The sequence below is a fragment of the Equus caballus genome, unplaced genomic scaffold (assembly GCF_041296265.1).
Source record: "Equus caballus isolate H_3958 breed thoroughbred unplaced genomic scaffold, TB-T2T haplotype1-0000019, whole genome shotgun sequence".
Lineage (NCBI taxonomy): Eukaryota > Metazoa > Chordata > Mammalia > Perissodactyla > Equidae > Equus > Equus caballus.
In genome coordinates this window covers 2,080,950-2,153,038 of record NW_027222392.1, presented here as the reverse complement: position 1 = coordinate 2,153,038, position 72,089 = coordinate 2,080,950, and the positions used below count along the sequence as shown (strand labels likewise).

At 36.2% G+C, this 72,089-nt stretch overlaps 1 non-coding gene and 2 pseudogenes across 1 annotated transcript; 2 read left to right on the top strand and 1 right to left on the bottom strand.

Annotated features, from left to right (window-relative positions):
• Positions 1-48,624: 48,624 nt before the first annotated feature.
• Positions 48,625-49,550, top strand: LOC138922907 (olfactory receptor 4C16-like; annotated as a pseudogene).
• Positions 49,551-51,732: 2,182 nt separating this feature from the next.
• Positions 51,733-51,862, top strand: LOC138922944 (small nucleolar RNA SNORA18). The gene has a single exon (XR_011436080.1). It is a non-coding gene; the product is annotated as a small nucleolar RNA SNORA18 (small nucleolar RNA).
• A 3,662-nt stretch (positions 51,863-55,524) lies between these two features.
• LOC138922919 (olfactory receptor 4C16-like) lies at positions 55,525-66,276 on the bottom strand (annotated as a pseudogene).
• Between the last annotated feature and the right edge of the window lie 5,813 nt (positions 66,277-72,089).

The following is a 72,089-nucleotide window of genomic DNA, read 5'->3' as shown; positions in this document are numbered from 1 at the left end:
AGACCCTCAAGATGTGGTTGGAGAGTTAGAGGTGTTAGAAAGATCAATTAGGGAATTTTAGGGCAAGACAATGTGTTTGTAAAGGCAATGGGAAGCCAAGGAGGGATATAAAACATTAGAGTATCACAATCCCTAAATTTTAAATACCCTAAGTCATAAATCAGATTTACATTTTTAAGAGGTGCCTCTGGCGACTAGTAGAGAATGGACAGTTTTATTTCTCACATATTTCTTTTTTAATTTTTTAAAAATTTTATTTATTTTGTGTTATTTTTAAATTGAGGTATTTTTAAAATTATTTTTCTATAACTATATATGATGACGGATGTTAACCAGATTATTGTGGTGATCATTTCACAATATATACAAATATCAAATCATTATGTTTTATACCTGAATCTAATACAATTTTATATGATGATTATATCTCACACATTTATGAAAGAATGGCTTACCCTTATGGAAAACATGATATTCTCAACATGACAGTCACTTGCCAACCAAAGTCTCTTGTTTCACCCAGTTTCCTCATGGCATTTTTTACCTCTGCCTTCCTCAGGCTGTAGATCATGGATTTAACATGAGGTTGATGATGGAATCAGACATAGTCATTGCCTTTTCTATGAGGTAAGTGGCCACAGGCCTCATGTACAAGAAAATGTGTGGCAGAAAGAACAAGATGACCACTGTGCAATGGGAGCCACAGGTGGAGAGAGCTTTATGCTATCCTTTTGAGCCACAAGACTTCAGCGAGCAGGGGATGATCACATAGGAGGTGATGAGGGCATGGAAGATGGTCACACATATCACCCTACTGTTGAGGATGGCTAAGAGACCCAGGAAGTCAGTGTCCATGCAGGCCAGTTTCAGCAATGGAAACAAATCACATTTAAAGTGATCAGTGACATTGGGGCCACAGAAAGTTGTTTGATTTATGAACAGAAGCTATATTACTACATAGATAAATCCTCCCAGCCAGGACCCTCACCAGTAGCAGGCAGCACATCTGAGGGCTAATGATGGTGAAGAAGTGCAGGGGCTTACAGATGGCTACATAGTGGTCACAGGCCATCACAATAAGTAAAATGAGCCCCACACCACCAAAGCAATGATCCTTGAGGGAGATGTAGTAGTGCTCTCAGAGAAGGAATCCACAATAATCTTGGGAGTGATGACAGAAGATAGGTGGCATCCAAAATTGACAAAGAAATAAGGGAAAAAATACATAGGTGATCTCAAACTCTGACTTGTGATCATAGTGATCATAACGAGTAGGTTTCTGAAAACTGTGGACACATATATATTAGAAACACACCAGAGAGTATTTTATGCAGCTCTGGGCTCTCTGAAAGACCAAAAAGAATGAATTTTATCATGTTGTTTTTATTTCCCATTTAACAGGTGCTGACATCAGCTCCAACTGAAAGTTGGAAAATCTAAAAAAGCAACATAAGATTTATAATTACTGATTATTTGGCTTCATGTAGTTCTTGGAGTTCCAGAAGATTATTGTTTGTTTTTATTCATTTATTCACCATTCAAACATTTGGTTTTTAAGAACATGCTAAATAAAGTGGTTAAGTGGTGTCAAGATGGCAGTATAAGAGACTCTGCACTCATCTCCTTCCACAGACACAACAAATCTACAACTACTCTTGGAACAACTACCCTTGAGGAAGAACTGAAAATTAGATACAAAGAACTCCTGCAACAAGGGGCAGTTCTGACTTGCCCTTAATGGAAGTGATGGAAGAGCATGAAATTCCTTTCTGGAGAGAAAAAAAGCCACTTCACAAGCTTCAGAGCTTCACAGCCAGCCAGGAGAAATTCTAAGTTATGCAGCCTTCTCTGCAGGGTTGGGGAATCTGAGCAGGTGGGTGTTACCACTATAAGTCTCCTTTGGACTCATCACAACTGAGAAGAATCTCATAATATCTGACTTTTCTGGCTACTAACAACAATGTGGAATACCATCAGAAAAGCTATCAGACATAATGGAGAAAAGTTGGCTCTTAAAAGGCCCATGCACAAATTCACACGTTTCAGAAAGCAACTTAAAATCACCCAAAATAAAGGTGCACACTCCTTTGGTGAAAAGAGACTCGTGTGATAGGTTCTGGGTGCATTTAGGTGAGAGATGCGAGCTCTCCAGGGACTGAGATATTGGCAGCACCCATTATTATGAGCTAATACAGGTGTGTGGACACAGACACTGGCAGAAACCATTGGATTTCTTTCCCTTGCCTGTTATCCCGGGGTCTGCCCCACCCACTACAGTGACAATTTAAACAGCTCAGGGCCACAAGCCTCCCGAAGGACTGGTCCCAACCAACAGCAACCCTCAGGCAACTTGTATGACTGCATAGATGGGGTACCTTCATCCTCTTCAGTCAGACAATTGGGCCAATCTCTGTTGGACAAGGCATGTGAAAAGGACCAAGTGGAGAATATGGGGCATCGAATGAGTATGTGGGGCCTCCACTGTGGGGTGGCTGGGTCTGTTTCAGGGTGTCAGGGTTTGTGCATGGACTAGGACTGTGTTGATTGTGTTTGGCACTGTGGGCAGTGGGGCTTGTCACCTGCAGCTGACTTATGTTTCTCAAACAGCCACATCCACATAGGCGATTGGTCCTACATTCCAAAGCTGGAAAATATTGGATACTCCCATGCTTGGGTCCAGCCCTACTCAACTGCAATCCTGGGAGAGCTAACAACAGCCTTACAGGCTGGAGGCCTACAGCAATTGGAGGCCCCTGACCTAGCAAGCAGCCACTCTGTGGGCCTACTCAACAGAAAAACTGTGACAGGACTGTGCTATTATAGTTTACAGCCAAATGTGCTGGGGCTCCCCATCCCTATTAAAGTGACTGAAGTGTCCATAGCATCCAGATGCAGATGAGCATTTCAAGTAGTAGGCCAGGGGGACAGACTAGCCTCCTTGGGCAACTACAGGAAGAGGAACTCTGCCACAACATAAGGACACACATATCAAACACAGAGGTCACTCCTGGAACATTTGGAACTGGTGATGATAGGGAAGCACATTGCTGGGTCTCATAAGGCATTGCTTATATAAGGCTACCTCTCCAAGACCAGGAGACATGGCTGAACTACCTAATACTACCTAATATCCTAGATATAAGGAGAAAGAAGCAGACAAAATGAGGAGGGAAAGGAATACATTCCAAGTAAGGGAACAGGACAAATCTCCAGATAAAGACCTAAAGGAAACAGCAATAAACAAACTACCTGACAAAGAGTTTAAACAAAACGTCATAAGGATGCTCACTGACGTTGGGAGAAGAATGGATGACCTTAGTTAGAACTTCAAGAAAGTATTGGAAAATGTAAAAATGAACAATCAGAAATGAGGAATACAATATTGGAAGTGAAAAGTTCACTAGAGGGACTCAACAGTAGAGTAGATGATACAGAAGAACAGATCAGCGAGCTGGATGAAAGACTAGAGGAAATCACCCAAGCTGAGCAGACAATAGAAAAAAGATTTAAAAAGAATGAGAGTAGTCTAAGGGAACTCTGGGACAATATCAAGCACACTAACATTTGTATTGTAGGTGTCTCAGAAGGAGAAAAGACAGACAAATGGGCAGAGAATCTATTTGAAGAAATAATACCTGGAAATTTTCCTAACCCAAGGAAGGAAACAGACATCCAAGTACAGGAAGCACAGAGAGCACCAAACAAGGTAAACAAAAAGATGCTCACACCAAGACAAGTTATAATTAGAATGTCAAGAAGTAAAGAGAGACAGAATCCCAAAAGTGACAAGAGAAAGGCAACAATTTACATTCAAAGGAAATCCCATAAGGCTATCAGATGACTTCTCATCAGAAACCTTACAGGTTAGACAGGAGTGGGACAAGATATTTAAAGTGATAAAAGGAAAAGAGACTACAGAAAAGAATATACCTAGCAATGTTGTCATTCAGAATGGAAGGAGAGATAAAGAGTTTCCAAGACAAACAAAAATTAAAGAAGTTTTTATCCAAGAAACTAGTCTTACAAGAAATGGTAAGGGGACTTCCTTAAGTGGGAAAGAGAAGATCACAAATAGGAATAAGAAAATTATCCAAAAAAGGCAGTAAGATCATGGTCAAGGCAAAAATACAGTAAAGGCAGCAGATATAGCACCTATGAACATATATAAAGGTCAAAAGACAAAAATACCAAAATTACCTATTTCCATGATAAGAGGGTAATGGATACACACACACACAAAAGAGGTTAGATATGATAACAAAAACATAAAATGTGGGAGGAGAGGAGCAAAAGAGTAGAGCTTTCAGGAAGAGGTCAAACTAAAGAAATCATCAACTTAATATAGAATGCTATATAGGGAGGTAGTTATATATGAACCTCATGGTAATCACAAACCAGAAACCTAAAATTAATACACAAAAATGAAGAGAAGGAATGCAAACATAATAGAAAAGGTAGCCATCAAACCACAAGTGAAGAGAGCAAGAGAAGGAGAAAGGAACAGAAAGGAACTACTTAAACATAGAGAAAAAAAGTAACAAAATAGCAATATGTACATTCATGAATAGCTACTTTAAATGTCAATGGACTAAATGTTTCAATCAAAAGGCATAGAGTGGCCCATTGGATAAAAAAACAAGACCCATGTATATGCTGCATACAAGAGACACACTTCATACCTAAAGACACTTATAAACCGAAAGTGAAGCAATGGGAAAAGATGCTCCATGCAAATGGAGATGAAAAGAAAGCTGGGGTAAACAATAGTTCTATCAGACAAAATAGACTTTAAAACAAAAACTCTAACAAGAGACAAAGAAGGGCACTACAGAATAATAAAGTGAGCAACCCAACAAGAAGATATAATACTTGTAAATATCTATGCACTCAACATAGAAGCACATAAATATGTAAAGAAATTAGTAACAGATATAAAAGGAGAAATATTAACCTAATAAGATTAGGGGACTTTAACACTCCACTTACACCAATGGATAAATCATCCAAACAGAGGATCAATAAGGTAACATTGGTCTTAAATGATACATTAGATCAAATGTACTTAGTGGATATATACAGAACATTCCAACCAAAACCACAGAATATACATCCCTTTCAATCTCCAGGCCTGATCACATATTAGACCACAAAACAAGTCTCAATAAATTTGAAAGGACTGAAATAATACCAACCATCTTTTCTAACAACAAAGGCACAAAACTAGAAATCAACAGGATGAAAATAGGAAAAACAACAAATATGTTGAGATTAAACAAAATGCTGCTCAACAATGACTTGGTCAATGAAGAAATTAAAGGGGGAATCAAAAATACCTGGAGACAAATGAAAATGATAATAAAACATGCCAAAATTTTGGGGATACAGTAACAGCAGTTCTAAGGGGGGAGATTATAGCAAAACAGTCCTACTCCAACAAATAAGATAAATCTCACATAAACAATCTAACAGTGCACCTAAAACAAGTTGAAAATGAAGAACAAAGGAAGCGCAAAATCAGTAGAAGGAAGGAAATAATGAAAATCAGAGCAGAAATAAATGAAATAGAGACTAAAATAGAAAGAATAGGAAAAATCAATGAAACCAAGAGCTGGTTTTTTGAAATGATAAAAAAAAAATTGACAAAGCTTTAGCTAGCCTCACCAAGAAAAAAAGAGAGAAGTCTCAAATAAATAAAATCAGAAATGAAATAGGAGAAATTACAATGGACATCTCAGAAATACAAAAGATTATAAGAGAATAATATGAAAAAGTATATGTCAACAACTTGGATAATTTGGAAAGAATGGATAAATTCTTACAATCATATAACCTTCCAAAGACTGACTCAAGAAGAAATAGAGAATTTGAATAGACCAATCACCAGTAAGAAAATCCGATAGTAATCAAATAACTCCAAAAATATAAAAATCCAGGACCAGATGGCTTCCCGGGTGAATTCTACCAAAGATTCAAAGAAAATTTAATACCTATTTTTCTCAAGCTCTTCCGAAAAATTGAAGAAGAGGGAAAGCTTCCTGAGTCCTTCTACAAAGCTAACATTATCCTGATACCAAATCCAGACAAGGAAGGCACAAACCAAGAAAATTACCAGCCAAAATCATTGATCAACATTGATGAAAAAATCCTCAAGAAAATACTAGCAAATCTAATGCAACAATACATTAAAAAGATCATACACCCATATCAAGTGAGATTTATTCCAGGGACACAGGGATGCTTTAACATCCACAAATCAAACGATGTGATAAACCACACCAACCAAATGATGAATGAAAATCATGTGATCACATCAACAGTTGCAGAGAAAGCATTTGACACGAAACAGCATCTATTTATGATGAAAACTCTGAATGAAATGGGTATAGAAGTAAAGAATCTCAACATAATAAAGGCCATATATGACAAATCCACAGGTAATATCATCCTCAATGGATGAAAACTTAAAGCTATCCCTCTAAGAACAGGAACCACACAAGGATGCCAACTTTCACCATTTAAGATAGTATTGGAAGTCTTAGCTAGAGCAGTCAGGCAAGGAAAAGAAACAACAGGGATCCAAATTGGAAAGGAAGAAGTGACACTGTCACTATTTGCAGATAATATTTTACGTCTAGTAAATCCTAAAGAATCCACTAAAAAACTTTTAGAAATAATAAATGAATATGATCAACTTGCAGGATAAAAATCAACATAGAAAAATCAGTTGCATTTCATTTCTATACACTTACAACAAAGTAGTAGAAAGAGAATTTAAGAATATAATCCTATTTTCAATTGCAACAAAAAGGATAAAATACCTAGGAATAAACTTAACCAAAAAGGTGAAAGATGTGTACACTAAAACTACAAAACATTCTTTAAAGAAATTAATAAGACACAAAGAAATTGAAAGATACTCTGTGCTCTTGGACTGGAAGAAGTAACATTGTTAAAATGTCCATACTTCCTAAAGCAATATAAAAATTCAGTGCAATCGCTCTCAAAATACCAAATATATTTTTCACAGAAATAGAACAAAGAATCCTAAAACTTATATAGAACAACAAAAGACCCCAAATGACCAAGGAATCTTGAGAAAGAAAAAGAAAGCTGTAGGTATCACTCTCCCTGACTTCTAAATATGTTCCAAACCTATTGTAACCAAAACAGCATGGTACTGACATAAAAACAGACATAGATCAACGGAACATAATTGAAAGCCCAGACATAAACCTATACATCTATGGACAACTAGCTTTTGAGAAGAGGGCCAAGCGCATACAATGGAGAAAGGAGAGTCTCTTCAATAAATGAGGTTGGGAAAACTGGACAGCTGCATGCAAAAGAACAAAAGTAGACCATTGTCTTACATCATGCATAATGATTAACTCAAAATGGATTAAAGACTTGAATGTAAGACCTGAAACTGTTATCAACCACAAATACAGGTTCTTTTTCCACCACCCAAGAGTGAAGAAATAAAAACTGGAATGCTGGGCTTATGGAAAGGAAAGGGGTCTTATTTCAGATGACATCAGATGGGAGATGAGAGTGAGGTCTCAAATTTGTGTCATCTCCCCAAATGATGGAAGGCAACAGATTTTAAATGTTTCAAGGAATGTGGCTGCTTTTAGGTAGGTGGAGCCTGTGGCCTTGCTAGTTGGCATTTTCCCACCAGCCTGCATTTGGTCTTATGAGGCTGCCTGCAGGGTGGAGGATGGTGACACAAGGGAATCTACAGTAGGATGCCCTTCCTTGTCTGCCCCTGTGGTTTATGGTAGGTTCTGGTGCCAGGAAGCCAAGGAGTAAGCAGGGAAAGGCAATGAATGCTTTTGCTTTTAACTCCATAAATGCTGGGCTTAAGGTAAGAGAACTGATATCAAGGCTGGAATCAATTCTCCCCTATTTTATGTTCATTCCTCAATCTTGAGTGATTTGGGGCAACAACTGATCTATATCTACTTCTTGCTGAATCAGGGCATAGATCTGGGTTAGAGGAGTGAAACTGTTTAACACTCATTTGGAAATTTTTTGTTGTTCTTCCCAGGTTCAGGTTGACGTTTCGTATTATTAAATTTTTGTACCTTGTTCAACAGTTTGGAAAAACATCTAAAAGTACATAAATATCCAATCAGAAGGATAAGAAGTATAGATAGCTCAAATTTTAACAGTCCCTGAAATATAGACCTAATCCCTTCGGGAATCCAAGAAAAGAGTCCTGAAAATTAGTCTGGACCTGGTACCTCTGGGATATCTGCTCCTAAGGGACATACATTGTTCCATCTCATTGATGGATTTAGTGGGCTCCCAATGTTAGGCCTACATCATTTAAGTAAGTAACCAGGTAGTTAACAAAAATAATTTTTAGAGAAAGAAAAAGAAAAAACAAGGTTAATGGTTGGAGCAAATTATAAACCAGTTCCTGAGCCCAGGGAACAGGTAATCAAGAAGCTTTCTGGAATTCAGGATCAAAACATCTTTTGCAGTTTGGAATGTCTCTGATGGTGTCATTGGGCACTAAAGTATCTTTATGAGAGGGTTACACAGTAGCAGACATAAACCTTTCTTAATTCTATATCAAGATATCTAGCTTCAGTTTGCAAGGTTTCAGAAAAAAAGGCAGTTTCAGTTCTCAATGATTCCAAATGAAAATCGTGGAAAATATTAGTTTGCAAATTTGTGATTTCAGATATTTCAGGCTACTGGAACAATTCAAGATTTAGTTAAGTTTAGTAGCAGGAAAAAACCCTCCAAGACAATTGAAAGAGCCAAAATCCAACATCCACAAATCTGTATTATAGTTTTTATTGAAACATAATTTTTCTCTCTAGAACCACCCCCCTTTTTTTTTTTTACCACAGATAGCCAAATTAAGATCAGCTTATTTACAAAATAAGTCAAGTTTCAATAAACGTGGCCAATTTACTCACATAAGTACAGCAAGATAGCAATCTATCATATAAGCTCTCTTAAATCTGCTTTGCTAGAACTTTTATAAGAAATCTCAGATTGACCTTTAAAAGCCTATGAAGGCCAGGAAAGCCAGACCAAGGACATGTCATAAGACTCTGCCTGCAATAGCAACAGATTTGGGGGAATTCCTCTTTTCTGAGGTCCCCAAAATATTGAACTTCTTTGCACCTGCCCGATAAGTGACCTTCTTTACTTGTCCAATATGTGTGCTTGGAACCCTGTAAGCAAGGTACCAGACCAATATTTCCAAATGGCTTTATTTTATAAATTCAATCTTCATTCCTCAAAAAATATCTGGTCATGTCTGAATCTGTATATTTTCCTCAAATATGACGTTCCAGTCAAAGCCTTGGTACTGTAACCAATGTTTACAATTATGTCCTGTTATAAGGAGAACAGATTCTTAGTGATCTTATGCATACAACTATATTGTCATGAAAACTATACTTATTAAGAGTTTCCCAATTCTGGAGGGATCAAGTAAGGAGAAAAATAAAAGTTTCAATTTTGTTTACAGATGGCCATCAGTCATAGTTCCTTAAGAGAAAAAGGTAGTTTTTAATCTGAAAAAAAAACACAAAAATCAGCAATATTTTAAACAAAGAGTCATAAAACTTATAATCATCCCTATCAGTTCATTTAGTTTTATGTAACCAACTCTTGATCTTCTATCAGCAGTTTCATGAGGCTGTCAGTTTTTCAGTTACAGTTCTGTAATTTCCTACCCAGCTCAGTAACACAATCTGAAAGTTTATCAGAAACCTGTATTCTAAAGCAGTGTCAGAGTCCTTTCCATGAATCTCTCTAGACATGAAATATATTTGCAAAAACATCTGAGTTAAACAACTGTCTATAAACAACAAAAGAGCTAAAAATGGCAACTGAGAAAGAAACTTGGTTATTTATGTGACACTCAACAGTTTGAGATAACAACCAGAACTATAGCAGACAATCAGAACAGATTAGATTTTTAGGAATGTTATACAATTTTTAAAACATTTATATTAATAACATTTACCCAGATAATATCATAGGTTCCTATGAAATAATCTTCACTTATACATCCAATCAAAGTAGCAATAGGAACAAAGGCAGAGCTAAAACAGCCAAAAAACCCTTTCACAGCCTTTTTATCAAGAGCAGACAAAAAGTTAAAAAGATTCTTGTAAGACAGAGAAGACTAAATTTTAATTTTGTACCCATTTGCTCTTGACATTTAAATAATTTATTTAACTAGATTTACTTTAATTTTAGCCAACTTGACCATGTATAAAACTCTTTTCTCAGGGCTTTACTTACATAAACCTTTTGTCACTTACTTTTTCCATTCAGAATTTCTCCCATGTCTTATTCTTATTTTTCCTAGTACTTTAGGATGCATTTATGTTTTTGAACAAAACAAACAAAAATACCTCTACTTTTTATACCTTCTTTACTTAAAACATGCATTTCACTTTCCTTGTATACAGGTTATCTAGAAATATGTGCTTTCTCATAGAATATTTCTCAGCATGTGAAAAACACATTTATCAATAAACTTAAGCAACATTTGGTTTCTCTGAGATAAGTAAACAAAGGCAGATAAATCCATGTTTAGTAATTAATACTTAATATTTTATCTTGTTTGGAAAATTACACAGATACTCAACAAATTTCATCATTTTAATTTAATTTAGCAAAACTTTAAAGTTTTAAGTTGCTAAAAATATTTTGGAGGCTATTTTTTCAAGAAAATATTCCATAAAACATAATTATTGCACCCAGAAACTCTTACACTTGTTTCTTTATCTAAATTATTTGCTTCCAGCAATTATGTTTTGATTTCTCTCTCAAAAAACATGTGTGATATTGGAACACCTAGCCATCATCTTATTTTGTTTTAAGTACCTACATCATAATGTTTTAAGTACATCCATACATAATTACTGTTGAAAAATTTCTCCAAAAACTTAAAATTCTATTTATTTTACCTGTCTTTAATAATTATTTTTAGATTGTCTGCAAATACCTCAAGAAACATCAAACAAAATCAGCTATTATTCTAAGTTATTACTTTTGATGACAAGTTTTGTAAGAGAGATAACATGTCTGCATGACATCCAATGTTGATAACTCTGAAAACATATTAATTTTAATCAAAAAAGCAAACTTAAACAGGCTTCCTTCTACCAAAGATCATTTTATATTGTGTTAAATAACTTTGTCTTTTAAATGTTGTTGCATATTAATCAAAGACTGAATTCCATATGAGAGGTTTTGAATCTTCTTTTTTATGGTTGACCCTTAAAGTGGACTCATCTAAAGCAGAGATTACCCAGAATGGCCATTACAATTCCAAATTATCTCAAAAGTTTACTTATTTTCACTTGCTTAATTTTACATCAGAAATTTCAGGGGAGTTAAAGTGGGGAAGCTAAGCAAGAGAGAAGAGAGGAGCAGCAGATTTGGCTTTGGCTGCTGGCATGTTTAATTCTTTAATTATTTTCTTTTAAAGAGGCACTAGAGTATTCCTGATTTTATTTAGAAGCCTCAAAAGACTAAAAGACTAGGCTTCCTGTTGGTTATTTAACTTTGTAGCTTGCTTTTGCCAATTGTGTATGTAATTACACCAGTTTGATTAAACTGAAATCGCCCCAATTTGGTCATTTTGAAGTGACATCTCCTTTAATAGGTTTAATTAGCATTGCTAGAAGGGTGGACTTATATGTTACTATGTCAGGCATGGGAAGTGTTCTCCATTCAGAAAATGGACAGACACACAGATGCAGATACAGAAATACCAGACACCAATGAACCAGTTCCAAGACATAAGGGTAGAAAATCTTACAACTGTTCCAATTCAATATGCTCACCCAGAAGGTCCCTCTGTGCACAGAAAGTACCCCAGATGGAGGGGAAAGGAGTTCAAGGGCATGCCTAAGGTGACTTACCCTATTGCAGATTGACTCCATCAAATGACCATAAGCAAAAACAATTAAACAAATCTAGAACCTGTTTCCCTGCCATAAGAAAGTGTGCCTAGGGCCAATGCTGCCAGGTCAGATGGAACGTACTGGGGACAGTCCCTAAGGCAGCTGCTGGACTGCTTCCTAGGAAATCCCAGTCATCCCTGGGCCACAGAACCATGGGCAAGAGCCTCCTGGCTGGCTCACCAGATAGTTTCTGGCAACAAACATTGATTTTTTACCTGCCACACAATAGGGGACAAATAAAAACTGGAACACCAGGCTTATGGAAAGGAAAGGGTGGTTATTTTGAGTGACATCAGGCAAGAGATGAGAGGGAGCCCTCAAATTCATCTCATCTCCCTGGAAGGTGGGAGGCAGGGAGTTTTATAGGTTATAAAGAATGCAGCTGCTTGTAGGGAGATGGAGCCTGCGTCTTACTGGTCAGAGCTTTCCTACCAGCCTGCATTTAGCCTTGTGAGGCTGCTTACAGGAAGGAGGTTGGTGAAATTAGGGAATCCACAGATGGATGTCCTTGGTTGTCTGCCTCCATGACATATGGTGGATTCTGGTGCCAGGAAGCTGAGGAGTAAGCAGGGAAAGGGGATGAGTGATTTTGGTTTTAACCCCATATGTGCTGGGTTTATTGTAGGGGAACTGATATCAGGGCCAGTATCAAAACCATTAAAGTCCTAGCAGAAAATATAGGCAGTATGCTCTTCAAAATAAGTCTTAACAGAATGTTTTCAAGAACTTTGACCAGGCAATGGAAACAATAGAAAAAATAAACAAATGGGATTACATCAAACTAAAACTCTTCTGCACTGCAAAGGAAACCATCAACAAAATGAAATGACAACCTAACTATTGGGAGAAGATATTTGCAAACCATATATCTGATAAGGGGTTAATATCCAAAATATACAACCAGCTCATACATCTCAACAAGAAAAATCTAACAACCAAATTAAAAATGGGAAAAGATCTGAATAGACAGTTCTCCAAAGAAGATATACAGATGACCAATAGGCTCATGAAAAGATGTTCAACAGCATTAAATATCAGGGAAATGCAAATCAAAATTACAATGAGATATCACCTCAGGTCTGTCAGAATGGCTATAATTATCAAGACTGGAAACAAGTGTTGGAGAGGATGTGGAGAGAAGGGAACTCTCTTATACTGCTGGTCAGAGTGCAAACTGGTGTAGTAACTATGGAAAACAATATGGAGAATCCTCAGAAAATTAAGAATAGAACTACCATATAATCCAGTTATTCCACTACTGAGTATTTATCCAAAGAACATGAAAACATGAAGGTCTAAAGATACATGCACTCCTATGTTCATTGCAGCATTATTCACAATAGCCAAGACTTGGAAGAAACCTAGATGCCCAAAAAGGGATGAATGGATAAAGAAGATGTGGTATATATACATAATGGAATACTACTCAGCCATAAGAAATGGTGAAACCTGATCTTTTGTGAGAACATGGATGGACCTTGAGGATACTATGCTAAGTGAAATTAGTCAAAGGGGGAAAGTCAAATACCATATCATCTCATTCATAAGTAGAAGATAAAATCAATGACAAACAAACACATAGAAACATAGATTGGATTGTTTACTTGAGGGGAATGGAGAAGGGGAGGGCAAAAGGGGTGACTGGGCACATGTGTGTGGTGATGGATTATAATTTGTCTTTGGGTGGTGAACATCATGCAATCTATACAGAAAACGAAATATATAACCATGTACACCTGAAATTTGTATGTTAAAAACCAATGTTACCACAATAAAAATAAATAGATCATAAAAAATAATGTTAATGCAAGGTTTCCTCCCAGCCTTTTCTCCTGCTTTTTCAATGGCTCTTCCATATGAAATGTATTTCCTCCTCCTCCCTTTATAAGTATTATTATTAATAGCCAACTTTTTGAGCACCTTCCTTACTCCAAGCACAGACTACCACATGATTCACTCATTTTACAGATGAAAGAACTGGCTCTCAGAGTTTAGAAAACTTAACCAAAGCTGCACAGCCAGTGAGTGGTGAAGACAGAATGTGGACCATATTTTCTGACCCAAGTCAGTGCCCTCAAGCATCAACTTTGCTTCTCAGGTAATTACGATGTGTGTTTGTCACTCACCAATCACTGAGCTAAGTCACATTACAATCATTATCCTGTTGCATCCTCCAAACAGTCTGAAGTGGGTTTTTCCTCCTGTACTCTTTTTCAAACAATATGGCAATTCTTTTGTAATTTTATGCTTTACTTCTAAATATTAAATGATCAAAATGCATCTAAAAGTATTACTTCTATAGTCACCGACTAAAACATTGTTCAATGATGAAGATTACAAAGTGTGATGCTCTGGCAAAGACACAGATCCTCAATACAACAAACTCAAATCTGAATCAGCCCAAGTCATTTCTTTCAGTTTCCTCTGTTTCTCAGATGAAGCAAAGGATCTCAGAACACAATAATAATCCTTAAACAATTAGCATTTAGATTCACTGTGTTGCTGGGCACTGTGCCAAGTATGATGGCATTTAAACCTCAAGATACTGCATGAAGTCATTATCATTACTGCTCCCATTGTAAAGAAGATAAACTGAGGTCTTGAGGAGTTAAATCTCTTGTACAAGATTACATTACTAGTGTGCTGTGGAGCTGGCATTTTGATCATACACTACATTCCACCACTGCAGAAGAGAAGAAAGGATTATGTGGTATTTCAGGAGAGTTACTGTTTCAATCTAGAAGAAAAGCTACAATGTGGTATTTCAGGACAGTTACTATTTCAACCTAGAAGAAAAGCTACAATGAAAACCTCACTTATATTACTGGGGATTTTTAAGCAGAGGCTGGCTGTCACATCTTAGAAATTTTGCAAGTAGCGTAGTATCTAATTGATATTTGGCCTATTAAACTCTGTGGATGCTGAGAAGTCACTCTTGCTTTTCAACAACCCACCTCCCCCCTTACTCCCTACACACATGCAGAACATCCCCTGGAGACTATGGAACTGCCGTTGTATTCACATTACTGAACCTCATCCTCTTCCTCCTAGCCCAAGAACTGAGGTCTTTCTTGTAAGAGCTCTTGTGGATTATCAGGAGCACTGGCTCAGGAGTCAGGAAATGAGAAGTGGATTTTATTCTAGGTTGTGTCGCTAACTTAGTCTGTTATTTGGATATATTGCTGGCATCTCTGAGCCTCAGTTTCCTCATTTGCAGTATAAAGATGGCTCACTAGATGAGTACAACAGAAGGAACTCTGTTCTATTCACACACACTCAGCTCTTAATTGAATTAATTGTATATGCCTATGGATGAGATTTCCTTAAATAGATGATTCATTTCATGTTAAAAAAGAATTGAAAGCCATGGCTCTAATGCCCCATCTGTCTGTATGGCTTGGAACTTAGAGTGATTCCCTATCGATACGGTACAGGATTGAATTTTCCTAACATGTAACTCCTGTCACAGAACATCCTTACTTATTCAAATTCATTTCTCTGTTCTCCTCACTTTAGTTACTCCACTGTGATCCTACCCACTGCTGCCAGGCTCACATCATTTCTTTCCACATCTGCCTTTCTGTTTTCCGGGAATGTAACTGGATTCAGACACAGCAAACCTACCTCTAAGTCACAGCCAGGACACTTTCTAGCCTTGTAATCTCAGCCTCCTGAAGCATCAATTTCTGCAGCAGCACAATTAGTAAAAGAGAAACCACAGATACCACGTAGATATTGCTGACTGTCTGAGTGGAATGTGCAGAGGGCTTTTTCCTCATTTAATCATGTTGAACAGTCATATGATGTAAGTAGTATGATTGTGCGGATTTTCTGAAGCAGCAACTAACACTTAGAGAAGTTGTGTTACTCCCTCACAGTTTCTTGGCAGGTCCACAGCTAACTCCAAACTTCAGGCTATTAACTACTGTGCTTTACAGCCACACTGCTTTTACCTCCTGCCTCACAGACCTGCTGTGATGGCCAAAGGAGGTAATGCACATGAGAAAGCTGTGAAAGTAATATACACACTTCTTTTTTATTGATCATGTCGCGATTTCTATACATTCTAGGTTTGCCTACTGCCTTTGCCCACCTCCTCTATCAGTGAGTCCACTGCCAGCCTCCTTCATGCTGTCCTTCCTCCTACACTCAATGCTTACCTCCACTTTCACCAGGCTGAATATTCACTCTATTTAACCATAAAACACCTTTTCTATATATCATTATTTCATGGTTCTCCTATTTCCATAGGGGAATGCTCAAGGATTGCTCCTTCTTTCACATTTCTCAAAGTTACTAACAAATTAGTAAGGACACAGTGGGCATCAATACATTCCAAAAAATTTCCTCAACTGGAAGGAAACTGTAATGTGTTGTAGGGCACGGGAAATGCTGGTGCCAACTCATCCTCCAAGGTTGAGAGCAGATCCATTATCAGAGTCTAGTTGCTATTTCTCTGTCAACCAGGCACAATGATGCCATTTACTAGCTGTAGTCTTCAGCTAAGGAGATCTATCTTAGTTCAATTTTCTGATATTTCAGCAATGCTTCAGTGAAAATCTTTGTGTTTGTGTGTATAAAGATGCATATATATTTCTGTAAGAAATTTTTACAAAAGAATTGCATAATCAAAGAGTATGAGCATTTTAAATTGGAATAGGTATTGGTAAATTCTTTCAAGATGCTTATTACTCTGTGAGTATTCAACTAGACAACTCGATTTATCACTGAAGCACTTCAGAAGAACACCTTCATACAAATATGTTCCAAGTTCCTTTCTCTTTTCCTAAAACTAAGGACTAATTAGTGGGAGTGCTACAAAATCCAGTGGAATTTTGCAGGAAGTGACAATAATGGAGCAATTTAAAAAATTAAGTTCTACAATAACTTATTTGTGTTTTCTCAGGATGTTTGCACATTTATTTTATGGTCAACAAACTAAACCACTGCCACTGTCACCATCATTTTAAGTGTTAGTATGGTTTCCTATGGCTAGATCTACTTGCAAGTACATTTAATACTTATGTTTTGACATATACAAAAATATAAAAATTCAACACATTGTTAAACTAAACCATTAATCTAAACTATTATTGACTATTAAAATTTTAAGAAATTTCATGTTCTTTTTTTTCCTTAAGCAGAGATCAGATGCCACTAATAGGAAAGGAAAGAGAGAAAGAACTTTGGAGTCTAGGAAAGAGCAGAGAGAAAGAGAGGAATGAAATGGAAATAAATCGGGGTACACAGAAACATACTCACAGGCAGAGAGAGGGAGAGAGAAGTGAAATTGGGGAAAAAAAGCATCAGAGAATCTCCTAGTAACTATTTCCAGATACGTTATCCATTCTCTTCTTGCTGGCTATGAGCACATTTTGGAAACCTATGCATTTTATTTTATTTACCAATTTTCTAAGATAAATATGCATTCATTTAATGTTAAATATTTGCTCAAAAGGGCACACAAATCGATAAAGCAAAATCACTTGTCCTAACTCAGGTTAAAACTCAACTATACCCTCAAATTCATAACTCAAGTTTCCTTATCCAGAGAATATATATTGCTCATAGATAAAGAAAATAGGTATGGAGTATGAATTATTGACATTTTTAAGAGCAATAGATATCTATGCACTTATTCAATATAATTAATTAAATTAATAATTTTCATATTTTGGAAAGAATTTCTATACTGTAATTCTATGCAGTAACTAAAATCTACATGTCAAGTATTTAACCAAAGAATAGAGATAGTTCTTAGAGCTTAACTTTTACAATTGGTCAAAAATTGAATATTGTATAGATACAAATTCTAAGATCATCTCAAGACAAACTTAAGATCTTACCAAACTCAAGAATCATTCACATGAAGTAACTTCAGAGAGTCCAAGAACCAGGTGGAATTATTCCAGCTTGTTTTTTCTAACTGTGGAGGCAAGACGCCTGGAATACAAATGAGAGAAAAGTCATCAGTTATTATGTCTTGTTCAAATTTGTAGAACTAGGAATTTTATTGCTTTCAAAGAGAGATTTAAGAGATGTCTTAAGTATTTAAGATGATCCTAGTGAAGAAATACCCTTTCCAGTTTACAAAGGGATTTATATTCTCTCCAGTTAAGGATGATTGCTAAAAGGTGTCCAAGTGCAATGTTTACCAAATGCCGTACGTCCCTTTTTGAATCCAAGTCGACTATATTCTTGGGTGAAAGTAGAAAAATTTTTGTTCAGCTTCATAGAACATGCATTATGAATATAATGCTCTCCTTTGTGTGCTGGACCTATAAGATAGACCTTAAGAAGTCAGAGTGTCTGTTTAAGCAATTGTGATGGCACAGACTCGCACCATTCTAGTTGCATTCCCTGAGGCTGAATCTCCACTGATGGAGGTATTAATCCCTAATGCACTGAATTTCCACCCACTTGCCTGAATAATAAGTTTTTTCCATTGGCAAGAACATCATCAAGCCAAACAAACAAGCAGCCGCACAAGCAGAAATCTAGATCACAGTATTAGCCATTTAGTCATTTGTTCCTGCACTGTGATCTGTACCTCACTTACAGAATGGCCAAGCCTGTTATCATTCAGCAGAGCCATATGCTTCTTGACATGCACTAATTTGCTTTTTCTCCCTTTGGAATAATTTCTTTTTAAAGATCAAGAAGTTATTTGATGACAATTGGTATCCTTGAGCACTTCTGCAATATTGTGGAAAGCAAGACTTGTTTCCTAGAAGAATTCCTAACCTATCCACATTCTCTACCCTGAGACAGTCAAGCTGACTATACTACATCCGGGAGTCCTGTTATTTCCTGTTGTCAATTTTTAACATTTGCGTCTCATAAATAATTATTGTAGCACCTCCCCCAATGAGGTCCTGGTGTCTTTCAATCAGATTCTCATTCACTAGCTTTATATTATTTAAATACTTGCTTGTGCCCTGGACTAAATGTCATCTTTTCAATACTTCTCCAGTACTGACCCTTGACGTGTCCTTCATTGTATTCCAGCCTCTCACTCAGGACATGAGTATCAGATGGTGAAGAAAGAAGCCACGAATGGTTTATTCTTATTCTAATTTCTGCTACTTGAAATTTTCAGCAACAATTGCAACTTTTATCACTTTTAATAGTTGAAGTAGAAGTTGCAATATTCTTCAGGAATTAGAATTTCTTGAAGAAAGTGTAATTGCTAGTGCTGCAGTCACCCAGCAGTGGGAATGTCATGCTCCAGCATTAACACCTACAACAGACACAAGGGTAGTTGAGAGATACACAGAGATTTTGGGAAAAGGAAGGTATTGTTAGAACTTGACATAAAATATCACATTCAGAGACCCATGTTTCTCTGTCAACTGTATCATTTTGCATTTTCATGGGGGAACTTTATTGCTAAATGTTACAGTTTAGGAAATGTCATTATCCAACTTGTTAGTCAAATTGTTTTTCAATGACAAAGTGTCATTGAAGTCCGATTAACAAAAATTATCTACAGGAACTTATACACCAAATAACGCCATATTCTAATGCACAGAACACTGAATTGGAGTTTAGAGATGCAAATAGGAATACTTTATCTGCTACTTACAGCTGTGGAACTCTTGAGTATAAGGAAATTACTAATCTTCTCTTAGTCTTATTTGATCATCTGTTGCCAAGAGCTGGAAGAAGATTGCTTCTGCAGTATCACCTTCCAAGTACCTCAGGAATGCAAATAATGGAGGATCCTAATGTACACCCAAAGTCCAAGATGTAGACAGTGTGGGAAGCATGGCTTTTAGCATTCCAGCACCTTCCAAAGTGAAGATAGGTGGAATGGAGGTCAAAGGAACCAACTTGTATTAAATTTAAAATATGAACTATAGCTGCTCACAAGAAAGAATCAAATATTTCATAGAAGGAGATTTTAAAGGCTTTATTAAGGTGGTACAGGTAAAAAAGGAACAGAATATAAATTCCTTGGAAACTGGAATAGTTTCTCTCCTTAGTTCCTAGCAGTGAATTATGAGCCATTTTGCTAAAGATGTGGTAATAAAGTAAGCATTTTATCTAATTGTCAATTTTCCGAATATACTAAGAAACCAATATTTAAAAATACATAAAAATATTCATATGGTTTATAGTAATTTATACACAATATGTTATTTTGAAAAAATTTCAAAAAGTTCTTCTAGTGCTTTGGTGACTCAAAGTCTTGTCCAGATTGTTTAATTTTAGTTTAATTTATTTTCACAATATATTAACAAAAATCTAGGTCTACCAAGGTTTTTCATACTTTGGTTCTACACATTTTATAAGTTTATTTATTCTTTCCACAAATAATTATTGAATAACTATTATATGCCAGGCATATTTTAGGTGTTGAAGATAAATCAGTGAACAGAATAAAGAAAGATCCTTGACCTCCTGAGCTTAGACTGTAGTGAGGGAGAGAGAAAATAATAAACTAACACAGAGTAGATTGCATATTTCATTAGAAGTTTACATGTACTGTGGAAAAATAAAACACAGAGGACAGTAATAAGGATCATCAGGGCCAGGGGAAGTCTGTACTTTTAAATAGATGGTCAGGGTAGTCTTCATGAAGGGAATCACATTTGTATAAATATTTGAAGAAGGTGAGGGAGTCAGCCATGTGAATATCTGCTTGAAGAAGTATGTCTGGTGGGTTTGAGGAACAGTAAGCTGGCCAGTGAAGTGGAAACTTAGAGAGTAGGAAGAGACGAGGTCAGAGACAGGGTGGTGGGTAAAGATGACATATAGCTTTATAGATTACGTTAATATTCATTTTTATCATAGTGAAATTCTTTTCTGATTCTTTCAAGATTTCTCTGTAAAGTAGAAAGTAAAGTCATTGTGGAGACTGAGGAAAGAGACAAAGGTATGGGGATTTTAAAGAGAGAGAGCAGAAGAGATAGCACTTTAGGCTGTATAGTCCTTTATCATTAAAATTCTAATAGCCTTTTAGTCACTTTAGGACACTGAGAGAATACATGGACTGTGCACGCCAAGAGTGCTGGTCTAGCAGCACCAAGGGCTCACTTGAGATCCAGGTCATGTATTTAACGTGAAACCAACTAGTGTGGTCGCAAAAGACAATGCAGAGGATGAGGTACAACCTAGTTAAAAATTCACACAATCCATTAGCATTTTCTGAAGACAGGAGAATCTACAAAATCCTCTAGTACTAGATTAAATTGAGGGAGTGACGACGTGAGTGCCACCTCGGAAGTTCGCATAAGAGCCAAATTAATCAAAGTGTTGTAGAGCTACAGAAATGACCATTAAGCAGGTTGCCTAATCTGAGTAAAGATTGTGTGGCTTGTTCCTCTACTTGCTTAGGAAATCACCCTGGGGAATTTGTGTTTATCTGAGCATTTATCAAAGCATTGGCTTAGCTTATTTGTCCACAGCCGTGACAAATTTTCCACTTTTCAAAACATATATTGTTAGCTCTCTGCACTAATAAGCTTTTCCTTTTCCCTCCCGATTGAGTCTTTATACTTTCAGTTCTCTCTGAAAGGTCTGAACAGTGTTGTGCTTCAGCTAAAAGTTCTGTAAAATGTGTATTTGGCACCTTCTGCAAACAAATGTCAAAACATCTTAAATCTGGCAGCCAGCCAGCCAGGTGTGAAAGCTGCTAATAGTGCCCCAGGAGCCATCGCCAGAGTACCATTTATTCCTGATTTTATCCCAAAGATTTGCTGCCAACATTTCCTATAATTAACAGAATTCTTCTACTTTATTGTGCCTATAAGTGTGAATGAGGTTCAAATCAGTTTTCATGGGATGGATTGTTAAAGTCAGTTTCTAACAGAGTTTCATTTTCTGCACAGAGCATGTTATTATCCTAGGACCCCAGGGCTGGCTCACTTTGCCTCTGCTCTTTGGATGACCATTTCCAGTCTAGAGGGCAGGACAGTTACCTAAGTTGACAGACCTGTGACAAAGCAGAGTTACTACATTATAGATCTAGTCCTTAAAATCTACTGGGTCTTTCCCTAAGAGGAGGACATGTTTTGATACATTTTGATATTTCTTATAGTCCACAAGCTTTTAAAAATTACAGTACATTCAACTTTTAGCCTATTTCTGGCTGTTTTATAGAGGCAGCATGCACAACTTTCAGGAGATTTAAGAGGGAGGTTGTAGCTATATCAAGTGGATATTTAAATTTGGATTTTGACTATTTGCTACACAGAAGAGAAAGCATTAAGATGGAAATTCTCTTGTGAAAAACTCTCATTTTACAATAAGCAAAAATGAGCTAATGTTGATGTTTGCTGACATAGAAATCGTATTGTTTGTACTTGCAAATATATTTACCACTCCTGATGGCCTTCCTTCCTTTCAGTGGATCCAAACTTCCGTTTGGCATTCTTTGTCTCTCACTGATGAGCTTCCTTAAGCTTCATTATTGTGAAGTCTAATGTTGATGAAATCCTTGAGTTTGTACATCTGAAAGTCTTTACTTCATCTTTGTTTTTGAAAGATGTTTTTGATGAATTGAATTCCAGATGGGGAATCTTTGTTTGAGTACTTTAAAGATGTTGCTCCAGTGTCTTCTGGTTTACATTGTTTCTGGTGAGAATTTTTATCATTATTTCTCTGTACGTAAATCGTCTTTTCTCGTTGGCTGCATTTAAAGTTTTCTCTTTATCACTGCTTTTTATCAATTTATTATGATGTATTTTTAGTGTATTTTTCTTCCCTGATTTTTGTGCTTGTGGTTTGTTGGATTATTGGATCCATGGATTTATAGTTTTCATTAAATTTGGAAAAACTTTGGCCTTGAGTTTTGTAAATATTTTTTTCCTGTCTCTTCTGTTAATCTATTCTTTGAGGATTCCAGTTACTCATGTTAGGCTGTCTAAAGTTTTTCCATAGTCCACTGGTACTCTGTGTATTTGTTTTACAGTCCCTTTGTTCTTTACTTTTCATTTTAGACAGTTTCTATTGCTGTTTCTTAGAGTGACTAACCTTTTCTGCTGCAGTGTCCAATCTTCTGCAGTGTCCAATTTTCTGTTAATCTGCCATCAATTTTCTGTTAATCTGCCATCAATGAAACCTTTTGCATTACAGTTATTGTATTTTCATCACTAGAATTTCAACTGAATCTTCTTTATATTTCCCATGTCTAGACTTACCTGTCTTGTCTCCACTTTCTTGAAAATACTTAATATAGCCATAATAATATATTATATATTGTTTTCATATATGATATATTATTGTTTCATATACCCACTTACTAATTTTATAATCACCGTAATTTTTTGGTTTGTTTACATTGGTTGTTTTTTCCCCATATTTTAGATTATGTATCCCTTTATCTTTGCATGCTTGGTAACTTTTTTAATTAAGATTACGATAGTTAACAACCTTGTGAAATTACGGTTGTACATTATTGTTAGTCATGTTGTAGGTACACACCTTCACCCTTTGTGCCCTCCCCCCAACCCCGCTTTCCCATGGTAACCACCAATCAGTTCTCTTTGTCTGTATGTTAACTTCCACCTATGAGTGGAGTCATACAGGGATTGTCTTTCTCTGTCTGGTTTATTTCACTCAACATAATACCTTCAAGGTCCATTCATGTTTTTGTGAATGGGACGACTTTTTCCTTTTTTATGGCTGAGTAGTATTCCATTGTGTGTGTATGTATATATATATGTATATATATATATATATATATATATACACCATGTCTTCTTTATCCAATCATCAGTTGCTGGGCGCTTAGGTTGGTTCCATGTCGCGCCTATTGTGAATAATGCTGTGATGGACATAGGGGTGCATGGGACTTTTGGAATTGATGATTTAAGTGTCTTAGGATAGATACCCAGTAGTGGGATGGCTGGGTCACAAGGTATTTCTATTTTAAACTCTTTGAGAAATCTCCATACTGTTTTCCATAGTGGCTGCACCAGTGTGCATTCCTACCAACAGTGTATGAGGGTTCCTTTTTCTCCACATCCTGTTCAACATTTGTCATCCTTGGTGTTGGATATTTTTGCCATTCTAACAGGTGTAAGGTGATATCTTAGTGTAGTTTTGATTTGCATTTCACTGGTGATTAGTGATGATGAGCATCTTTTCATGTGTCTATTGGCCATCAGTATATCTTCTTTGGAGAAATGTCTGTTCATGTCTCTTGCCCATTTTTAGATCGGGTTGTTTGATTTTTTGTTGTTGAGTTGTGTGAGCTCTTTGGATATTATGGAGATTAACCTTTTGTTGGATAAATAACTTGTAAATATTTTTTCCCAATTAGTGGGCTGCTTTTTGTTTCAATCCTGTTTTCCTTGCCTTGAAGAAGCTCTTTAGTCTGATGAAGTCCCATTTGTTTATTCTTTCTATTGTTTCCCTTGTCTGAGGGGTTATGGTGTCCAAAAACATTCTTTTGAAGCTGATGTCAAAGGGTGTATTGCCTATATTCTCTTCCAGAAGACTTATTGTTTCCGGACTAATCTTTGGGTCTTTGATCCATTTTGAGTCTATTTTTCTGAATGGTGAAAAAGAATGCTGAATTTTCATTCTTTTACATGTGGCTGTCCAGTTTTCCCAGCACCATTTGTTAAGGAGACTTTCTTTTCTCCCTTATAGGCCCTCAGCTCATTTGCCAAAGATTAGCTGTTCATAGATGTGTGGTTTTATTTCTGGGCTTTCAATTCTGTTCCATTGATCTGTGCACCTGTTTTTGTACCAGTACCATGCTGTTTTGATTTCCGTAGCTTTGTAGTATGCTTTGAAGTCAGGGATTGTGATGCCTCCGGCTTTGTTGTTCTTTCTCAGGAATGCTTAGCAATTTGGGGTCTTTTGTTGCCCCATATGAATTTTAGGATTCTTTGTTCAATTTCTGTAAAGAATGTCATTGGGATTCAGATTGGGATAGCATTGAATTATAGATTGCTTTAGGTAGGATGAACATTTTAGCTATGTTTATTCTTCCAGTACATTTGCATGGAATGTTTTTCCATCTCGTTATGTTGTCATCGATTTCTTTTAAGAAAGTCTTGTAGTTTACATTGTATAGATCTTTCACTTCCTTGGTTAAATTTATCCCAAGGCATTTTATTCTTTTTGTTGCAATTGTGAATGGGATTGAGTTCTTGAGTTCTTTTTCTGTTACTTCATTGTTAGCATATAGAAATGTATGTTGATTTTATACCCTACTTCTTTGCTGTAGCTGTTGATTTTTTATACCAGTTTTCCTATGGATTCTTTGGGGTTTTCTATATATAAGAACATGTCATCTGCAAACAGCGAGAATTTTACTTCTTCTTTGCCTCTTTGGATTCCTTCCATTTCTTTTTCCTGCCTAATTGCTCCGGCCAACACCTCCAGTACTATGTTGAAGAAGAGTGGTGAAAGTGGGCAGCCTTGTCTTGTTCCTGTTCTCAGAAGGATGGGTTTCAGTTTTTGTCCATTGAGTATGATGTTGGCTGTGGGTTTGTCATATATGGCCTTTATTATGTTGAGGTACTTTCCTTCTATACCTATTTTGTTGAGGGTTATTGTCATAAATGGATGTTGGATCTTGTCGAATGCTTTCTCTGCATCTATTGAGATGATCATGTGTTTTTTTTATTGAGTTATTGATAGGTTACAATCTTGTGAAATTTCAATTGTACATTAATATTTGTCAGTCATGTTGCAGGCGCACCACTTCACCCTTTGTGCCCACCCCCCACCCCACCTTTACCCTGGTATCCACTAAACTGTTCTTGGTCCATAGTTTTAAATTCCTCATATGAGTGGAGTCATACACAGGTTATCTTTCTCTTGCTGGCTCATTTCACTTAACATAATTCTCTCAAGGTCCATCCATGTTATTGCAAATGGAATGATTTTGTTCCGTTTTGCAGCTGAGTAGTATTCCATTGTATATATGTACCACATCTTCTTTATACATTTGTCTGTTGATGGGCACTTAGGTTGCTTCCACGTCTTGGCTATTGTAAACAGTGCTGCAATAAACATTGGGGTGCACAGGACTTTTGGGATTGCTGACTTCAGGCTCTTTGGATAAATACCCAGTAGTGGGATGGCTGGATCGTATGGTAGTTCTATGTTTAATTTTTTGAGGAATCTCCATACTGTTTTCCATAGTGGCTGCACCAGTTTGCATTCCCACCAGCAGTGTATGAGGGTTCCTTTTTCTCCGCAACCTCTCCAACATTTGCTGCTATTAGTTTTAGATATTTTTGTCATTCTAACGGGTGTAAGGTGATATCTTAGTGTAGTTTTGATTTGCATTTCCCTGATGATCAGCGATGATGAGCATCTTTTCATGTGCCTATTGGCCATCAGTATATCTTCTTTGGAGAAATGTCTGTTCATGTCTCCAGCCCATTTTTTGATTGGGTTGTTTGATGTTTTGTGGTTGAGTTGCAAGAGTTCTTTATATATTAAGGATATTAAGCCTTTGTCAGATATATGACTTGCAAATATTTTTTCGCAGTTAGTGGGTTGGTTTTTGGTTCAATCCTGTTTTCATTTGCCTTGAAGAAGCTCTTTAATCTGATGAAGTCCCATTTGTTTATTCTCTCTATTGTTTCCCTTCTCTGAGAAGGCATGGTGTCCGAAAAGATCCTTTTAATACTGATGTCAAAGAGTGTACTGCCTACGTTTTCTTCCAGAAGCCTTATGGTTTCAGGTCTCACCTTTGGGTCTTTAATCCATTTTGAGTTTATTTTGGTGAATGGTGAAAAAGAATGGTCAATTTTCATTCTTTTACATGTGGCTTTCCAGTTTTCCCAGCACCATTTGTTGGAAAGACTTTCTTTGCTCCATTGTATGCCCTCAGATCCTTTGTCAAAGAGAAGCTGTCCATAGATGTGTGGTTTTATTTCTGGGGTTTCAATTTTGTTCCATTGATCTGTGCACCTGTTTTTGTACCAGTACCATGCTGTTTTGATTACTGTAGCTTTGTAGTATGTTTTGAAGTCAGGGATTGTGATGCCTCCCGTTTTGTTCTTTTTTCTCAGGATTGCTTTACCAATTCGGGGTTTTTTGTTGCCCCATATGAATTTTAGGATTCTTTGTTCTAATTCTGTAAAGAATGTCATTGGGATTCTGATTGGGATGGCGTTGAATCTGTAGATTGCTTTAGGTAGAATGGACATTTTAACTATGTTTATTCTTCCAATCCATGTACATGGAATGTCTTTCCATCTCCTTATGTCGTTATCCAATTCTCTCAGAAAGACCTTGTAATTTTCATTATATAGGCCCTTCACTTCCTTAGTTAAATTTACCCCAAGGTATTTTATACTTTTTGTTGCGATTGTGAATGGTATTATATTCTTGAGTTCTTTTTCTGTTGGTTCATTACTGGAGTATAGAAATGCTACTGATTTATGAAAATTGATTTTATACCCTGCAACTTTGCTGTAGTTGTTGATTACTTCTAACAGTTTTCCAATGGATTCTTTGGGGTTTTCTATATATAAGATCATGTCATCTGCAAACAGCGAGAGTTTCACTTCTTCCCTCCCTATTTGGATTCCTTTTATTCCTTTTTCTTGCCTGATTGCTCTGGCCAGGACCTCCAGTACTATGTTAAATAAGAGTGGTGATAGAGGGCATCCTTGTCTCGTTCCTGTTTTCAGGGGGATGGGGTTCAGTTTTTGCCCATTGAGTATGATGTTGGCTATGGGTTTGTCATATATGGCCTTTATTATGTTGAGGTAGTTTCCTTCTATGCCCATTTTGTTCAGAGTTTTTATCATAAATGGCTGTTGGATCTTGTCAAATGCCTTCTCTGCATCTATTGAGATGATCATGTGGGTTTTATTCCTCAGTTTGTTGATGTGGTGTATCACGTTGATTGATTTGTGGATGTTGAACCATCCCTGTGTCCCTGGTATGAATCCCACCTGATCGTGATATATGATTCTTTTGATGAATTGCTGAATTCTGGTTGCCAAAATTTTGTTTAGAATTTTTGCATCTATGTTCATCAGTGATATTGGCCTGTAGTTCTCTTTTTTCGTGGTGTCCTTGTCAGGTTTTGGTATCAGCGTGATGTTGGCCTCATAGAATGTGTTAGGAAGTGTTCCATCTTCCCTAATTTTTTGGAATAGCTTGAAAAGGATAGGTATTAAATCCTCTCTTAAAGTTTGGTAGAATTCCCCAGGAAAGCCATCTGGTCCTGGGGTTTTATTCTTTGGGATGATTTTGATTGCTGTTTCAATCTCTTTCCTTGTGATTGGTCTGTTCAAATTGTCTGCCTCTTCTTGAGTGAGCTTTGGGAGATTATAGGAATCCAGGAATTTATCCATTTCCTCTCGGTTATCCATTCTGTTGGCATATAGTTTTTTGTAGTATTCTCTTATAATCTGTTGTATTTCTGCAGAGTCTGTTGTTATTTCTCTTCGCTCATTTCTGATTTTGTTTATTTGAGCTTTCTCCCTTTTTTTCTTTGTAAGTCTGGCTAGTGGTTTGTCAATTTTATTTATCTTCTCAAAAAACCAGCCCTTTGTCTCATTGATCCTTTCTACTGCCTTTTTCATTTCAATAGTATTTATTTCTGCTCTGATTTTTATTATTTCTCTCCTTCTGCTGACTTTGGGCTTCATTTGTTCTTTTTTCTCTAGTTCAGTTAGGTGTGCTTTAAGGTTGCTTATTTGGGATTTTTCTTGTTTGTTAAGATGTGCCTGTATTGTGATGAAATTTCCTCTTAATACAGCTTTTGCTGTATCCCATATGAGTTGGTATGGCATGCTATCATTTTCATTTGTTTCCAGGAATTTTTTATTTCTTCTTTAATTTCTTCAATGATCCATTGCTTGTTCAGTAGTGTGTTGTTTATTCTCCACATCTTTGTGCCTTTCTCAGCTTTTTTCTTGTAATTAATTTCTAGCCTTATAGCACTATGATCTGAGAAGATGCTTGTTATTATTTCAATTTTTTTAAATTTGTAGATGTTTGCCTTGTTTCCCAACATATGGTCTATCCTAGAGAATGTTCCATGTGCACTTGAGAAGAATGTGTATTCAGCTCCTTCAGGGTGGAGTGATCTATATATGTCTATTAAGTCCAATTGTTTTAGTTTTTCATTCAGCTCCACTATTTCCTTGTTGATTTTCTGTCTGGATGATCTGTCCTTTGATGTGAGTGGGGTGTTGAGGTCCCCTACTATTATTGTGTTGTTTGTAACATCTTCCTTTAGGTCTGTTAATAGCTGCTTTATGAATCTTGGTGCTCCTGTGTTGGGTGCATAGATATTTATAAGCGTTATTTCTTCTTGATGAGGTGTCCCTTTGATCATTATATATTGTCCATCTGTGTCTCTCTTTAGCTGTCTTATTTTGAAATTCACTTGGTCTGATATGAGAATTGCAACACCTGCCTTTTTTTCCTTGCTATTTGCTTGAAGTATTGTCCTCCAGCCCTTCACCCTGAGTCTGTATTTGTCCTTGGGGCTGTTTCCTGGAGGTGTGTTTCCTGGAGGTGTGTTTCCTGGAGGCAACAAATTGTTGGATCTTGTTCTTTAATTCATTTTGCCACTCTGTGTCTTTTTATTGGAGAGTTCAATCCGTTCACATTGAGAGTGATTATTGATGCATGTGGACTTAATGCTGTCAATCTGCCGCTCATTATCTTGTTTTCCTGTGTGCTTTAGACTACCCATTTAATACTGCAATTTCTTATGCTGGGTTTCTTAGATTTTTCCTTATCTATGATTTGTGACTCTGTTCTGTACTTTATTTTAGTGTCTACCTTGAAGTTTGTATTTAGAATCTCGTGTATAATATAGTCTATTCTCTGGTGGTCTCTTACTTACTCGACCAATACTGATTTAGACCCTTTGCTCTTCCCCACCTAAATAATTATTTTCATTATTTATTCCAACTCGTCTTATTAATTTGTAGTTAGAGTGCTAAGATCGTCCTTGTTTTGGTAGTTTCCTTATTTTTACCCTAATGCTATAGTTGAATATTTGCTATCCTGTTCTGGTTCTATCCATCGGTCTCCCTAGTCTGTGGATTGTGTCCCCTTTCTGCCCTTTTTCTTTTATCAAGTATGAGAGCCTTCTTGAGGATTTCTTCTAATGGAGGGCTTTTAGTTACAAATTCCTTTAACTTTTGTTTGTCTGGAAAAGATTTAATTTCTCCCTCATATCTGAAGGAAATTCTTGCTGGATACAGTATTCTTGGCTGAAGGTTTTTATCCTTTAAAGCTTTGAATATATCACTCCATTCTCTCCTAGCTTCTAGAGTTTCTGTAGAGAAATCCACTGACAGTCTGATAGGGGCTCCTTTATAGGTTATTCTCTTTTTTTTTCTTACTTCCCTGAGTATTCTTTCCTTATCGTTCCTATTTGCCAACTTTACTATTATGTGCCTTGTGGTGGGTCTTTTTACATTGACAAATCTAGGAGATCTAAAACCCTCCTCTACACACATTTCTCCGTTGATCCCTAGATTTGGGAAGTTCTCTTCAATAATTTCGTTAAGCACACTTTCTGCTCCATTTTCCTTTTCCATATTCTCGGGAATTCCTATGATCCTTATGTTCTTACTCCTCATTGAATCCATTATCTCTCGGAGATTTTCCTCATTTTTTTAAATTCTTAGTTCTCTTTCTTCCTCTGTCTGGCGCCATTCAGCCTGTCTGTCCTCAATTATGCTGATTTGCTCCTCTAGGTTGTCTACATGGGCATTCAGGGAATCCGTATTCTGTTTTATCTGGTCCATTGTGTTTTTCATCTCAAGTAATTCTGTTTTATTCTTCTTTATGATTTCAATCTCTTTTATTGTTTTGCTTCTGGTCTGGGGCTTTTATAAATTGCTGGATGGTAGAGGAGCGGTTTTTTCTCATAGTGGTAGAATTCAGTTGCAGTTACAGCCTGTCGCCACTAGATGGGGGTCGAGAGCGGCGTGTTAGCTCCCCGCCTTGGGGCAAGATGGCTGCGCCCACTGGCTTTGTTGGGGGAGGGGCTGTTACTCACACACGCCGGTCTGGGTTCAGATCAGTTCTGTTCTCTGGTCTCCCAAGGCCCTTGATTTATAGGGTCCCCGCGGATGGAAGCTTTCCCCTCTGTCAGCGGGTCTCCACTGAATCAGCAGCAGGAGTCCTGGATGATCCCCCAGTCGCGTGTCCCCTCCCCCGCTCCTTCCCGACCCGTGCCGCAGCGATCGCAGACTCTAGGGGAGGGAGCGATGTTCTCTCCTACCGTTCCAGTGCCTCCGAGGGTGTAAGCAAGGTTATGATCTCCGCCTTCTTGGTATTGTAGGCCTTTAACGAGCTGGCATTATGTTTATTCTCTGAAATTCAGTTCTTCCAATCTTTTGTTGTATTTTAAAGGGGAGAGAATCCCAGGTCAGCTCACCCCACCATTTTGCTCCGCCCCTCAATATCATGTGGTTTTTTATTCTGATTTTGTTAATGTAGTGAATCATGTTCATTGACTTTCAGATGTTGAACCATCCCTGTGTCCCTGGTATAAATTCCCCTTGATCATGGTGTATAATCTTTTTGATGTATTGCTGTATTTGGTTTTCCAAAATTTCGTTGATGATTTTTGCATCTATGTTCATCAGTGATATTGGCCTGTATTTTTCCTTCTTTGTGTTTGGGGATCACGATGATGTTGTCTTCATAGAATGTGTTAGGGAGTGCTCCATCTTCCTCAATAGTTCTGGAATAGTTTGAGAAGGATAGGTACTGAATCTTCTTTGAATGTTTGGTAGAATTCTCCAGAGAAGACATCTGGTCCTGGACTCTTACTTTTGGGGAGGTTTTTGATTACTGTTTCTATTTCTTTACTTGTGATTTGTCTATTCCGATTCTCTATTTCTTCCTGATTAACTTGGGAGAGGTTTTAAGAGCATAGGAATTTATCCATTTCGTCTAGGTTGTTCAATTTGTTGGCATATACTTTTTCATAGTATTCTCTTATGATCCTTTGTATTTCTTTGGTATCTGTTGTGATTTCTCCTCTCTCATTTCTAATTTTACTTATTTGAGATGTCTCTCTTTTTGTCTTAGTGAGTCTGGCTAAGGGTTTATCAACTTTGTTAATTTTTTCGGAGAACCAACTCTTTGCTTCATTGATCCTTTCTACTGTCTTTTTTGTTTCAATATCATTTATTTCTTCTCGAATTATTAGTATTTCCCTGCTTCCACTGATTTTGGGCTTTGTTTGTTCTTCTTTTTCTAATTCTGTTAGGTGTCTTTTGAGGTTGTTTATGAAAGATTTTTCTTGCTTATTGAGGTGAATCTGTATTACAATGAATTTCCCTCTTAGGACTACCTTTGCTGCATCCCAAATAAGTTGGTATGGTGTGTTTTCATTTTCATTTGTCTCCAGACAATATTCGATTTCTTCTTTAATTTCTTCAATACTCCATTGTTCAGCAGCACGTTGTTTACTCTCCACATTTTTGCCCCTTTCCCAGTTTTCTTCTTGTAGTTAATTTCTAGTTTCATAGCATTATGATCCGAAAAGATGCTTGATATTATTTCAACCCTCTTGAGTTTATTGATGCTCACTTTGTTTCCCAAGATTTGGTCTATCCTTGAGAATGTTCCATGTGCAAGTGAGAAGAATGTGTAACCTGCTGTTTTTGGATGAAGTGTTCTATATATATCTATTAAGTCAATCTGTTCTATTTTTTCATTTAATTCTATAATTTCTTTATTGATTTTCTGTCTGGATGATCTATCCATTGGTGTTAATGGGGCGTTGAGGTCCCCTACTATTATTGTATTGTTGTTGATGTGTCCTTTCAGTTTTGCTAATAGTTTCTTTACAAATTTTGGTGCTCCTGTGTTGGGTGCATATATAAGTGTTATGTCATCTTGGTGGAGTGTCCCTTTTATCATCATATGCACCCCCTCTTTGTCTTTCTTTATCTGTTTTGCTTTGAAGTCTATTTTCTCTGATATAAGTATGGCAACACCTGTTTCTTTTGTTCATTATTAGCTTGGAGTATTATCTTCCATCCCTTCACTCTGAGTCTGTGTTTGTCTTTGGGGCTGAGATGTGTTTCCTGGAGGCAGCATATTGTTGGATCTTATCCTTTGATCCATCTTGCCAGTCTGTGTCTTTTGATTGGAGAGTTCAATCCATTTACATTTAGAGTGATTATTGAAACGTGGGGACCTACCATTGCCAATTTATCTCTTGTTTTCCAGTTCTTTTGCATTTCTTTTGTTTCTCATCCCATGATTTGTGGATATCTAATTCAGGTAGGTAAATTTCTGTATTGGCATTCTTCTTATTTGTAATTTGTGCCTTTATTCTTGTTATTTGTTTAGTGGTTACCAGGGGGTTTATATAACACAATTTGTAGATGATATAGTCCTTTTCCTGATAGCCTCTTATTTCCTTAAATTAAAACATTCCATCTCTTCTCTCTTTCCCTTCTAGGTTGTTATTGTCAGATTTTTTTTCCTCTTCCTTCTTGTGTTGTGAGTTTGTGGTTAAAATGACTACATTATATTTATTCTTGGTGTTTCCCTTCCTTTTATGTTTAATGTTTCATTTAACTTTTGCTTATCTGTTCTGATGGAGAGCTGATACTTTCTGTTATTGTCCTTCTATCTTCTCCTTTGTTCTGGATTTTGTAACCCTTTTCCTTTTTTTGATTTTTCAGGTATGAGGTTCTTCCTGAGCATTTCTTGAAGAGGAGGTCTTGTGTCAATGAACTCCCTTAACTTTTGTTTATCTGGGAAAGTTTTTATTTCTCCCTTGTATTCGATGGATATTTTCACTGGGTAGAGTATTCCTGGCTGCAGATTTTTGTCCTTCAGAGTTTGGAATATTTCATTCCGTTCTCTTCTAGACTGTAATGTATCTCCTGAGAAATCTGCTCATGCCCTTGTGGGTGTTCCTTTGTAGGTTATTTTCTTCTGCCTAACTGCCCCTGGTATTTTCTCTTTGTCATTGACTTTTGCTAGCTTCATTACTATATGCCTTGGTGTTGGTCTTCTTACATTGATAAACTTTGGAGATCTATTGTCTTCTGTCACATGAAGTTCCAGCTCTCTCACTAAGTTTGGAAAGTTCTCAGCCATTATTCATTTGAACAGGCCTTCTGCCCTCTTCTCCTTCTCTTCTCCCTCTGGGATGCCTATAATCCTTATGTTGCATCTCCTACTTAGTGGGATAATTCTCAGAGAGTTTCTTCATTTCTTTTTAGTCTTAGTTCTCTCTCCTCCTCTGTCTGCAGCATTTCTATATTCCTATCCTCCAAATTGCTAATTCTGTCCTCTATATTATCGACCCTACTGTTCAGAGAGTCCAGATTTTTCTTAATCTCCTCCATTGTGTTTTTCATCTGCAGTATTTCTAATTGGTTTTTCTTTATAGTATCAAGCTCTTTTGTGATATAGCTCCTCAATTCATTGAGTTGTCTATCTTAATTCTCTTTTAACCCATTGAGTTTTTTAATAATGGGTGTTTTGAATTCATTGTCATTTAGGTTATAGATTTCATTGTATTTGGGATTGTTTTCTGGGTACTTGTCATTTTCCTTATGTTCAGGAGATTTAATATATTTTTCATACTTCTTGATGGCATGGATTTGTGCCTCTGCATAGAGATAGAGTTTAGTTACTGTTTCCACTTGTTTCAACTGGTGTGGGTGGGGATCAGATGTTTAGACTGCCCCAACCAGGAACCCTGTCAGCTGTTACTGACTGCACCTGGGTCCCTCCTCATAGTAACAGTGGTCCTGTGAGGTCCATCCTCTGTTGTGGGGGCAATCACAAGGGGGCCTCAGGCTGCTGCTGCCTACTGTTGCAGACCACCTAGACACGCTCCCTACTTGGGGTCTGCAGCAGTGTTAAGGCTTTCCCAGCGTCTGTGAGCAAGGTCACCTATAATTGCAGCTCTCTCACTGTCAGAGCCTACAAGATCTCACCTGTCCACTATATGTCCCAGCAGAGCTATAGGTATCTTCTGCAGTCTGTGGTTAGCTCACCTAGCTGTGCTACTTTTGCCCCATGGCCTTGTAGCCTTGTGATTGCCAGTCGGGGCCTCTCCACTACTGCTCTGCAGAGGCTTTTGCTGAGGCTGCTGTGGGAACCTGGAGTTCCCCCCGGGGCCATGGAGCCAGGCCGCTGGAGCTCCACCTATCCCCAGACTACTCCCACGGAATCTCTGGGAGCCCCTTGCCCCATCTGTGACACAGCTGGAGTCCATGAGTCTACTGGCAGTTGGCAGCTGCTGCCCTGCCTGGAATCCTACTCTTTGGGAGCCTCCTGGTGCTCTGATGCTGGGTGGGACCTCTCCACTAATGGCAAGTAGAGGCTTCCCCTGCCACCAGTGCGGGACCCTGGAGTTTCCGCCTGGGCTGCAGAGCCGGGCTGTTGGAGCTCCACCCAGCCCCCAACCATGCCTATGACATCTCTGGGTACAACTTGCATCATCTGAGGCACAGCCAGAGTCCTGAGACTGGTGGTGACTGGCAAGCTGCTGCCTTGCTGGGGATTCTGCTCTTTGGGAGCTTCCTGGCATTCTGAATGCTGGGTGGGACCTCTCTGCTAATGGTGAGCAGAGGCTTTCCCTGCTGGTGGTGTGCGACCTTCGAGTTTCCCCCTGGGCCATGGAGCCAGGCACTGGAGCTCCACCTGACCCCCAAGCATGCCCATGGGATCTCTGGGTGCCTCCTGCACCATCTGGGGCACTGGCAGAGTCCGTGGGCCTGGCAGTGGCTGGTGGGCTGCTGCTTTGTTGGGAATTCTGCTCTTTGGGAGCTTCCTGGCTTTCTGAATTCTGGGCGGGACCTCTCTGCTAATGGCAAGCAAAGGCTTTCCCTGACAGCACTGCAGGACCCTGGAGTTTCCCCCTCAGCTTAGGTGTAATTGCAGGGGGCTTAGGTAGGGCTGTAGTCACCTGTTTCCACCATCGCTCTGCCAGTGCATGCACACTCCCGCCCATGATGTGTGGTGATGCTATGGGTGAGTCTGCTGGAAGAGAGCCTCTTGCAGGTACTAGGCTGTCCGGGGGCTGGGGGTCAGAGAGTTTTCACCTATCTCCACCTCCTCCCATGGGGAAGTCTCTCTGCCTTCCAGTGTATAGCAGCACAGGCCTCTCAGGCATCTTGAGATGCTATATGGATATCCTTTCTTAACCGATGAATGTCCAATTAGTTGTAGATTTGTAGGGGGAGAGATAAAGAAGACTACTCACTCTGCCATCTTCGTCCCGCCCTCCATACTTGGTAATTTTTGATTGGATGATAAACATTATGAATTTTACCTTTGTTCCTGGATATTTTTCATTCATATAATTATTCTTGAACTTTGTTAAGTGAGACTAGAGTAATATGTAGTTTATGGTAAGATTACGGTTAACTTTTCTTCACTACTGAGGCAATGCATTTCTGAATAATCTAGTTGGTGTCCTGTGAATTATGAGATTTTCTATTCCAATGGGTGAGAGACCCAAACTAGTCCAGGTCCTATGTGAGTCACAGCCTTGCTTCCTCTAATATCACTAATCCTACTTGATATATTAAAGATACCCAACATTTTAAAAATCTCAACTCTCCACAAGTTGAGCTATACATTAAAGATTTCTCAAGAAAAATTACTAATAATACATTTTTTAATTATAAAAGTTTCTTCACATTGAAAAATAAATATACAAAACATGGGAAGGTAAATTTGAACCAAAAATGGGAGAAAAGTGTTCCCAGTTACTAAAATATAATGCACAGCTACAATAATTACAAAATTGTGGTATTAGCCATAGAATAGACATATCAGTGAAACTGAACACAAAACTCAAAGTAAAACATAATGTGTATGAAATTTAGGAATAATGTTAAGGTGGTGTCTCAAGTTACTGGAAAACATAAATCATTCAAAAAGATGGTGGGGAACTGTACAGCTATCTGGAAAAAATATTCATTATATTATGGTAAATATATATAGACAAAAATTGAAATCAAAAATATCCATCAATGTAGTTCAGGAAGCTATGGAAAAATTGTTTCACAACTTTGTCTTTTCTAATAATGATGCAAGCACAGTTTGAATTGAGAGAGGGTTTTATAACAAAATTCAGCAGATGGAAAAATTAAGGACTGAGGAGAAATGAGAGGAAAAAAAGAAAGTAAAAGTGGTGATTTTCTTGAAATTATAGCAAGGAGGAGGACCTGTGCTTTATAATTTGGGACTCTCTTCTGGTCATATGAGTATTCGAGGAAAGACATGAATGATTGAGAAAGCCCAGCATCATGTTCTCAGAAGGGCTCAGCTTCCTATGATCCAATATGTTTATGTTTGAATATTTAACTGTTCAGTAATTCCTTTTATGTCCGAGGGTTATCATAACCCTAGGACTTTAGCCCCATCTAGGATGGTACAGGGTTGTGATTGGGAAAGCAGACCTGTGTTGCAGTTGCTGCTCTGGGATGGGGCTCCAATGAGTTTCTTGGGTTCAGGAGGCAGACAAAGATTTCAGTTGGGGAATTTCTGAGAATCTGAGCCTCTATGTATGTTTTACATGTTGACATTCTATAATCAAGTTGAGGTATATATATTTATTTTTGCAAGAGTACAATGTTCCAATGTTAGCAATGGTCATAACAGCTGTAGTATTAAATAGCTCAAAGACAATTAAGAGATTTCAAATAATTAAATAGGAAAACAGATTGACAGTTAATGTAAATATTAAGAGAATATGTTGGCTACATATAATTTTGGGAAGAATTCTATAGCCTGTTCTAGCTAAGAAATATTTCCAAATATTTAAAAAAATTCAATCAAGGAGATTAATAATAGCCAGAATATGTCAAAATTCTAATCTTCATATAAAAGTTTGATTTTTAGCATTTATAACACTAACAAAAATTACTTTTATGAACTTTATTTTATTCTAAAATATTTAATTCATTTAGGTCAGGGATCTCTCAAGAAAAAGCACTCTTTGGAAAGTCTTCACACTAGGTAACGATAAATTAAAATAAAGAAATAGAGTGCCATCTCAAAATGTCAGCAAGAGGAAAATTCCCAAAATGTACAACAGCATATTTACAACAGAAAAATCAGGCATAATAAATAATACAAAGAGTAAAAATAAAAAGATGTTACAAAAAATGTTAGCTCAGGTCATTGTCCAAGCCTACACCCAGGCAGCTGGTTGGTTTTGACAACTAGGATGGTAGCAGAAATGGCCATTCGAGGTTTGAATGTAATTTTTTTTCCATTCCAATAACCCTTGTGCCCTGAGGTTAGAATTTGTTAACACCAATACCAAAGATGACCAAAAACAAACAAATGATGAGTATAAATTCCACCAAAGTGCACTCCAATCTGAGACACATTTCATTATGGATTCTTAGGACATAATGTGGGGAGTTCTGATCCCATGTTCTCACCGGCTTAGGTCCCCACATGATGTGCCCCACAGAGATGATACCAGATATCACCATCATGAGTTAATTTTACTAAAGACCACTGATATCACAGAGACCTCCCTATATAATCAGGTGTGCTAGCATCCTTCTCTGATGCCACACAGCAAGGAGAGAAATCTTGGCAATTGATAGTTCTCAGTCTTACTCCAGTAGCTGGGAGCCATAGGTTAATTTCTGTTGTAGTATGCCCTTCTGAGACGCATACTCAAGGGATCATTTTGGAAATCTTTGTGGGTACCAGAAGAGGTACCTACAGCATGAACAATCCCCAGGTAGTTTCATGAAGAGTTTATTTTCCTTCCCTCCAAAGACTGTGCATTTTTCACTTGACTCAGTGTCCTGTTTCTTAGCTTTCATTTCTCCTCTTCCTCTTTTTTCTGCCCTATCCTGGAAAATTTCTTCAACATCTCAATGGAGGAATTTCCAAGACACTTTCCAATAGTCATCATTCTCTAAAAATGTCCAAACCAAATAAAAAATAAAACTATTTTCAAAGATAAATTTCATATATTTAATCAATTTAAATACTACAGAATTAAATATCACAATTTAAATATTTCATAACTGTTCTATCCTTATCAGATAATTTTATTAATTTGAAGCAAGATGAAAAAATAGGATTCCATTCTTTATTAGCAAGATGTTAGATTAAGAAAAATAAAGGAAGAAAAATTTTGTGCAATTTTATTTTTCTTTGTGATCCTATTTGCTTGCTGCTGAAGTGATTTACTGTTAGTTGCAGCTGTGGTTGTCATGTCTATGTTCACATTTTGGAAAAGTGTTTAATATTATAATTATTAATATTGTAAGAATTTCACTCTGCTTAATGTTTCACACCCAAAAGAAAATCAAAATGAAAAATAAAACAAATAAGGAGATATTGTCTCCAAGCCATATCTAGAATGTTCTCCAATATCTGAGAGTAAATATTCACATATTGAAAATGAACCTGCATATCATGACTAGTTTGCAATAGTACCATCCTGCAGGTTGGACATGGTAGTGACCTATCAGTTGTATCTATAAAGGGCAGAGATGTCAGAAATGACACTGATGTAGGCAGTTAGCTCTTCAGCCTTTCTAATTCTGAAGTCTAAGCTGATGAATGATTTGGGCTGAATACCAGGGCTGAAGCTGAACTTCAGAGCGTCCTTATTGACAAGTCTTCTGCAAGATACTCAAATTTGAGAAACGGTCTACACAGTAAAAAGGTACACTTAGGTACCGTGTATATAAACAATGGAAATTTAGTTCTAAGAGACACATGTGAAAATGGTGGATGTGAAATTGGTGCTGTGCCCATGTTCTGAATGACAAGAAGAGGGAGAAGTATGATCTCAGGAAGAGGTTCTGTGTAAAGACAGAGAGTTGCCATGAACTTGTGGATTGGAGATAAAGGAAAGAGGCCTCAGTCACAGTTCTTGACTGGGCAGGGCACTGGAGACAGAGACACCTTTCAAGGTGGCTGTTGTAATATCTTCAGAGGGTCTTTTATTATGTTGGGGACGCTGGGGCCTGCTAGTAAGAGCCATTTTCAGTAGCTCAGTAGTAGGATTCAGCTCTGAAGCCTCTTGAAAAGAAACTGTTGCTAGAAGAAGTTATCACTGGCGAGTTGATAAACGACAGTGCCTATTAGTGTGGAAGTGATTTTGGCACCAAGCACTCTGAGTAATTAAAGCATTGCATCAGGCTTGGAGACCAAGTGTCCATGTTGGCAGGAGATATTGACCACAATTGGCATGTACCTCAAGGAATGCACTTTTATCCTTCGCTCCTTCATGAGCCAAAGGCAAGTACTGTGATTCCAAGGAATCTCTATAAGTAAGGCTAATCTGAAGACTACTTCATTGTCATTGCCTCAATATAGCTTATGTCCTCCAAAAATTACACTTTGGAGAAACACTTGGCATATGTCTATAAAAGTCTACATTAGCTAATAAATCATATTGGATTTTTTTATTAATCACTTTTTATTTTTCAGAGCAGTTTTCGGTTCACAGCAAAATTGAGAGGAAGATACAGAGATTTCCCATATACCCCCTGCCCCAACACTTGCTTATGTTCCCCTATTATCAACATCACCCACCAGAGTGATACATTTGTTACAACTGATGAACTTACATTGACACACCATAAGCACCCAAACTCCCTACTTTACTTTAGGGTTCTCTCTTGGTGTACATTCTATGTGTTTGGACAAATGTGTAATGTCAGGTATCCATCCTTATAGTATCATGCAGAGTTTCACTGCCCTAAAAATCTTCTGTGCCTCACGCATTCATCTTCCCCCTACCTCTTCATATTGTATTTTTAAATTATGAAATAAGATGGAGATAAATCTATCTTAAATTAGGCCATCTTCTTAAATTCTTTTCTTTTAAGAAATTTCTTATAGGCTAAGTTATCTGCAGACAGAGTATGCCATTAGAAGGAACTGAGTCCACTTGGGATGCTAGGTTCTGAAAGTTCATCTATTTTTGGAGCTCTTTAACAAATCAATAAGAGAACAAACATGATACATCTCATTATCATTTTAAAAACAGAAGATCTTATTCTACTTGGCTAGATTTTTGAGCCCAGGCTATATTCTAGGGAACAAAGAATTTTATAATGTCATGCAATACTCTTAACTTCTTCATTGCCATGCCACTCTTGACCCCTGCAACTTATCTTCAATTAATGTAGGTATGTAGGAGTAGATGGAAATCTTTTTATAAATATGCTTCTCATTAATATAAGCATAATCATAAACCTCATATCTAACTTTCTAAACCACATATGTTAGTGATAATTGATAACTAAAGGGACGTCTTCCTGCCTCAAAGAAACTCTCTTCCTTTCACAGGACGTGAGTCTATTTTAGCGTACAAAAATTTTATTCCCAGTGTGATATAGATAAAGTTGCTGAGAACTGACATTTTTAAATTCATGTTAAAAAATATAAACCCAGGTTGTTTTGTGTATTACAAATTTATTCATGTTCTTAATTAAAACAGTAACAACAGTACAGAACATTCATTTACTTAATCCTTCACTCATCGTAGTTTTTTGATCTGTTTATAAATATTCCAGTCCTCTCCTTTTTTGGTTTAGACTGCAATTTCTGGACTCCTTGTGGAAATATATTACATTATCTTGTAAAGTTGAATATTGCCACATTCTGCAACATATCAATGACATTTCTAGAGGACGTGTTTAAAAATGTTCATAATTACTATCCATAGTAGGGAAATATTATTTGAGAGGATAATGGATGAAAAAATTTTGAAATTATCACACAATAGAGTACGTATACAAGTGAACATGAATCTACAACTATATTCAACAACTGATATAAAAGTTAGTAACATTAATGTGGATGAAAAAATAAAAACAACTCCTAGAAGTCTGCAGATAGTACGCTAAGTTCAGAACCAGGAAAAACTAAAAAAATACGTATGTGATAAAGATATTCTGTTTTTAGGAAGCAAGATAATTGTACAATTAAAAAATCAGGATATTGATTATCTTTAAGGTGAGGCAGGGGGCAGGAGATGGAAAAGGTTAAAAATTGATTCAATTATTGGTAATGGTAGGTAGATACCATCTTGGGATAGTAGTAAGCTTACAAATATTCATTATATTATTTAAATAAAAGTAAAAGGCAATAATATAAAATGCATCAAATAAAACACAGTAAGAAAGTTTGGAAATGGGTGAATTACACAGTTGGAATTTTTTTATAAGAATCCCTTTCTTCTGCTTGTCTGTTGCCTCTGCTTCATTTTGTGTTGGTTCCCTTTTCAATCAGGCTTTCTCCACTTATGGTAAGATTATGAGGAGTTCCACATCTGTACTGTCAGAAACTCTATTAGGAAAAAAAAGACTTTTCTCAATAGTTCAAGAAAAGCACTGAGACTGCATCTTATTTGCTAATAGATACATGACCCAATCATTACAACCTGGGGGAATGCTTTCTGATTGACCACACAGGAATGATACCCATCTTTGGGAGATAGCACTGCTCATACCTTATGTAATGAAAAGGGAGAAATTGTGGTTTCTCAGAATAGAATCAAGTTTCAGTTACTCCAAGAAGGAAAATGGACTTGTGTCCAGCAAAAACAATCAATTCAGGGCATATGAGATAGTTTTTTATAACTCATCTTTAGCATCCTTATGATGAAGGCAGGAGAAATCTACAGAAGTATTTAGATATTTTTATAGCAAAACAAATATACACCAAAGGTTGAATACATCCTTCTTTGCAGGCTATATGCCACACCACAGCATGAGAAATATCATACTCTGTTATAAGAACAACCTGACATTTCCAGTGTCCCAGCTGATGTCTCCCAGGGCTGTTGATTCTAAATGCTGTTGAGACACATAAATGAATGGGATTCCTAAAGGAATAGTTGTTGTGTCCCAAGACCTGACCTCACATCTACCTCTGTCCTAAATTAGTGATTTTAGTGTAGTTCAGAGAGAATCTCAACCTATTTCTTTAACCATTACATAGGTAATTTGTCAGAAAAGGTAATTACAAATTGTTACTCAAATTATTTTCAATTAGGCTTGAATTGTTTTAATCATTCACTCACCTAGTAAACAATTGATAATTTGAAGCACAATGTGAACTGTTTGTTTATAAATATTTACTATTGTAGATATGCTGGAGAACAAGATAGTCACAAACCCTACCCTCGATGACTATCTACAATTTCCAGAACTCAATAAGAGTTTGAAGAATAAAATAGGATTTTTTTTTTCTGGTTTCTGGCCTTTATGCAACATTTTCTTATTTTTAATTTCTCAATGATTCATCATTTCAATCAGGATGTTCATGTATCTGAGTTTTAGACACTAGTACTCATGTGGCCTTCTTATGCAGAAGATTCAGTCACTTCTTCCTGACAGTCTAATCCTTTGGATTTCAAATCACTGTGCTTTCATGATTTTACTCATCATCCTTTAAGCATGCTTCTTAAGAGTCTTCAAAAATTCTTTCAAACGTTCATGAAACTCTACATTTTGTTGTTTGCCCACTTCTCCTAACTGCCTATTTTCTTTGGGTGACCTCACCCAATCTCATGATTTAAACTATAATTTACCAGTAATGATTTCCAAATCTATTTCTACAGCCCTAACTTGAGATTCACAATTAAAAAAAAAAAAAGAACTGTCTACTGAACATTTTCCCTTGTATAGCCTATGACGACCTGACCCTATCATCATTGCCCTATTATTCTAAACTCCCCAACCTGAGATACTACTGCTAGCCATTAGGAATTTTTTCATCATCATCACTGTCTAGTACTACCTGGTTTTCAGTTTGGGCTAGTGTCATGAAAATGTGTGGAAAGAAGACAATCCATGGAAAAAGAGAGTGATTAGATCTCCATATTGAACTTATTAAATATGCAATTGGGCAAGCTGCTTAACTTATGTGAGTTTTAGTTTTCTTTAAGATGAAATGTCATTGTTAACACCTACCTCATTGAATAGTTATGTAAATGAAATTATATAACTTATGTAGGGTGATAAAGAGAGTCTAATATACAAAATGTATTCAATAAATACTTGGTGAAGTAACATTGTTTCAATAAAGTGTATTCCAAAATAAGTGTCTGTTTACTAACATTAATTAGCAAAATAAATAGAAATGAATTAAAAAAATGAGATATCTATTCAATGCTCAGTATGCATGTTAATTCTCAGTATAAATCTGTGGTTCCTTCATGAAGGATGGCTATAGCACACAGAATAGAACTTCTCATTGCGGGACACCATACTGCCTTCCCCGGATTGTACTTGCAAATAAATTACGAGAGCTAGGAAAGCATCTCTCCTAATGCACAGAGGGGTAATTTAGGGAACCAGGTGGGAGCAGAGTAGTTTCCTGCTGATCTACTTCCTCTTCCACCAAAGACACTGTTCTTTCTTCTTCCTCTTCTCTATCACCCTCTCTGCCATCCATTTATGTTTTCCTCTTCTTCCCCTGATATCTTTGCTCAGCATAACACACATAATACCTCTAAACCCTTGTTTCTATTTGGATATTGAGTGTGAGGAGGGTTCACTTTCTCTTTTGTGGGCTAAATAGACAAATTAAAAGTTAAATTTATTACAGCATTTTGGATGCTTCTGATTAGCAAAGAAAAGGAAACTTTAGCACATACTACCCTCTAGGATGCTTATATTTTACATCATTATGTCAAAATATTCCCTCAGGAATTAAGACGGGGATTTTTTCCCAGTATTCTGTGGGATGGTTGCTTTCAAAAAGGGATGGAAAGACTTGACACTACTATAGAGTGTTCTAACAGGTAAGTGGCAGGTTATTTACATCTTTGTACCCAGAGAGGTATCATTACAGGATAATGCAAATTAGTTTTTAAATATATTTTATGTGTGTTTATATTGCTCCTACTTCTTCTGATAAAGGAACAGATAAAAGAATAATGTTTTTAAAAAGTTTACTCTTAATATAGTAACATAAATAGAATGAAATATAAGCTTTAGAATAAAAAGGTCTTTTGAACTCAACAAATATGTTATGAGTGCAAAGTATGTGAAAAGCCATCATTGTTGTGTGTGGATACAAGGAGGAATTCCATGCCCTAAGGTTTACCACAGATTCTTGAGATGGCAGAGTAAAAAAGCTCACAAAAGCTTTTCATGTAAGGTAGCTGAGCAAGATAAGTCCTCACTAGGGGCATTAAAAGTTAGAAAAGATTATGCCTGATTAGAGCTTAGAGAAAAGGTTAATAGAGTTAGTGACCTTCACATAGCTTCTGCAGAATGTCATCTCCAAGTGACAGCTTTAAATATAATGCTGTTTGTTACAGTATAGAATTACAAATCTCTGCATATTTCTAAAATGATATCATAAGAATACAATTTGCAGTTTACATGAATCTCAGATTTAGTTTGAAAAACTGAATAACCACTACTCATGGAAAATTCAGAAATGTCAATGTGGAGGCTAAAAACTATGTAATGAAGGAGAAAGGTAATGCCCCATATGTGTGTGGGGGGAGTTTTTTCATCATTCTTTAATTTGGGCTTTTGAGGGATAAAGAATCTTGTGTCAACCTGTTAACCTTCCTGCAGAAAATGGTAAATTTTGTGTATACATAAAATGAGATTCTCCCAAAGATAGAATTCTAGTGTAACCAAATCACGGAGGGTTGAGTAGTTTAAGAGAGAGTTGTTAAGGAGAGTAAAGATTCTTACTGTGGCTGCTGCAATAAAACAGATAGGATAGGTTAGAAAGATCCACCTAACATTCTATTCCACTCTCATCTATTTTGCGCCTTTATCTCTCTGCTTTTCTTTCAGCTCTTTTCTGTTACCTCCCCATCCAACACATTGTTTGTTTATTATTGTTTTGAAAAATTAAGCCATTCTAAGGTTGGCTAAACTTGTTTCAGGTAAGTACAATAGTTATTAAGATGTGCTTTTTTATTTGTGTTGTCTTCAGATCATTGTTACCCATTTTTTGTGTCAGATTCCTTTGAGAACCAGATGAAAGGTGTTAAAACATGTCTGGAAAAAATCTGCATATGATCATCCACAAAGACATGAACAAAAACATAGCCAATATCAGGAGGATATGACAAATGTCAAGGCTCTGCTCATATTCTGTAAGGGCCAAGGATTCATGATAAAAAATAGTTAAATGCTAAGATGATCATTTTTATGGGTGTCAGGGTCTCAAATCTTGCATGGCCATGTGGTGCTGTTCAGACTACACCATATTCTACTCCAGATTGTCGAGATGATTTACTAAGTTATTTAAAATTCATCTCAGTTTTTTTTCTGAATTTATAAATTGGGAGTATGTTTGTCTGTCTAACATGCATAATAGATAGAAGGCCACAGAAGATTAACGATGTGAATGCATTTTGTAATCAGAATAGCACTAAACCAATCAGATAAATATATTAAGAAGTAATTGAGAAGGTTCGATGTAAAAACATTTACTCAGTACCTACATTGTTCAAAGCATTGAGTTTTGAACTGTGGATAATAAAAATCTGAGAATACATAATTTTCAAACATTTTTATTCCAAAAAGGAAGCTAAAGAGAAAGCACATATAAGTGAATTTAACTAATATTCTAAGAAAAGCTATCAAAGAAGCCCTTAGGGAACAGGAGAGAGAATTTCATTCATCATAAAGACGTCACTGAAGGCCACCAGAGAAGGTTTCTTAGCAGCTGGGTCCTGGAGTTTTGGGACAGTTGAAGTAGTTAGAAATGAAGCAACATTCTAAGAAGGAAGAAAACTATTGATTGAACTGCTGACTAAATATTTATGAGAACTCATAATTATTAATAAGTTAATGAAAATATATGTATTTATAATTCTTAATCTATCTTAAACAATATATGTCCAGATGTATAAATAAACTTGTTCCTACGGCCAGCCCCATGACCAAGTGGTTAAAGTTCCACATACTCCACTTCAGTGGCCTGGGTTTGTGGGTTTGGATCCTGGACGTGGACCTATTCTACTCATCAACCATGCTGTGGAAGCATTGCATATACAAAAATAGAGGAACACTGGCACACATGTTAGCTCAAGGCCAACCATCCCCAAACAAAAAATGATACCTCTACCATTGGCAACAGATGTTAGCTCAGGGCAAATATTACTTAGCAAAACAATAAAATAAAATAAACTTGTTCTATAAATGAACATTCTAATGGGGTTGATAGCACAAATGAAAAGTCATACAGTCAAAGGGGTGGCCACAATTATGGAACTTAATTTCAAGTACAAATATTTCATGATGGATCACTCTTTCAAATTAAGAAGGAAAGAATGAGCTTATTGTTTTGATTAAGATACTAAGGATCAGTTTCCTCATAGTTGAAGATCTTTGTCAAAAGTTTCATAGTGCAAAGAGAGTTTTTTAAAAATCTGGTATCCTAATATAAATTACTTCACCAGGCACTTTCCTGAGACTAGTTTTTGGTTTGGAGGAACATAAGGTATATTTCAAGTGGGCTCAGGAGAAGAAAGTTTACCAAGCGAGAGGAAAAGATGTACAAGGGAAATTTGCATCTGTTTACTCTATCATAGTCTGTGCTTTGGCCACTTACAACTTTCAAGACAGTGTATTGAAGGATGGAAGAGGAACACAATGAGATACATAAGCCTTCCAAATTTTTCACGTGCATATAGTCCCTTTCAAAATTATCTTGAAAAGAAACATGTAGGTAAAAAGTTTTCTTCTTAGAAGTGCAGGCAGTGATAGTATTCCTTTCTAAGCTTGAAAAAAGAGAAATATGCATTGAAATAAATTAAATTTCAAAGTTAAATCATCATTGACTTAGCCAGGACAGAAATAAATTGAATGAAGTCAGTTACTGACCGTCTACTACTCTTGTTGTCTAAAATTATATCTCGGTCCCTCCTCTGAATCTCTGGTTTGTTACAAGAACAAAGGAATTTTCAGGTGCTTGGATAGTACAAACTCTACTGGAGATTACAACCATCATCTGATCCTACATGAACTGCTTGGTGTCCTCCCAAAATCACTTCAGGTGTAAAATGTTTAAGTTAAACACTTGAATTATGAAAACAAGAACTGTTGAGTTATAACACCTCTCTTTCATTTATATGCAACCTTAGGGACTTTGGGTCCTCTAAGGGGTGTCTTTCTGAAGTGGGAAAAAGAAAAATGTAGAAATAAGGATATTTGAGATATTGCCAACTATTAAGGAATATTCACTTCTCTACATTAGTATATATCAAATACTAAATATCATAAGAGCACCACAAGGTAACATCATATTTTTAGAGAATATAAGTACTTCCTGTTTCTCTTTTCAAGCTCTAATATCTGGAAATGGGCATCCAGTGAAGGGAAGCATAATATATATTAAAAAATAGACATTTCTAGAATTATGTGTAACAAATATACAATGATAAATATATGTGTAAAGAAGATATTCTTTATGGGTAGGGGCTGGGGTATAATTTTCAATTTATATTATGAACTTCCAAAAGTAGTCAGATATATCCAAAATCCCAAGTGATACACCATCCGAATATGGATGCCAATTTATTAAATATGGAAAAATCATGAAATTAATAATAAAATGGAGCCACATTACAAACTGTGGAATAAAGTGTTGAGGTGAGTTACTAAGAAGCAAAAGCTAAAATGCCCATGATAAGGAACATTTATTTTTGTTAAAATATTCCATAACATCATATATCACACTATATGTTACACATACAACCCTGAATTAATTCCCTTATTTTTTGCAGATGAACCATTTCACACTCCTTCTTCTCATTCAAGAAATCATGCAGCTAAATAATAATGTGACTGAGTTCATTCTGCTTGGGTTAACCCAGGAACCTGTTAGGAAGAAAATAGTGTTTGTCACTTTCTTACTTATTTGGGGACTTTGCTGGATAACTTTCTGATTATTGCTACCATCAAGACCAGCCAGGCACTTGGAAGTCCAATATACGTCTTCCTTTTCCACTTATCTTTATCTCATACCTTCCTCTCTACATCCATAGGCCCTAGAATGATTGTGGATGCCCTTTTGAGGAAGACCACTATTTCTTTCAATGAGTGCATGATCCAAGTCTTTTCATCACATTTCTTTGGCTGCCTGGAGACCTTCATCTTAATTATCATGGCTGTTGACTGCTATGTGGCCATCTGTAAGCCTCTATGCTACACAATCATCATGAGCCATCAAGTCTGTGGTGCATTGGTGACTGTTGCCTGGGTGGGGTCCTATGTACATTCTTCAGCTCAGATTTCTATGGCCTGGAGTTTACCCTTCTGTGGTCCCAATGTGATTGATCACTATTTCTGTGACTTGTAGCCTTTGTTGAAACTTGCCTGTGCAGACACCTACATGGTCAATCTACTCTTGGTGTCCAACAGTGGGGCCATTTGTACAGTGAGTTTTGTCATGGTGATGTTCTCGTATGTTATCATCTTGCGTTCTCTGAGAAACCACAGTTCTGAAGTGAGGAAAAAAGCCCTCTCAACCTGCATTTCTCAAGTCATCGTGGTCATCTTGTTCTTTGGTCCTTTCATATTTTTATACACACGGTCTGCAACCACCTTCTCCATGGACAAGATGATAGCTGTGTTTTATACAATTGGAACACCTTTGTTCAATCCTCTTATTTATACACTGAGAAATGCAGAAGTGAAAAATGCCATGAGGAAAATATGGAACATGAAGTTGATCTCAGGTGACAAATGATTAATAGAAGTTTCAAATTTTCTTTATCATTAGGATTGATCAAACAAGTCCATAGGGAATATCTTCCTCTTATTGTATAGTTAACATAATCCTAAAGTGGGGCATAAGAAATAGTTTCTTCAAGAAGATAGGCAATATGAACACATATACTGATTAACATTGATTCAATTTTCTATAGAAAAAGAGACAGCCCAAGGTAGAAACAGTCATGTAAGACATAAGCTTTACTCTGCCTCTCTTGCCTGCCTAATAGCACTGTGTTTTGATCTAGTATTATCTCTGCCCTTCCTCATATTGATTCTTTGTGTTCTCTATTTATACTTACACTTCTATATGCTTATATCAACAGCCTGGCAAGGTTTCCTCCAAACTGTTCATTTATTAAATACTGTGGGATCATAATGTCTGACCATGAACCTTCAACTTGGTTGTTCTTCCTGACTCAAAGAAAGCACCAGATTTAAATAATTAACAGAAGCTTCATGTTGTAAAGGACAAGACATGTAATGTAGATAATCTCTCTTCTATGTCCTGTGGTTATACTTTGAATTATTATCATATGTTTAATAAGATCCTTCTAGAAGAGTGACATAACACTGTGAGAACATTCAGCCTTCTGAAGGAGTCTTTTTTATCTTACTAAGGTTCTGATTATTTAGGTTATACTCAATATTATTCTGTTTGTAAAAATTACTTTTTGCTCCTAAAATGATCCATTCTAATTTTGAGGAAGTTTTAAGTTTTCTCTTGAGTCATCCCAATTATAATAATTTGTTCATAAGATTAGGTTCTTATGATTATGGCATAGATGACCCAAATTAATATGGATATATTTATATGGCCTAGAAGAGTATATGCAGTTGATAGTAGGGAACTTGAAAATAAGAATTGATTAAAGAAAGAATATTGTAACCCAGAGGAGGATTTTTTATGCTTTGGAGCAGAAGAGTTACATCACTGATATGAATTATTTTAGTTAGATTGATATAATCCAGAAAAGAGAGTAATTTGAAGGAGACTGTGATATTTGAATGAAAATTATGTTTATGCAATGGAGATGGATATCACCATTTGTCACCATCCATCAACACCACAGACTAATTGTATGAACAGTAAGAATCTTCTGATTTCAATTTCTCTTCTTATTTGTATTTTTATCCGTAGAGAAAATTCAATGAGTATTTTTGTTTATTTGGAACTTGTATCTCTATTTATAAATTACTCAACTATATTAAGATTACTAGTTTTATATTAATTTTCTTGTACCAGGAGCTTTAGAATTTCTTTAGCTTGAGAAAATGATCATCTATTTCTCCATGTGGGAATGTAAAACTGTGAATTCCACAATAAACTCTAGTGACAGATTTTCAGATTCTATGAATTTCAAGGCTACTTCATCTCAAGGATGTATTATTGATCACAGCTGCTGGAGTTTGATTCTGCTCTTGTAAGCTTTGAAAAATAGTCAATTCCAGTTGGCATAGTTTTAGTTGATGTCTTCTTCTATTTCAAGGCATAGTAACTGTGAAAAGGGGCGTATATTGGATCCAATTTAGGTGCCTCCCCAGATACACTCTATCTAATATATCTTATGGACATACTTTTAACACAGAGCTTTCATGCCCACTGTTGCCACATCTCCTGCCCACAGAGATTATGGTCTAATTTTTGTCCAGGGTTTTATAATAAAAATGATAGAACTGTAAAGATGACTGAATGTGGAACCTCACCAGGAATTTTTTATTGAAGTCAGTATTCTGATAAGAAAAGAGTGGGAGTCTGAGATCTAGACAGACATAATTGTGCAGGGCAGGGTGAAAACCATGAAATCACAAATTATCTTGCATCCTCCTGATTATCGTAAGTAGCCTCCTCTCCCTTGAAAAAGAGGAAGGAACAGTTTTCCTTAGCCTAGACACCACGCCATTACCTTATTTGAAGAAGTTGTCATGCAATGGTATTTGCTTTCCTCGTGGGCTTCCTCCTACACCCCTTATTGCTTCCAACCAGCTAACGAGGGGAAAGCTTCAAGAAAGTCTAAGCACCAATGTACATTCTTGCTCTAGGATAAAATGAAATGCATGAGAAAATTGCAGGACTTTGCTGCTAAGTCCAAGTGTGAACCATGGGAGCACTTCATTATGGGAGATGTTAACACAGAATGGCAAAATATAAATCTTGGATTGAGGTCTATCCAATGGGGCTTTTTCTGTAGACTCACATTATTGGAAATGTCTCGTCAAGTAACTATGTGGTTTGCTTTACTCACAGAACTATCTGTTAGATCTGTGGGAAAGAACTACAATACAGAGTTCCTAAAAGTATAAAAGACCCAATAGTTGACTTTTTTTAATCTTAGGTATTGACAGTATCTTAAATATCTGTACTATTCTTTGGTGTGGAAGCTTAGGAGTGAATATGATTTGAACTTAATTCATATTTAGAAGACCCTAAAGTAAATTTCTTGAAGAAATTAATTCCCAAAGTTTCTAGGTGGGACATTTTTGAAGTGTGTCATCAGTATATCCATATTCAAGTGGAGATAAAATAAACTCAACTAAAAAATTGTGGGCTGACTAACATGACACCTGTGGATTAAACATGGGTTATATTTATTTGTTTATTTATTTTTGTCTTTTTACCATTCTTTGAAATGTTTATTACAAGTATTCTTAAAGACTTCTCTACATCCATTACAGAATGGTAAAACTTCCATTCGCTGATATAACACTGTTCTCAATGCATTTTTTAAATTCTTTCTTTTCTAAGGGAATCATATTATAATATATAAATACATCAACTTAACATATGCACCTTACATTTACACCACGTTATATGTCAGATATATTTCATCTAAAAAAAAAGCACAGGCTCTTTGTAAAACGGCAGTCGTGTAGATGAATCTTGACTCAAATTTTGGAGGAAATAAAGTAAGCTTGATGGGCTGTGGAAGGAATCATATGTAAAATTCCCTAAATAAAAATGTATTGACTTTAACCAGCCAGAAGAAATGATGAAATTCGGCCATTTGTGACAGCGTGGATGGACCTTGAGGGTATTATGCTGAGTGAAATAAGTCAGAGGGAGAAAGTAAAATTCCATATGATCCCACTCATAAGTAGAAGATAAAAACAACGACAAACAAACACATAGCATTGGAGATTCGATTGGTGGTTACCATGGGGGAAGGATGGGGAGGACAAAAGGGGTAATTAGGCTCACATGTGAGGGGATGGAATACGATTACTTTTCAGGTGGTGAACATGATGTAATCTACACAGAATTTGAAATATATTATGATGTACATCCACAAATAAATAAATAAGAAAAAAATAGGTGTTAATCACTATAAACTTCCCTCTTACCAATACTTTTGGGACATCCTATAATTCCTGGTATGTTATGCTTTCATTTTAATTCGTCTTAGACATTTTCCAATTTCCGTTTGATTTCCTCTTTTGTTCAATGGTTATTCAAGAGTGTTTTATTTTAATTTCAATGAATTTGTGAATTTTTCCATTTTCTCTTGTTATTGATTTCTTGTTTCACTCTGCTGTGTTCAGAAAAGATATTTGGAATGATTTCAATCTTCTTAAGTTTGTTAAGACTTATTTCGTGCCCTAACATATGGTCTATCCTGAAGAAAATTCTGTGTGCTCTTTAAAAGAATATGTGTATTGCTACTGTTGGTGGAATGTTCTGGATGTGTCTGTTAGGTACATCTCACCAATAGTGTTCTAGTCTGTTTCCTTATTGATTTTCTCTTTAAGTGTTCTGTCCATTTTTGTAAGTGGGATATCAATACATTCTATTGTTATTGTATTACTGTGTATTTATCCCTTTAGATCCATCAATATTCACTTTATGTATTTTGATCCTCTGATTTTGGATGCATATATATTTATATTTTTATAATTTCCTATGGAAATGACTCGTTGTTTGTAATGACTTTGTCTCTTTTGCTTATTTTATATTTGATAATGCTTTAGTCATCCTGCCCTCTACTGGTTACCAATTACATGGAATATCTTACTGTATCATTTCATTTTCAGTCTATGCGTGTTCTTAAATTTAGAATAGGTCTACTGTAGATAGCATATAGTTAGATTTTTTAAAAATTTTTTTAACATTGTGGAGCTTCCTCAAAATATTAAAAGTAGAACTACCATATGATCCAGCAATTTCACTTCTTGATATTTATCCAAAAAAAGCAAAAATGCTAATTCAAAAAGATATATGCACCTGCATGCTCATTGCAGCATTATTTACAATAACCAAGATATGGAAACAACCTAAGTGGTTGAATGGATAAAGATGTGGCATACATATATACACACATATGCAAATATACACATATATATGCAAATTATCCATGATCAGTAACATCATTTAAGTTAATGCTTGCAATTATATAATAATATCTCAATTAAGGATTGTTTTCATACAGAAAACACAATCTTATATATATTCATTAATGGTATTTATATAGCATAGAAGAGTAAATTGTAAAAAACTTGGGTATATAAATATGTGGCTTAATAATATATACTTCTATTACATAATAAATTAGTATAAATAATTCAAATAAAATATTTTAAAACATGGTGATATGTCAAATTTTCCCTTGTGAACGTAACTTTTTAAAATAGAATTTATTTTTTAGTGCAGTTTTAGGCTTACAGAAAAGTTTCACAAAAAGTACAGAGAGTTCCCACATATCTTCTCTGCCCCCCTCAGTTTCCCCATTTACTGACATATTGCATCAGTTTGGTATATTTGTTACATTGGTAAACCAATATTGTTACACTTGTACTAAAGTTCATAGTTTACATTAGGGCTTACACTTTGTATTGTACAGTTTTATGGGGTTTGGGTTATGCATTATGTCATGTTTCCATCATTGCAGTATCATAAATATTTGTTCTCCTTCACTAAAAATGACTTGTGCTCCATCTATTCATCTCTTCTCCTTTCTCATTGTATCCCTAGCAATGACTGGTTTTTTACAGTTCCCACAGTTTTGCCTTTTTCAGAAAGGAAGTTTATAATTCATAACTGTCATGTAAATATTGCCATTTTGAAACATAAATATCCTTCTTAAGGTTATCTCATTCATTGTTTTATTCTATTAATATTTTAAAATTCAATAACATCAATTGATTACTCTCTCTACTTGTAGACCACATTAATATATCACCCTTAATTTGGGCCAGCTATGCTACAATTAATTCGCATGATTCAAAAGAACACTAATACCACGCCCTGCCCCGAAGAAAGAATCAAGTTGAGAGTATAAAGTAGATTTTACCAAAAGAATGCTATTCTGAGTACAAAACCAACAGTCACAGCCTTCCTAAGATCCAAGACCTACCTCAGGACTGTGAATTTTCTCACAGTTCGAGAAAGATCTAAATAAACACAAGTTTAGAATTTGCAGTAAATGCTCAAGAATTGGAAAGAGGGTTACTAGATTTTATCTTGTTCCTTACCACATGGACTTTTTACAGTTATTTGAATTTGATACTTTCTTCTGAATCAGGAAGAACAATTCAGTTGAAGGTTGATGATCAAATGTGTCGAGACAGAAGCGTCTAATAAGTAAAACCCTTTGGAAGAGGTAAAAGTAGCTAGGCTGTAGAGATAAGCATGGGGAGGAGGTTAATCTAGAAGCAGAAAGCATCAGTAGTCACCATTATGAAGAACAGCGAAAACACTAGATAAAAACCATAGGTGACAATAGGAAGGCAAAAGTCAGAGAAACAGCAGTGAACCACTAAGGCAATGGGCCTTCCGTACCAGACTATACCTGGTGCTGTCACTTCCCCTTCATAAATTTTACTCGATACCAACCAGATTATGTGTTCACATTCTTTATTTTCCTGAAGGAAGTAACTCTCATGACCCAAGTTAGGATTATAAAATTCCACAATAAGAATACCATATTCTCTATGAGCTTTTAGGTCAATCCAAACTATTAAGAAAAATTTAAAACTGCCATTCTTCTTTTGGCATCTGAGACGAACTTCTTGTTCCACAACTTTCTCATTGCATTTTCCAACTCTCCATTTCTCAGTGTACAAATCAGAAGGTTGAACAAAGGTTTTCCAATTGACAGGTGTTTTCTTGTCCATGTGGAAGGTGGTTGCAGGGTATGTTTATATAAATATATAAGGACCAAAGAACACGATGATCACTATGATGTGGGAGGTACAGTTGGAGAAGGCTTTTCTTATTCCTTCAGCGCTGTGGTTTCTCAGAGAACACAAGATGAGAACATAGGAGAACATCACCATGACAAAACTCACCATACAGATGGTCTCACTACTGGATACTAAGAGCAGATTTACCACGTAGGTGTCTGTCCAGGTAAGTTTCAACAAAGGCTGCAAGTCACAGAAGTAGTGATCAATCACATTGGGACCAGAAAAATGTAAACTCAAGGTCATAAAAATCTGAGCTTAAGAATGTACACAGGACCCCACCCAGGCCACAGCCACTAGTGAACCACAGACTTGATAACTCATCTTAGTTGCGTAGCACAGGGACTTACAGGTGGCTACAGAGTGTTAAAAAGCCATGAGAATTAGGATAAATATCTCTAGGCTACCAAAGTAATACATTAAAAAGACATGGATCATGCACTCACTGAAAGAGATAGTGGTCTTCTTCAAAAGTTCAGCCACAATCATTCTAGAGGATATGGATGTAGAGAAGCAGGTGCCAGATAAGGATAAGTGGAAAAGGAAGAAATACACTGGACTTCCATGTGCCTAGCTGGTCTAATAATCAGCAAGTTATCTAACAATGTGCCCAAATAGAAAATCAAGAAAGGGACAAACTATTTTCTTCCTTACAGGATCCTTAGTTTACCCAAGCAGAATGAATTCAATCACATTATTGTTCAGCTGAATGATTTCATGAATGAGAAGAAGGGATGAATGTGAACTAAATTGTGTGAAAAAATAAAGGAATTAACGTAAGTTGTGTCATGAGATATTATGGGATAGTTAAAGCAAGTTAATTCTTGGTACTATGGGAAATCATGGAATATTTTAAGCAAAAGTAAATACTCTTCATGAAGTACATTCTGACAGATTTCTCAACGTCACTTCCATACTTTGTTCCTAAATGTTTAATGACCAGTTCAGTGGGCACACTGAGTCTCAAATAAACTTGTGGATGTGATACTTTTCCTACAGTGATCTTCAAATATAACCCTTTTTTATCTTTGACATTATGTTGCCTAATTTTGCCAATTTAATACATACAAAATTAAGAGCTAACCCTCATTTTATTATTTTCTTCAGTTTTTCCTTTTTTTAAAACTGCTGCCAATCCTCCTCTTTTTGCTGAGGAGGACTGGCCTTGAGCTAACATTTGTGTCCATATTCTTCTACTTTACATGTGAGATGCCTACCACAGCATGGCTTGCAAAGTGGTGCCATGTCCGAACCCAGGATACAAGCCAGCGAATGCCAGGCCACCAAAGCAGAATGTGTGCACTTAACTGCTATGCCACTGGGCCGGACCCTTCAGTTTTCTATTTTAGCCAGTCTTGGAGCCCATGTTTTGCATGGTGCATCACTTGGCATTTAGGATATACATGACTGCCCTTGTATGTTCAAGAACATTAATAAACAATGCACATACCACTCCCAACAAGATAAAGAATGTGTTCTTTATATAGTCCTTTATACAACATTGTTACAAACATTTATACAAATAGTATATTTTCTAGAAATACATAATGTTCTCCACTTCTCTGCACATTATATCCCAGATATTCCACTTGAATGCAGAAACAGGAAACACTTATAGTCTTTGAATAATGTACTGCAAACTTTAAGCACTATTACGATATTAGTTCTTGGCAAATACTAATAGACAGAAATGAACGCTCTTTAATTGTTAATATATCAAATATCCCCATTTTTATCTGTCTTTCATCAGTTTCTGAAAAGTGCCCCTTAGAGCTCCTGAAGTGACACTCCTAAATTAAAGAAAGGATATTACTTAATTGTTTGTTTTCATAATTCAAGTTTTTAGCTTAAGCATTATAGACCTAGAGTGGTTGTGCTTTTGGGTGTAACCAAGCAAATGGTTTAGGACCAAATCTTGACTGTAATCACCCAAGCCCCACCTTCATGAAACAATGAAATGGAGTAGAGAAGAAGAAAGGGCAGGGAAATGTGGCTTTAGAAAGAGGGATATTAGATCGTCAGTAACTGATTTATTTATGTTTTTATTTCTGTCTTAGCAAAGTCAACGATTATTAAATGTTGAAGTGTCACTTCTTTCAATGAAGATTTCTTTTTTTTTCAAATTTGAAAACAAATATTATAATCGCCCTTATTTCCGAAGACCAAAGTCTTTCTCCAGATATTTCCTGCCAAGTTGATATTGGACAAGGCACTGTATGAAAGTAAAAATATAAACTGAAATAAAGTATATTTAAATATAATCTGGAACACTTACTTATCCTATTGTCTCTCTCCCTAATCTCACCCAAAACTTCAATATATTGCCTTGTAAGTTGTGAGTTGACCAATGCTCAGCCTGTGATAGACTAACACAATCATAGTTATATATTTTTTCCCCTCTTTTAGTACATTTTCTTCTCAATAGACCTGAAATTTCTCTCATCTTCCTCAAAATCAAAAACACCTCTTGGGAAAAAGCCTGATGAGGTTATTCACTTTGGAGTGTCAATGATAAAAACAAAAGAAAAGTCTTTTTGGACTTTGTGATCCAGGACAAACATCTGAAACTATAAGAGAAATGTCTTGGCATCATGACCATTACAATGAGTTTACCATTTCCTTTGTTCACTTAAATGAGTGATGTGTCGTATAATATTAGCATTTGAAACTGTGGTAGGCATTGGAAGCAAGATGATGTGAAATTCTCTCATGCTCTATTCAGTCAGTGATTTTAGCCACACACTAGAGAGTGTAGTTTTTGGTATGGATATTATCAATTCTATTAACCTGTCTGTTTCCAGGATAAATTTAATTCTTTCTTACATTTGGACATATGTACTTAAAATGACTTATATAATATTTTTATAATATTTTATTCACTTATAATTTATATTTATATATAATTATATTTATAATATAATTATATTTTATATATAACAATACATACAATAATTATAAATTATTTTACTTATTTATACTATAGTTATAAATAATAAGTATATTTAATTTGTTTAACAATAAATGTGGGTCTTTGTCAAATATTTAATCAATAGTTTCATGATGACATTAAAAGTCTAGACCCAAATCTGCATCCGCAATGCTCAATTCTAGCCTTTCATGTTCCAAACAATTTAGACTACTTTAGTCATATATTTGTTAATTTCTCTGAGAAATATTCTCTGTGGCCTCAGGCATACTTCAGGGAAGCTCCTCCTGTGTTATACAAAGGAATTTTAATCTATTTAGTAATCTATAATACCCTCTGATCTAGAAAAAGGACAATATTGTTCTCAAATCAACAAATATTTATTGAATTCTGTGTATAAACAGTGTATGTTCACCATGTAATGGGGCTATACTAAGATTAGTAAATATAACAGGTGTGATCTCTGTAATAAAAGTAATGTAGTAGCCAAGGATTTAAAATAGCTAGTTGTAGCAGCAACTCACATATAATATAGAGGAAAATTGGCAAAGATGTTAGCTCATGGCAAATCTTCCTCAGGAAAAAACATAAATAAAAATAAAAAATAAATAGTTGTACAGTATGCAAACTCCTCTTGCCCTCTCCTTTCTCGCTGTAATATCTTTCTATTTCTAGCTGCTTCAACCTTCTGTGAACTTTAGGATCAAAATGCTGAGAAACATCCTTTAAAGGGCTTTCACTGATTTCCTGTGAGAAGGAAAATTCATTCATCTGTTCTCTAAACACTTGCTTTATAGCTTTTCTTATATTATTAGATACTATTGCCTTAACACAAAAAAATGAATGTGCTTATTTTAGTTTCCTTCCTGGAGTTAGAATATTGAAAACTATGTGTTCTCAGGATTTTATTCTGCATTGTTGCAACTCAATGCCTTGTACTTTGGGGGTGCTCAGGAAGAGCTTTTAAATTGAATATTTTCTACTACCCCTTAAAACGTGATCATATTTACCTCATTTTTCTTGCACCATACTGATTACAAAACACATTCACAACATAAATTTGCTGTGGCTTTCTGCCTACTGTGTAGGTTAGAGAGAGAAATATGCTTCTAATTTATACAGCCAGGAAAAGGAAAAAAAACCTGAGATCAATTTTAAATACCTTTGAATAATTGTACAACTGGAGTAGAGGATGTCATACTCTGAACACTACCACATGGCATGTAAGACATTGAAACTCTGATACCCATAAAATGATCATATTAAAGCATTTTTTAATGAATCCTAAGTCCTTAGGGGTGCAAGAAGATCCATTTTTCATGTATTCCTAATATTTAGTCTTGTTTTTATGTGTGATATATGTATAATCACGTCAAATTTTTTTTCAAAGGTGTGTTAACACCTTTCATCAGGTTCTCAATGGAATCTGATACAACAGGTTATAACGATCCAAAGACAAAGTGGCATCAGTAACCTAGCATATCTTCCAATAACTACTGTAGTCACCTCAACTCTTAAAACAAGATAAGGCAAGTTTGAAGTGGCTAAATTTGTCAAAACAAGGATAAGAGAATGTGTTGGTTTAGGAATAGGTGCATGGCAAAAAAATATTAAAAACAAAGCAGGTGGGAAAAGGTGGAGAATTGATGACAGTGAAATGCAAGTTGTTAGGTGCCTCCTTCTGTGTTTCTGTTTTACTGCAGTTGCTACAGTGGGAAGCACTTAGACACTGTCTCTTCAACCATCCACTACTTGCCTGAGTCATGTGTCAGCCACAGCTGAGTCACGTGTCAACCACACCTGAGTCAAGTGTCAGCCACAACTGAAGCACATGCCACACACACCTGAATGACCTTTGAGCCACACATGAGTCACGTTCCAGCCTAGCTGAGAACTAGCCTCCTATCTTTAGGAGAATCCCTATACTTACTTTATTTCTGCACAGAATTTACCATATTCTGTGAGAATGTTAGCAAGTTGCCCTGAGATTCTTTACCTCTTAAATGCCCAAAGAAAAGAGTAATGTAATTTATGCTTCTGAGTTCCTCACTCTGGGTACTGACTCACATAATTTCTGCTTATCTGTTCAGGAGATGGCCTGGAAACAGCTTTAACTGAGAACCAAAAATTCATCAGGAATCTCTATACCCAATACTTACATTTCCTATATCTGTTTGCCCCAAATTACATGAAATTAATATTTATTTGTTCCTCTTTTCAAATCTTCTAAAGAGAGCAGGAGTCTTGTGGAGAGGGAAGTAGATAATACCACATGTGAAAGAACATTGGACAAGGACAAATATTGATGAAAAGGGAAGATTTTTACCCAAAATATCTTCAGTAACTCCCCTCTCACATATTGGCAAGTTATCTTTCAGTTTTTAGCCTCCTCATTGTCATAATTTCTGAGCTTTCTCTGAGAAGTAGTCAGCTTTTAAATTAAATCTCAGAAATGTGTAAATTGCAAATTATATTCTTATGGTATCATATTGGAAGCATACAGGGAGTAGTGATCTTATATCCTGATACAGAAACTCTATCAAAAGTTGTCTTTGGAGATGGAAAAGTAGGCATTCTCCAGAAGTTACCTGTAGGTCACTACCTCCATTAACCTTTCCTAGAATTTCTAACCAGGCACGTCATTTCTAACTTTCTGGAATCCAAAGCTTTTTAGTGAGGATTCATCTTGTCAAACTACCTTACATCAAAATCATCTGTTAAATTTTCTGCATTCTGTCATCTCTAGAAACTGTAATAAACCTTAACTCAGGAAATATCTTACTCTATCCCTATACTGCTTTTTACGTGATACCCTTTCACAGACGTGGTGCTCATACAAGATTTACTGAGTTAAAATGATCAGTTTTCCTCAACAGTTATATTTATTCTATTTATGTCTTATATTAGCATCAAATCTCAAAAAAAATAAGCTCTTTTTTTCTGTTCCTTTCTCATGGTATGTGGAAAGAGTATAGTCAAAATAAATATAAAAATATATTAGAAAATTATTTTAGATTATTTTATAATGATGCATCTGTGTGTAAAAAGGTGGAAATATGTGTAAATTATCTGTCAGAAGACTCTCTGAATTAGTGTCAAGTCTGACCATTTTTTTTGATAGTGGCATTCTCATAGAACACTGAAAAAATGTTGTCTGCATTCCAGGGGGAATATTTTAAAAAATAATGTGCCTGGGTCCCACTCCAGCTGAGTGCAGGTTCCTGAGGGAGAAATGGAGTCGGCGAGTCAGTGCAGGGGGAAATGAATGGGACGTGAGACTTGAGTCAGTGCAATCAAGTCCAACTTTACTGTGCACAAGTGTCGTTTTTATATTTTTCAGGATTAGTACAGAAATAGCTCTACAAATATTCTCAGAGAGATAATGAAGTAAAAAATGAGCACAAGAATATTTATTAGCATTCTATTCTATAGAGCATAAGGTTAATAATCGTCTTCTCCGCAATTAACTATTGTTTGTTGCCTCTAAGCTAGAAGAGATAGGTACCTTGATATCTGTTGTAATTCATGGTAAAGTTAAATCAAAGAGAGAACGTCCAGATCTCTGGACAGGACAGCATTATGGCTCTTTACATCCTGGGGGAGCCACCCCTGCCTCCCTCAATCTTTTATGCCATTAGTGTAGATGGTTAATGGGAACAAAAGGCAAGTCAGGGGTATCTTATCCCCAGGGCTATTTGCGTTCTCAGAGGGCAGTTAAACATCTTCAAGTTCCTGTGCACCTTAGGGGGTGAAAGCATTCCTTTGTCTTTTAGGAGGCAGGGCTAACAGTCCCTTGAGCATACTGCCCGGAGAAAATATAACTTTACTGGTAAGGTAAAGGGCTGAAAAGCTAAGCTAAACTATATATCTTCAAGAATATAAAGCAGAAACAAGTATAGTCACAACCTTGATAGAAAGCATGCATATAATTCAGAAAATATCAGGGGTGTCGGCCGGCCATTCTTCACCGAGGGGCGTCCCTGTGCCCCTCGGCCCTTCTCAGCCCAGACCCTGTCAGATGGCTGTATAGGCGTCGGTAACACAGCTCCCGGCATAATTTATTGCTTTTAGGAGAAAACTTCTATAACACTTTAACAGAAAGCAGAAGGTCTAGAATAATATATAGATACTTCTTGATCATCCAATTAACCAGCAAACTTGAAAGGGCGATGCATATATATTTAGACAAAAAACTGGAGGAAGAAGGAAACATTAACCAAATGGAGGCTACAAACCTAATTCAACATCTTATCTGGGCAGGATTCCTTTCTGCTGGTCTCAAAAGGGACTGTGCTCTCCTCCATTAATTAACTGCATCAAACAAAATTAGCTCTCAGAAAAATATCTTGAAAGTTACCTGCAGGTGGTCACATTCTCTTACTATATTTAATTCTCCCGGGAGGTAGTGCCTCCCAAGCAGCCACCCAAAGGAGTGAAACCTGGAGGTTAAGAAAGGAAAAGGAATGAGGGGCAGTTAGAAGCAGCACAGGTTTCAGAACTATGTGAGGGGTCAGCCGGTTATTCTTCACCAAGGGTCAACCCTGCACCCCTCGTGTTAATCGACTGGACCCTGTCAAGCAGCTGATCAAATGATGTAGCCACGGGTCCCGTCAATAATGATATAAGTTGTTATCCTCCTGGAAAGTATTATTGTCTAAAGTTTTCCTTACTTTGTTAGTCATAAACATCCCACATGTAATAAACTTAACTTTTGATTTGTCTGTCCAGCCTACAAGAATAGCAAACTAATCTGCCTCACGCTTGTTAACCACATACAAAGATTCAGAATTGTTAGATGCTTCAAACTGACCAAAACTACTAGGGAAAAAGAAGAATAAAACAAATAAAATGGTGGAGAGGATGACAAAGAACAGAAAGAAGAAAAATAGTGTCACATACAAAAAATGAAGCAGGTCACCCAGAAACAAATCTGCTCCAAACCGGAGCCCTAAGTTACTCCTCCTTGCATTTCTCAGTGGAAACTTTGCATAACAGAAGGGTGTGAGATGATATATTCAAAATGCTGAATGAAAAAAATCACAAAGGAAGAATTCAATACCCATAAAATGTATCTTTTTAAAACAAAGATGATATGAACACATTTCTACACAAATAAAACCTGAGAGAGTTTGTCACCACCTGACCTGACTTACAAAAAATGCTAAAGTGGCTTCACATTTAAAGGAAAAGACAATAAACAACAACATGAACACATATGAAATTATAACACATTTTACGTAGTTACATATGAATACAAATGCAGAATACTTTACTAAAGTAGTAAATCACAATGTATAAATTAATTTAATCACAGTATATAAATTTCTCTTAATTTTAGTGTAAACATTAAAAGACAAAAATTTTAAGAATAAATATAACTATGAAAGTTGCTTAATGGAGATAGCATAAATATATATAAATTGTGACATCAACAACATAAAATTATTATAAAATGTGAGAGGTGGAGTAAAAGTGTAGATGTGATTGATGTTAAGATGTCACCATTAAAATATACTATTATAATATTAAGATACTTTATGTAAGTCTCACAGTAACCACACATAAAAACACCTACATATGATACAAAAGAGAAAAATGGAAAGGAATCAAAGAATACGAATACAAAAATTAACAAGATGGAGAGGAAAATAACAAGAGAGGAATAGAGTAACACTTGCAAGACACTTTCACAATAAATAACAAAATGGCAATAATAAATCATTGCCTATCAATGACTTCTTTGTGTATTTGGATTAAAATCTCCAATCAAAAGATATAATGCAGCTGAATGGACTTCTTAAAAGAGTAAGACTCTACTATATGCTTTCTATAAGAAAATCAGCTTCAGATGTAAGGAAGTGAAAAGTCTGAAAAAGAAGGCACAAAAAAAATACCCAATGCTAATAATAAATAAGGGGAAGAGCTGTGGCTGTACTTTATATTTGACAACAGAGTCTTTATGTCAAAATTGTTAAAGGAGACAGAGAAGAACATGATGTAATGATGAAAGGATCAATTCATCAGGTAACATAACAATTATAAATATGTATGCACCCAACAGCAAAGCTCATAAATAAATAAAAAAATAATATGACTGAGGGAAAAAGAGAGCAAAATATACTAATATTAGGATACTTCAATACTCCCATTTCAATACTGGATAGAACATCCAGGCAGACAAACAATAAAGAAACAGCTGAGTTAGACAACCCAAAAGATGAAACTGAACTAACAGACATATACAGAACTTTTCACTCAAAAGGAGTGGAATACACATTAACTAAATAAACCCGAAAAATAGCAGAATAAAGGAAATAGTAAAGACTAGAGAAGAAATAAATAAAACAGAGAAAAGAAAAACAATAGAAGAATCAATGAAAATAAGATTTTTTAAAGTTAAACAAAATCAATAAAGTCTTAGCTAGAGTAAGAATAAAAGAAGGCTCAAATAAATGAAAACAGAAATGAAGGAGGAGAAATTCATGGGATGACAGAAATATAAAGAATCATTAGAGACTATTATAAAGAATTATGCACCAGCAAACTGGATAACTTAGAAGAAATAGATAAATTCCTAGAAGCATATAACCTACCATGACTAAATCAATAAGAAATAGAAACCCTGAACAGACCAATAACAAACAAGATGATTGAATCAAAAATTTTCTAACAAATAGGAGATTGTTGGAAAGATAATGGCGTAGGAGGCCTCTGAATTCACCTCATCCTGGGGATATAACAAATCTACAACTACCAATGGAACAATTACCTTTCAGAGAGAACCAGAAACTGGATAAAAAGAATCTTCACAACAAGGAGCAATACTGACAGACGTGCAAGAGACAGAAATATCCCTCTACTGAGGAATAAACCACATTCTAGCCACAGTACTCATGGCCAGGAGCAATCCTAAGATACAAAGCCTTTCCTGGAGGAGTGGTGGAACTGAGCAGCAGCGCTCTGCCACAATAAGCAGCCTTTGACTTAAGCACAACTGAGATGAATGCCACAATACGTGGCTTCGCTGGATATTAAAACCAAGCAGGATACCCCCAGAAAAGCTATTGAACATAAGAGAAAGTAAAGTCTGTTCTTAGAGGGGCTATGCACAGGTTGACCCATTCCTTATACCAACACAAATCACCAGAAAGAAAGGTGCATAGTCTTTTGGTAAAAGAGACTTGATAACCTCTGAGCACATCTCCAAGAGGCAGGCTACAGCTGGGCCCACCTACACAGGGACGGAGACATTGGCAGCAGCTATTATTGTGACATAATACAAGCGTGCTGACACAGACACTGGCAGATGCCATTGGATTCCTTCGTCTCCTGTTTGTGCAGGGATTTGCTGCAGCCATTAGAGCACCGATTTAATCCAGTTCAGCCAGGGCAGGCAGACCACCGGGAGGACTGGTCCTGCTCACCAGAAGGCCTGCAGGGAACTGATGGGCCCACATAGGTGGGGCGTACGGGACTTCCACAGTGAGTTGAGTGAATCAGTATTGGCATGGCAGGAAATGCGCGTAAGACAGGACTGCATTGGTTGGATGTGTGGACCCATAGGTGGTGGGGGTTGTCGGTGGCAGCAGACTTGTGCCATTGGCCATCTCAAACAGCCACACAGGGTATCTGCCCCACACTCCAACACCTGAAATGATTTTGTGATGCCATGCCTAGGAACAGCTCCACCCAGGTGCACACCTGACAAACCTGACAACAGCCTCTGAGACCAGAGGCCTACAGCAATTGTGAGCCCCTGAGTCTAGCAACCAACCATGCTGAGTGTCTGACTCACTTAACAGCAAAACAGCAGCAGTTAGGTGCTATTAGACCTTGAAGGCAGCTGTGCTGGGTCTTTCCCCACCCAGTGATGTGAATAAAGTGACCATAGGAGCTGCACACAGCTTAGAATTACAACCAGCCATCCTGGGGGCCAGAATCCACAGCAAGAGTAACCCTGCCACAACAGAAGGACACATGTAGCCTTTACAGGGGAAACCCCTGCAACATTAGGAACTGGTGACAAGACGGAATCAAATTACTGGGCTCCATAATGTATCTCTTATATAAGGACACATTGGGAACTGATCTGTCTAATACATATATATAAGCACAGAGAATTAGGCAAAGTGAGAATACAAATTAATATATTCCAAAAAATAAACAGGAAAATCCTCAGAAAAAGAAATAAATGAAACAGAGATAAACAATCTACCTGATAAAGAGTACAAACTAATACTCATAAGGATGCTAAATGATCTTGGGAGAAGAATGGGTGAAAACAGTGAAAACTTCAACAAAGAACTGGAAAATATAAAAACAACAAATCAGAACTGAAGAATATCATAATTGAAAAAATTCATTAGAAGAAGTCAATAGCAGAGCAGATGACACAAAAGAATGGATCAGTGAGCTGACTAAAGAGTGGAGGAACTCACCCAAGCTGAAAAGAAAGTAAAAAAAAGAATTAAAAAGAATGAAAAACAGTCTAAGGGACCTCTGGGACAGCATCAAGCACACTAACATCTGTATTATATGTGACCCAGAAGGAGAAGAGAGAGACAAAGGGGGCAGAGAACCTACATGAAGAAATAATAGCTGAAAAATTCCCTAACCTAAGGAAACAGATATCCAGGAACAGGAAGTTCAGAGAACATCAAAAAAGATGATTCCAGAAAGGTCCACATCAAGACGAATTACAATTAAAATGTCCAGAATTAAAGATAGAGACTCCTAAAAGCTGCAAGAGAAAGTAAAAAATATACATACAAAGGCATCCCCATAAGTCTATAAGCTGACTTCTCAGTAGTAAATTTAGAGGCTAGAAGGGACTGGCACAGTATATTGAAAGTGCTGAAAGGAGAAAACCTACAACCAAGAACACTATACCGAATAAATTTATCTTTCAAAACTGAAGGAGACATAAAGAGTTTTCCAGAGAAGGAAAACCTAGAGGAGTTTGTCACCACTAAACCACCTTTACACGAAATGCTAAAGGAATTTATTCAAGTGAAAAACAAAAGATGACAAATAGGAATAAGAAAATTATCAAAGGAAAAAAAATCACTAGTAAAGGCAAATACACACTAAAGGTAGTAGTTCAACCACCTATAAAGCTAATATGAAGATCAAAAGAAAAAATTACTACAATTATCTATTTCCATGATAAGAGTGTAAGGAATAAATACACAAACAAAAGGGGTTAAGTACGACATCAAAAACATAAAATATTGGGGGAGGGGTGTAAGAATGCAGAGTTTTTCATAATAGCCCTATCTTAAGAGTCTATCAATATAGATTGCTATTTTCATAGGTTATTTTGTATGAGCCTCATCATAGTCACAATCCAGAAACTTATGATAAATACTAAAACATTGAGAAAGAACCCAAATGTAATATGAAAGACATCCATCAAATCACAAGGGAAGAGAGCAAGAGGAGAAGAAAGGAACAGAGAACTACTACAACACTCAGAAAAAAAATGTAATAAAATGAGAAGAAGTATACACTTAACAATAACTATTTTAAATGTAAATGGGATAAATACTCCCAAAAAAGACATAAGGTGACTGAATGGATAAAAAATCAAGACCCATGTATATGCTGCATATAAAAGACACACTTCAAACCTAAAAACACTCTCAAACAGAAAGTGAAGAAATGGCAAAAGAAACATTATGAAAATGCTAAAGAAAAGAAAACTGAGGTGGCAATACTTATAGCAGACTAAAGAGACTTTAACACAAAAAATATAACAACAGACAAAGAAGGGCAATACATAATGATAAAGGAAAAAATCCAACAAGAAGATATAACACTTATAAACATATATGCACCCAACATAGCAGCACCTAAATATATAAAGCAATTATTAACAGACATAAAAGGAGAAATAGTAAGAATAATAGTGAGGGACTTTAACATTCCACTTAAATCAATGGATAGATCATCTGAACAGAAGATCTATAAGGAAACATTGGGCTTAAACAACACGTTAGATAGATGGACTTAGATATGTACAGAACATTCCATTCAAAAAATCACAGAATGCACATTCTTTTCAAATGCAAAGAGAACATTCTCCAGGATGGATCACATATTAAAATGAAAGCAATATCAATAAATTTAATATTTTAATAATACCAATCATCTTTTAAAAATTAATTTATTTATTTTCGGATGTACATCATAATATATTTTGAATTCTGTGTAGATTACATCATGTTCACCACCCAATAACTAATTATAGTTCATCCCTTCACATGTGAGCCTAATCACCCCTTTTGCCCTCCTCCCCCTCGCCCTATGGTAGCCACCAATCCAATCTCCAATGCTATGTGTTTGTTTGTAGTTGTTTTTATCTTCTACTTATGAGTGAGATCATACAGTATTTGACTTTCTCCCTCTGACTTATTTCATTCAGCATAATACCCTCAAGGGCCATCCATGTTGTCACAAATGGCTGGATTTCGTCATTTCTTATGGGTGAGTAGTATTCCACTGTGTATAAATACCACATCTTCTTTATCCATTCGACCCTTGATGGGCACCTAGGTTGAATCTATGTCTTGGCTATTGTGTATAATGCTGCAATCAACATAGGGGTGCAAGTATCTTTAGGCCTTTGCATGTTCAAGTTCTCTGGATAAATACCCAGCAGTGGGATAGCTGGATCGTATGGTAGATCTATTCTTAATTTTCTGAGGATACTCCATACTGCTTCCCATAGTGGCTGCACCAGTTGTTGTATTCAAAAAGACTCTGCTGAGACCAATGTCAGGGGCCAGTGCTGTGGTGTAGTGGCTAACTTCACATATTGCACTTCCGCAGCCTGGGGGTTAGCAGGTTCGGATCCTGGGTGTGGACATAGCACCACTCATCAAGCCATGCTCTCGGGGCACCCCACATAAAGTAAAGGAAGATTGGCAACAGATGTTAGCTCAGGGCCACACTTCCTTATACACACACAAAAAGACCAACGTCAAACAGCATATTGCTTATGTTTTCTTCTAGGGGTTTTATGGTTTCATGTCTTACATTAAAGGCTTTAATCCATTTTGAGATAATTTTGATGTATATTCTAAGATAATAGTGTACATTCATTCTTTTTCACGTGGCTGTACAACTTTCCTAACACCATTTATTGACGAGACTGTCTGTTATCCATGGTATGTTCTTGGCTCCTTTGTCAAAGATTAGCTGTTCACAGTTGTTTGGTTTTATTTCTGAGCTTTGAATTCTGTTCCATCAATCTATGTGCTTGTTCCCCCCCCCCCAAAATCGTGCTGTTTTGATGACTATAGCTTGGAAGTATATTTTGAATTCAGGGAGTGTGCTACCTCTAGCTTGGTTCTTTTCCCTCAGGATTGTTTCGGATATTCAAGACTTTTTTTGCTGTTTCATATGAATTTTAGGATTCTTTGCTCTACTGTGAAAAATGTCGTTGGGTTCTGATGGGATTGAAGTCAATATGTAGATTGCTTTAAGAAATATGGGCATTTTAACCTTGTTAATTGTTCCAATCCAAGAGCAGGGAATATCTTTCCATTTCTATATATCTTCTTTGATTTCTTTCCATAATGTCTTATGTTTTTCAGTGCATAGGTCTTTCATCTCCTTGGCTGAATTTATTCTGAGTTATTTTATTCATTTTGTTATAAGTGTAAATGAGATTGCATTCTTGATCTCTCTTCCTGCTAGTTTCTTATCAGTGTATAGAAACACGACTGATATTTACAGGTTGATTTTGTACCTTGCAACTTTATTTGTTAATTTCTAATCTTTTTTTGTATATTGCTTATGGTTTTCTATATAAAATCATGTTATCTTCAATAGTGACTGCTTTATTTATTTATTTCCAGGTTGGATCCATTTTATTTCCTTTTCTTGTTTAATTGCTGTGGCTAGGACTTCAAATTCTATATTGAATAAGAGTGACAAGGGAGGGCATCCTTGACTTTTTACTGTTCTTAAAGGTATGGCTTTCATTTTTTCACCATTGAGTATATGGGCAGTGGGTTTGTCATATATGGCCTTAATTATATTAAATTACTTTCCTTGTATAGCCATGTCATTCAGAGTTTTTATCTTAAGTGAATGCTGAATTCTGTCAAATGTTCTTTCTGTCTATTGAGATGATCATGTGATTTCTATTCTCATTTTATTAATGAGATGTATCACATCGATTAACTTGTAGATGTTGAACTATCCCTGTGTCCCTGGAATAAATCCTACTTGATCGTGGTGTAAGATCCTTTTAATGTATGATAGTATTGGATTTGCTAATATTTTGTTTAGGATTTTTGCATCTATGTTCATCAGTGATATTGGCCTGTAATTTTCCTGTTTTGTGTTGTCCTTGTCTGGTTTTGGTATCAGGATAATGTTGGCCTCATAAAATGAGTTTGAAAGTGTTCCATCGTGTTCAATTGTTGCAATATTTTGAGAAGGATGACTATTAAATCTTCTTTGAATATATGGCAGAATTCACCTCATCCTGGAGTTTTATACTTTGGGAGGTTTTTTTATTATAGTTTCAATATGTTCACTTGTGATTGGCCTATTCATATTCTCTATTTCTTCTTGATTCAGTTTTGGGAGTTTGTATGATCCTAACTATTTACCTACTTCTTACAGGTTATTCACTTTGTTGGTGGATAGTTTTTCATAATATTCTCTTATATTCCTTTGCATTATTGTGGTATTTATGGTAATTTCTCCTCTTTTATTTCTGATTTTATTTCAGCCTTCTTTCTCTTTTACTTTGTGAGTGTAGATAAAGGTTTGTCAGTTTTGTTTCCCTTTTCAATGAATGAGCTTTTAGTTTGATTAATCACTTCTATTGTCTTTTTAGTGTATATTTCATTAATTTCTGATCCGATTTTTATTATTTTCTTCCTTCTACTGACTTTTGGCTTCGTTTGTTCTTCTTTTCTAGTTATTTTAGGTAATTAGCTATGTTAGATTGTTATTGGAGATTTTTCTTGTTTCTTCAGGTAGTCCCGCATTTCTCTGTACTTCCCTTTTAGTACTGCTTTTGCTGCATCCCATAAGTTTTGATATGCTATATTTTCATTTTTTGTCTACAAGTGTTTTGTAACTTCTCCTCTGATTTCTTCATTCATCCAATGGTTGTTCAGTATTGTATTTTTAATCTCCACATATTTGTAACTTTTCTTTCTTCTTGTAGTTGATTTCTTGTTTCATATCATTGTGATCAGTAAACAATCTTACAATATCAATCTTCTTGAATTTATTGAGACTTGCTTTTTTTCCCAACATACAGTGTATCTTTGAGAATGTTCCATGTGTGCTTGAGAAGAATATGTATCTGTTGCTTTTGGATGGAATATTCCATAGGTATTTATTACGTTGATCCAGTCTAGTGTTTCATTTAAGGCCAGTGTTTTCTAG